Below are 72,089 nucleotides of genomic sequence, written 5' to 3' on the forward strand. Positions count from 1 at the left end.
GGTATCCTCGAGAGATTCAAAGCGTGGGAAGAAAATGGAAACGCCGTCGTCACCGGTGAGGAAAGCTATTCAAAGCTTGCATCACCAAGTTGACGGGTGGGCAAGAATTCTTCTTATTACGGTATCTTCTGCCACTATGGCGACAAGAAAGAACGGAAGAAAACCCACTTTCTACAGCATCTTACCGCATCTTAAATGTGGTACGGGGAGCCCACAGAGGATATGGATTCTCCATTTTAGAACTTGGTGGGCCATAGAAAAATTTACAATAATTTTTGGATAAAACTTGCATATATTTAATTTTTCAACCCGTGATTTACATTCGGTAAGACGGGTTTAACTGGATGATTATTACGAAATACATATATATTTAGACTGGAAAATCTTATCTGAGATAATGTTTACAATATCAGTATCTCGGCACCTTATCCCAACTGTCACACGGTCAAATCTCAAGCTAGGACTCTTTGCTCGGAATTGACGTGTCCCGGCCTCAATGCTCGGGCAGAACACTGAGCAGCCTTGATCTCTCGCAGCGGAAGCTCTTAGTATTGCTTAAGATCGCATAGAAGGGGTTAGAGGAGTGGTTGGTGCTAGGCATCGTGAGTGAATGGGGTCATTGCATTGATATCATCAAGAATACATTGTAGATTACATGGGGGAAGACGAGGGGTGTTACGAGGAACGAGACGAGGCGCCTTGCGCCGAGGTAATGTCGCCACACCGCCTCAAGACCGCCGCTCCGTGCGCGCACGCCCGCTCTACCGCTACACAAGTGCGCCGGGCCGGGCGCCGTGCGCCCGTGGGCCTTGCGATCACACACGCCACCCTTGCCTTGACGATCATACACGCCGCCAGCACCCATGTCAACGCTCTAGCGCGCAGTATGCGCAGCGCCACCGCATTCGACGCCCCTGAGCCGGGCGCTGTGCGCCCAGCATTACCTGCAGAAGCGCCACGCGCCCCTTGTACCGTCTCGGCGCTCTCTGTGCGCCACATGTCTTAGTCTATTGGCGGGGATGTCCCCCAGCCGCGCGCCCCGCACACGCAATGCACGCGCCGCCTGCGGGGCCGCTGCGCGGTATCCGCGCAACTCCGCACGCTGCACCTGCGGCATGCAGCCCGGCCTGCGCGTCCCGCACCCCGCGCAGCATTTCCCACTCCCGCGCGCAGCGCTCGGCGCTGGCAGGTAGCGTTGGCGCCTGTGCGTGGCGCTTGGCGTTGGCGCGCGGCGCTTACGCGCGCGCGCCCATGCCGTTCAGCCCACACGCCCACACGCCCAGCACGCGCGGGTCGTACCCGATCCGTCCCGCCTTGGGCATGGACGGGCACGTGCACAGTCTACCGTGAATCACCACCGGCAGTGGCAATGGCCTAATAGCTCAGGTATTTGGATATCGCTATCCATAATGACTCAGTCCTTAGAAATGTCGTGAGCCAATTACACGGACAAACCTTCCCAATAAGCACGCAGGCCTCTGGGCAAGGAATGCCGCCTAGTTAGGGGCCTAACACCAACTCACAAGCAAAGTTTTGGAGCAAGTTTTTGGAGGGTTATGGGTGGCCATATTTGAAGGATTCCCCTTGTAATCCATTGTGTACAGCTCTGCCTTTGTGCTCACTTGGCAAGATGTAAGCTTGATCCTGCAGAGCATGTGATAATTCTTAGCAGAGGAGAACGGGGGAACCAAAACCCAATTGGTGGAAGTGAAAATATTATTAAATAGAAACAAAATTTCACACAAGGAAAGCCTAGAGAGGATATACAAAAAAGTCTGACGTGACAGCTAGAACAACAAGATTAAAAAAAGAGCTTGGGAAATCAATGAAGGTAGATACCAACAACGGAAAAAGAGCAGGATAGGGAGATGTCCATAAATATGAAGGTCAATGCCCATTTGGTCATGCAGCAGTCAGCTTGAAAGTAAAAGGCAGCCTCCAAGAACATATTCAGATCTTCTTTTGAGAAAGGTGGATGCTAACTCTCTAAACAATATAGTGAAAGGAAACATACTTTGGAGGATATAAGAGTACAATAAGTGTGGTTAATTAACACAAGGATGGTGTCTCATATAAGTTGTAGAAAATATTTTCTCTATTATGTGATCATTAAGGATTCCTCAAAATTTCCTCTCATAATCCTTGTGTATCATTCCTCACGGGGAAGGCAAGGGTCTCAGAACTAGATACTGTGATAACAAATGTCGTCCTTATTTTCCTACTATTGTCTTCCCTTATTAACCTATCTTAAAAACATCAATACCCCTAACTCTACCACCTTTATCGTGATTTTATCTCCTAATGATAATTATGTATCCCTTGATAGAAATATATGACCAGAAAGCAAATCACACATTATATATTTTTTTCCATGTTCATTATAGTGCATGTTTGATGCTTATAATGAAGTCTATGACCATGAAAAACATAGTGAATTATGGTGAGATCATAATATGAAGATCACTGGTCTTTAACCATGTGTTCTATATATTCCTATTCAAAGGATACTCGTGAAGGATGTTAAAGTATCCATATAGAAAAGCGCTATCTAGTCTTACTCCTATCATGAGTATGGTTGGTCATATAGCCATTGTTTGGAAATGCCAAGCATATAAAGTAGGGGTTCTTTCACAGAAAGAGTTTACTCAACTTATCTATGTGAATCCCTTAATGATACTATACCATGTTAGGTTTGAATCCTTTATTTAGTGATTGGAAAAATATTTTCCATGTAGAAAAAGATGAAAACAATTAAAAAATGATCTCTAAAACTTTGAAACACATAGTAACTTGTGGGGAACTTGTTCCACCATTGACTTGTGGAGTATGGCTGGTCATACAGCCATTTTTTGGAAACGCCAAGGATATATAGTGGGGAGCTCTTTCACGGAAAAATTTCACTCAACTTTATGCGAATCCCTGAATGACACTATACCATGTTGGGTTTTAAGCCTTTATTTAGTGATTGGAAAAACATGTTCCATGCAGCAAAAAATGAAAACAATTCATAAATGATCTCTAAAACTTTGAAACATAAAGTACCTTGTGGGGAACTTGATCTTTGGGAGAGTGCTTTCAAGCAGTTTAGACGCCTGATATCTAGATATATGCATGAAATCAAGGGTGTGTTGGATCTCTTCTCCTCCAACTCTTCTTGAAGTTTTGGTTGGCCTTCTCACCATAAAAAGCTAGTGAAGTGTGGTAGGGGGAAGAAATGGGAAAGGCAATGAATCCAAGATGAGGGATGAAATAATTTCATTGATATTCTCTTCATTTTGATATGAAATACCATTTAATGCATTAATTGGGTCATTTGATTTAAAAATAACTTTTTATTATGTTGTTTAAATGTATTTATAGGCCCATCACATCTTATTTAAAATATTTTTTGACATTACTATTTTTAATGAGTTTTATATCTATCTGCAGTAGGTTATTATACATTCTTGAGGGATGAATTGAAAAGTTAAATAAATACTTTTAGACACCACCAGCGGATGAGCCATGTGCAGCAACGGTTAAGCCAGCCATAGGCCGACAACTGCACAATTTTCAATGGTACGGGACTACTTCGGACATACATTGAGAAGAGGAAGATACAGAAAAGAGACATCATCCCTAGCTCCTTAGGCCACATGTGAAGAGATAGTTGAGTGACGATCCACCTATAAATAAAAGGGGACACCAAAGCAGAAGTTGGAGAGCCTTTTCTTATAGCTGAAGTTAGAAATTGGACTGTTTGTCAAGAGAGCTTGTCACCACCAAATATGGACAATGCTGATCTCACTTGTCCTAGTTACTACCTACATTTCCTTCTCTCTCCCTGCTGATCTCTTCCCATACAACACTTATATTGTGACATCTCTCCCAAGGGAATAGTATCACTCAACCATGCCTACACCTAGTGTGTGCAAGTGCGCAAACAACACTGCACAACAACAGCACTCAAGGACTACAAAGAGGTCACGAAGGCCCACATACTTAGGCAAAGCATCAAAGGCTGTAAGGGCCACACACACAGGGAAATATTTAATTCAATAGGGATATATGCGCGACACTAATATAGCTATACATGAATTTGATCTTCTCCATATGGGATCAGCATTTTATCTGTCTTTCAAACCTCAGGCAGACCAGGCAAAAAAGATAATAGAAGAGTCACCCAACTGGCCATCATCTTTAAAAATTATACAGAGAAAATATGACCAGGCCTTTAGTGACATGGTCCATAACCCTCGTCATATCAATCGATGTTTTACTAAACATATCTTTAATTTCTCCCCTTTCTAGGGTTTTGATTTGTCGGTGGCCATAGACGAGGACACTGGGATTCTTAATGAACAAACTAGAGGGTCAGCTGCTGATGAGGCAATTGATAGCGAGGCTAACACTGCAAATGAGAGGCACACCATAACAAATGGGTCCATGGCTGCGACTTAATCACAATCTTTGGACCATTCTTGTGAAGATGAAACAACTGGGGAGAAAACTAGGTTGTTGTTTCTGTCTTTCAATTGGTGGATGTCTGTGATGGAGGCCATAAACTGATCTAATAGCCCTTGGAGAGCTGTTGGATAAGGGACCACTGGATGAAGGATAGAGAGAGTGTTTGTCTCAAACCTTAAAATTTTTTGAACCCAATTTCCTTGTTTTCATTCTAGGAAAGAGGGGACGTTGAGGGCTCTATGAGAGGGTTGGGCAACTGGAAGAGGGGCCATGGCATTTCTCTAGCAGAATGATGGGATTCAGGAAGACCAAGGAGGGTTCATATCACGTTAGAATTGCACCAACACATAGGAGAAGAACATGGAAGAGACACTGACCTTAGGGGGCAGCGATGGGTCCCCCATTCTTACTCTTGAAATCAGGGCTTTGCAAAGTTCATCACCGCTCACAATTGTCCCCCAAATAGGTTTATCATATTTACTTGGATCATCATAGGTTGTAGTAGAAATTGAGTTTTATACTAATTTCACAGTTTGATCTCTTTGAGGCATTATGTCGAACATATGCCAAGAAACAATGTATTTTCTCCGTTTGTCCTATTTTTGCCTCAATTGTAGCATATAAAAGAGTAAAAGTTTCTTATTAAGGAAACTAAAATTTTATCATCATCTTAGTTTACTTACCCCAAATCAATAATTAGAACTAAATTTAAAGGCAAGTACTATAGCGATGGACTCACACCCATTATATATAATTGAGTGAGTTTCTATAAAAATGGTATTTGATTTAGTCGAATCAACCGACTTTATCGAGAAAGATTATGCTTTTCATGCGTATTTTTGATGAACCAGCGTTTATATATAGATGTAGGAGGATTTTTTTGGGAAGTAATAAGCCCCTTTGACATCTCTACATCTGCAAAGAATTTTTGAAATAGAGAAATCTCGACTGGCGCAGGTGCTATTAGAGAACAATTAGCCGATTTGGATTTATGCATTATTACAGATAATTCATTGATAGAATGGAAAGAAATTGTCAACTAACAAGTGGGGGCATTATGGCGTCACCATTCATGGTGTCATTATTGCACCTTTTTGAAATGATTGGCAAAAACTATCATAATCGGAGTTTTTGATTGGTCACCATTTGATCAAATTAAATGGGAACACAAAGCATTGTGAAATTTTAATGTGAAATGATATTAATAAATCATTATAAAATGAGTACTAAGTCATAAAAATATAATATATATATTTAGAAAATTAATATCTCCTTGAATATGAAGTCAAAGAATTCAGAGATAAAATATTTCAAATCAGAAAATTAATTTAATTAAGAGTATGATGTCAGAAAGATTCTTATAAATACCGTTAAATCCAAAAAAATCAGAATATCACTCTAAAATGGATTAAATCATTTTAAGTTTGACAATACAATTTTATAATTATTTTAATCCATAAAATATGTGAATTATAAAAAAATAACATAATTCTTTATGTGTTATTAATACCTCCATTTTGGTGTAATTATGAGAAATTTCCCTTTAGATAAAGTTAAAGTTAATAATCTCTCTCTTCCTCATATTTCAGGAATCCTAAAATGACCTACTCATAATCAGACACTCATTTTGTGTGATCAAAATTGCTCTTCAAGATTACTAGCAACATGAAGAAAAAATTATAGCTGATTAAATTTGGGGATTTGAAAGTTATCTGAAATCTCTATATGCATTCGATCTTACAAAATCAGTGTCATTTAAAATCAATCTGATTCATAATCAGACACTCATTTTGTGTGATCAAAATTGCTCTTCAAGATTACTAGCAACATGAAGAAAAAATTATAGCTGATTAAATTTGGGGATTTGAAAGTTATCTGAAATCTCTATATGCATTCGATCATACAAAATCAGTGTCATTTAAAATCAATCTTAATCTTCATTTTACATTTGTTTATATTAAAAACGTCTCATAAAATTTCTTCTTATTTCTCATACATAAAAACATTTAAGAATGTGAAAAAACTTTTGCGTTGTTAATTTTTAAAATTCTATGGAAACCTCATGAAAACACTTAATCAAAAGCTTTGCTTTAAACTTAGAATGATCTCATGGCCACTTTATATTAAAATTTTGCCAGTGAATATGTCCTTTAGGTTTCTTAAAATATAATTTTTTGAATAGTATATTAGTAAATTTATACGGACAAACTATTTTAGTGTATTGTCTTGTGAAACTCTCAATAAGTTGTACCTCTTTTCCTTCACAAAATAAATATATATTTTTTAAATATATTCTCTTACTATTTTCAATTTCCTATATAATTAATTCATTCTGGTTTATGTTTCAAAGTTTAACTGAATTTATAATGTAGGACCCTCACATGAAGAGGTGTCATAAAAGCTTTTTCCGAACAACGTTTTAATTACCAAAAATGATTTTAATAATGTCATTTTAACTATCCATATTTTATCAATTTTTCATAAGAAAAATGGCATTGAAATTAAGTTTAATTTTTTGTTTTATTAATCTGGTATGTAATCTTTCTTCATGAATTGTTTTCAAGGCATTAAGTTCACTATAAGACTTTGAAAGTGAAATGGTGAATTTAAAATAAATACATGAATATCAGATCCTTAGATTGCCAAAAGTTATAATGTTTATTTGAATCAGAAGTATCACTCATAGTTACATAAATTCTGAATTAATTTTTTGATATGTAAATGAATTATCTTTATACACAAATTAGTAATTATTGTAATTCATTTGACTCAAAAATAGAAAATTCATTTATATAATTTACAAATTTATTGATGCGATATTATGATGAATCTTGTTCACATTTATTTTGAGTTGAATTTTTTTTTGTACTTTATTAACGATAGGTTTAGATTGAAAGCATCAGGATCAGATACTGGAGAGCATTCATTTAAGCAATAAAATAATTTATAACCCAGTTGATTTATTCAAATTCATTTTATTCATGTAACTAGAATATATAATTTTATATTTTTTGGAGAAAAAATTAAAAATGTTCAGATTATTAATATAAATTTATTGGTTAGTTAAATTAAAATGACCCATTTTTAATGAAGAGTAAATTAAACTCAGTGTTTTGATTCATTCCTAAAATTTAGATATCGTGACTAATTGAGATATCTGTGTCTTGGTTATTGAGGTTATTCCCTTACATTGAATTTGATTTTTTGAGAGTAATTATCATATGTTTCTTATTACAGTAAAATATACTTGATTTGTATTATTTTAAGGAAATTGGGATTGAATGAAACTTTATAACCTCAAAGGAGTTTGGCCATAGACCATCATATAAAAGGAGATTATGTGAATCATAATGAAATATCAATTGAGATGTATTAAGGTTTTAGGATTATGTAAATTCTAGTGTGTTAACTTATTTATTATTTGAGTTGGAATAGCCTTTGGTTGACTCAAAAGGAGCCATGTATTTGATAGATGTAGAGATGGGAAGTGACTTTGGAGGAATCAAGGATTTTCTTGTGAAGGTCATATGTATTAGACTTTATTTGGTTTTCAGGGAAGGGCATGCCAAGGCCAAGAAGGTATACTTTAGGAGGTATGGTGACTATTGAATCACAACCTCGTATACATCCATGCCACGACTCACCTCATTGTATGTATACAACCTTTTTTCACTATGCTGCACCATCCTAGGCACATCATGCATTACACACTATGCACCCCAGCCACATCGCATAGTTCACACCACATTTTCAGACAACCGTCTGAACCGTGTTGTCCTCTTGTGTCATCACAACACCCTATGACATGATATTCCTCTAGATATCGTTGATCACTCACATTATCACACTGGCACATGTTATCGTCACCCCAGATTTTACTGCATGATTCCTCGTGTTTTGTCATGGTCTCATGTCTAGCCACCACCCACACCACAGACCAGCATATCCTGTGTCATTATCATGTGCCATCCTTCACATCAGCATCCTGACAACCTTTTCCATTTCTCTAATGACAAATTTTGGCGGCAATTGTTCTTGCAAAGGTAGAAATTATGGTGATGGTGTGTCGGTGGAGGACATAGTTGGGTGGTTGGGTCTGGTGAACGAAAGTGTGGTTGATGGCCATGGAAATTGTCTTGTAGGCTATAAATTAAATTCAATGAGCCAGCGATCAAACTTCTTCCTAGGGCTGAATTCTGTTTTTCTTCATGAATATTGATCAAACTTGAAGTCTTTCCCACACTCCTATAGACAAACCATGGATCACATAAATATGATACACCATATCACCAAAAACCTATTGAAGTAGAAATTCAAGATAAGATAAAGATATAGGAATAAAAATTAAATGAAAGTACCCTGCCCCTTAGAGCCCTTGTATTTAACTCATATGGCTGCGAGAACCTCATGCAACTCGATATCCAGGCTTGATCCAAGCCCCTTATTTCCAAGACATATAAATAAAAATTTCAAATTGGAATTGTGTGCTATTTTTAAAATTATTTCCCTAATTTGCCCACGCTCTTGAAAGTCTTAAATGATCTCAAATATGATATTGTTGTGCATTGTGCCTCTTTTTTCTGGTCTAGGTTGCCAATTAGGTTTTCTACTCTGGTCCAGGTCATGGCATGGGCTTCTATTTTTCTCCTATTTTGATATATAAATCCCCATTTATTCTATTTCAGTTAAATCTCAAAGCGGAGGTGAAAAAAACAACATATATCTAGTCCACTTGACTTTAAAGAGTCATCGCGGCTAGTCTAAGAAACAAATAACATTGAGAAAAATAATTCATAAGATATTAGTTCATTTTTTGTTACCTTTTAATGCTGAATGCCAATAAACCTAGAACAAGTGTAAAAAATAAGTATCAAACACATTTTAATAAAAATAATTCTATTTTATCTGTTTATATTTTTTTTTTTTGCAATCCATTTGTTAGACTAATAAAATTAATTAAATGTATTAATTTTCTGATGATAGAGGCCAATTTATAGTGTAGATCAACGCATCAGGGACATCACCTTGAGGCTATAGAAGGTATTGCCATGAATCATGAAGTCCAATACCTGCTAAATTGATGTTTTATTTATCTGTTGATTTTAAAATTATAGTAATATTTATAAAATACTATGTGATTTTATGTTTTAAAATATGTGACCTACAAGGATGACTTTTCACGATGGCTTCTCATGGCACTGGTAAGCGAGATAGAAATACCAAAATTGGTATTTTGATCACGGAGATAAATAAGTATCTAAAAAGAAAGAGAGTGAGAGAAAAGGGTATTTTGGACATGACAAAACGACACATGAAAGTGATAAAGTTTATACTAAGGACATATTTTTAACATTTAATTAGAAAAAGTGAGTCCAATAGTGAGGGAAATAGTTTTCTTAATAAATTTGGTTATCCTTTTGGATCCCAAATTTTGGTCAGGAATAAAGGTTCAAATATGAACTAGTGCGCAATTTTGGTCTTTCTAGTATAATTATTTAACTATATATTATTTCCTATTCTCATAAGTTCAATTTAACAATGTCAAAATATGACAGTATCTTAAAAGTATCTTTTATACTACGTTTCTAGAATAAGTTTCATATCAACATGCTAAATAAACTTTAAATACAAAATTTAAAGTATTATATGATTTTATGAATCGTTCATACTATTACTAATAAACCTTTTATGATATATTTCTCCCTCCTAAACATTTTAAATCATGAACAAAAATTCATTGATCGCAAAAAATTATCATCAAATTCCTGTACCCATTTTCTAGGAGATACATGAAGCTACTATTCTCATTACAATTTTCAAATGTTATATTGAATTTTTTTGATCCTAGAAATTCTGATTTTTTAATAATGATGGGACAAATGATGAGACAGGTAAAAAAAATACTACAAGTAAAAGAGTTCCAGAAAGATAATGAAGTATTTTATCATCAAATTATTTTGTTATGTGTTATATTCAACCTGAAACGATTTCATCCTCACTCCTTTAGTAAGGAAATTAATTATTTTTGCTTATAAGCCCCGTTGATAAGATAAAATTTATTAATTAATTGAAAATTATTAACATATGAATAATTTTGATTTATAATTTAGTTCATAAAATTCATTAAGGGTTTAGAAAAAAAATATAATTTCGCCACCAAGAAGTCAATCATTCAATAAATTTTAAAATAAAATAATTTATAAATAAAACATTAAAAACATATACTGTTTATTTGAACCTAAAATATCATTAAGATAAGATGTTAAGTTAAAAAAGCAATCAAGAATATTAATATGAATAAAACTATTTTAAAAATCTCAATTTATAAAACTCACCTTGTTTGCATTATTAAATCTCACACATAATAATCATTATTCCAAATAGTTCAATAAGAAAATTAAAATATAAAATATATATTAACACATGATTATGAATAAAATTTAATTCATAAATCAAAATGTAACAAGTCTTTTCTGCTATAATTGATTGCCTGTTTTATTTTTTTTATCCTTCACATAAATATCTTTATTTCTTCATATGAGGTATCAAGTCCAAAATAAATCCATATATAATTTTACTAAAATATAATGATGAAAAGGAAGGCATCTTGATTATTGTAATTTTTAATATTGTTGATTCTCACATGTGCTATAAATTTAAATTTAAATTATATTCTATATGAATCCACTTTTATCTATTTTTTATAAATACATGAATAAAAAAATCATTCATTTTGACCTTCAAACTTTACAAGAATAAAATTGATACGAAAATGATGCCGGACATCGCCGCTGACATAGTCCGACGGATAATTCACTAGGAGATGTAAGTACGTGATGACTTGAATCCTACGTGGATGTATGTGCAGGCCCCAACTCGTGGGAAATTTGCAGAGCTCCAACGTCCGAGTGGACGGCTGATGATGGTGACGGTGACCTTCTGACCCTCGTCAGAGTGGCTACGACGACTACAACGTCGAAAGGAAGATTTTCTGTTAGCGCTTTCACATAAAGGACAGGCTCGGCCCGTACCAAAGAATTCACTCAATTCATAGTTTTCTCGATAAATTTTCTCACCAATCTCTAACCCAAGCATGGTAGAGTGCAGCCTAGTATATACAGAAAGACGTAATATAACTAACGAGCGAAGGGAACGACGTACCTCGTTGGTGGTGGCGTTTGTCGTCGATGTCTTCGTTGGTGTACGGCCGGTGGGCAGATTGGCGGAGGCGTGCCAGGGACGGGTACGATAGACTGGCGCTGGAGATGCGATGCAGGAGCATGATGCAAAGAGCGAGAGTGAGGAGGAGAGAGAGCGACTGGAGGCGGTTTGAGTGGTAGCTGTGGCTGGAAAACACACCCTTAAGGACCAGATCAGCACTGGAAGAACACGACAGAGAGCGACGTGTGGACAAAGAGAGCGAAGATGTGTGCAACACGGGGCACAAATGACACGTAGGGCACAACACGACGGTGCGGGCTAAGGGCCAGGCACCGTGGCGGTGGGAGGTGCACAGGCGTGGCAGCAGCAATGTCGTCCCGTGGGCACGAGGTGTCTTAAAATCCTCGTGGCTAACAGAACTTTGCAGGGCACATGCTGGAGTTACGCGCGCCAAACGGTGAGAGTTGGTTGACGAATCACGCTCGCCCAATGCATGCGTTGCACTGTGCAAGGTGGGTTAGCTGCACGAGAGCACCCACTCTAGTGGCCGAATAACGATTCAACCATCACGAGCACGCGTCGTGAAAATGCAGCCGAACGATGGGTCGACCACCGAGAAGACACAACCGAATGGCAGATTGATCGCCGCGAAGATGCAGCGTCGCAAAGAACCACCGCACGCGCGTGGTTTGACCAGCAGATTGTCAGCAGGGAATCACGTCCGAATGTGCATGCTGCCGGTAGGAATGTCGTCCATCGCGTGATAGAAGTAATCCAGTGCAACTGCTGATAGCGCGGTGGTTTGGCCGGCGAATCATCGTTCGAGGGTGCGGATCCGGAGGGCTCCAGGCGGCGTTGCAGTCAATCACCGCGGTGAGTCCGTTGACCAACGCTTGGAGACATCCACCGATGGGAATCCTGGTGTTGTCATGTCTCACACTAGGTTCCGCGGTCGAGGACGGATGTGCGGGACGGATCGTCCTCTCAACACTCGTGAGCGACAATCCAGACGGGAAGGAATCGTTCTAGAGGTGCCTCCCAACTTTGGTCGTTCTCTCCTTCTCCACTTCCTCTCCTTCCCTTCTCTCTGGGGTGAGATCTGAAGATATGATGATGTGTAACTGACAACACTGAAACTCCAGATCTGACTTAACTAGTGCCCATCATGGCCTTATATAGGGCCATGATGTGCCCTTATAAGAGGGTCCAATGGCCCATTAAGAAGGGTCCAACTTGGAGGGTCTTTTAACACAAGGACCCTCCTTAGAACGACATTAAAAAAAAGAATGATTCAAACCACAAATAGACGGTGATGACGAAGATGAAAAATGACGAAGGTGTTGACGGAGAAAAAATGATAAGATGATGACAAAGATGAAAACTCCGAAAGAAAGATGAAATCAAAACACGGGAAAGATATGGACGTGCTTTTCACCGGGGTGCTTGAACCCGGGTGCCTTCGTTTGCGCCTTGGCATGCTGGTCGGGCGGGATGCAAGCTGGCTGGAGTCGACGAAGACGATGACAATGGCTTCAAAGACGCGGCAGAGATCTCGGGCAGGTGCTCTCCATAAAAAATGTATGGTTAACATATTCCTTTAGATTAATCTTATAAACGTAATAATTTAGCTTAGATGAATCTTCTATATATCATCAAATCTGTAATTTCGTCTATGAGTGCATGATGTTTCAATATTGGATGATTTATAAATTTATGCAAGACTCCAAATTTTAGCCTACTATTTAATTACTAACTAATATGTAAGAGGGAACCAATTGGTTATTAGTGATTCTAAAAAAATGCTTAAATGTCTTTATTATGTAGCTACAGTACGTATTTCTAATTTGAAGATAGTAGAATATTAAGCGAGAAATATGTTTTTATTTTTTCGTCATTTTCTCATCTTGTCCTGGCTACACTCTGTTCTCTTGAGTCTCACTCACCTTTACCTTAATGATAGCCTAGGATACAAAGCCCTTCATCTAATGAGATATTAAATAATATAAGCCACCAAAAATACAAATTTCATAGTCTTAAATATAAGGATATTCGCCTGCTATGCTCCACCTCATCAATAAAATTTGTAAAAAGAAAGGATTTCCCTAGATGCTCCTATAACATGGTATTATTTAATTTTATCTTCCGTTAATATTTTCATAAAGCATTAATTTCATGTCAATTATGTTGATGAATTACTCTAATAAAACTAATTTTAATTACAGATGACAATTACTTTTCAAGGTAAATATACTTAAGATAAAAGATTATAATTATTTGTTTACTTATCGAACCCAACATCCGTTTACTCTAAAAAATATAATTTTCTACTTCCCTACATCATTGATCTTAACTTCGAGTAAAAATAATTTTATACATTAATTAAGTTAAATCCATAATGAACCATAATCCTACTCATTTTAATATATAATTTAATATCTAATATATATATATATAACTTATGTGGAATTAATTGAGAAATGAAAAAATAAAACTGTCCTTGAATATGTCTCCTTATTTTGCTTCAGCATTTATACTTTTGAAAATTCTTTTTTAAATAAAATCGTCACTCTTTATTGAAAATATAAATATAGTTCATTTGACTACATCTTGAAGTAAATATATAAAGTCTGAATCTCATGTGATTCTGAAAAGAAAAATGAAGTTAATGCATTGAGATTCCTATTTCTTGAGTTGTGACACTTTATCCTTTTTAATTTTTATTTAGTCATTTCATTTTTCTATTATACCCGTAAGGTGTCATTAATAATCTTGGATACCAGAAACTCAATATAATGATAATGTTTAGTAGTTAAATTACATGAACGTACTTCTACTCTGCGCTTGACCTTAGAGAGTTAAACTTCATTGTTTCATACTTGAATAAATATTCCTCTGATTGAATAGCTCACAAGGTCTGTATGTATTTAAAAATGAGTATATAGGGTATAAAGTTAATGAAACATAATTTTATATGTAATCCAATAAAAACTAGGTCATCTATTAGCCCTTTATGGGTTTTTCGATAGGTCTCTAATTCAAGAGACATAGGTCTGCAATGGATTGGTCTAAAAACATGGTCGTGCAATCGCTTGTAACCAACACCATGTTCTGGGAAATAAAATTCATAATATATTCATGTATATTTATATAATATTGAAACAGAAGCATTGTGGACTCTAATTTCAGATTATGTTAATTTCATACTTATAAATGTATTCAAAATTAGACTTTAAAATGAGGATTGATTCATAAGCCAAAATTAGTATCTTCAAAATTTGACCGTTAGATGCTAAAAATCTTTATAAGCTACAAAACACTTGAGATTTTCAAAATCTTCAGAATATTCACACTATGATATGGTAATATTTGACTAAGAATAAGAATATTGTTTTTGCACTGTCTTAGAATGAACTACACAATATGTATCACATAAGATAAATTGTTATCCATAATTAATTTAGCAATTAAATATTATAATTTACCAGCTATTAAATTTTGAAAATGAATGTTTTCAGGTATTTATAGGAAACTTGTGTTAGAATATTTCACAATAAACTGAAATGGATTTTTTTTCAAATTTAAGTTCAGGCAATGGATGAAATTTTATTATTAAGATCTGAGATGCTGTGAAACTAAAATGCCTTTCAGAAGTTATATGAAAATCTTATGTATTAACGTATAACTCATGATTTTGAAACATGTAATGGAAAAGTCAACATAAGTAAAGTTTAAGTGAAGAAAATAATATCCATGAAGATAAGAAAGAAAATTTGATGAAAAATTATCAACACGAGGATAGATGAGGACAAGATTCAAAGATATGAGCTAGTGATATAGATTAAAAATACACAAGTTATATGTTAATTTAACTTAAAGAAAAGAGTAAGTGAATCGCATAGACAAGATGATGATGATGATGATAGAGATTGGATGTGGAGTGGTACGATGGAGAGGATAGAGAGACGATATAAGAGATTAAAATGTGAGTGAAGATAGGATGATAAACCCTAATTACGTAAACTATGGTGTCGGGAAAGAGACAACATAAGACGAAGACAATTACCTTAGATCCTTACGTTTTGCCAGGATCACGGTGATTTACGAGTGCCGGTAAGCTCCCCCTCTTCTCCAATGCTTCTCCGCACACACCCAGGACACCAAGAACACACTTGATAGATCTCAAAACTCACTATCTTTCAATCAGACTACACAAGTAGGAAGCAAATTGAAGATCAATTTTATAATGGTCCACAACTCTATTTATAGATCAGAGGGTATGGATGGAAAGAGGAGGGGAAGAAAAAGTAGTGCTGAAAATTTCATCTCAATAAGAGTTGTAGATCAAAAGTTATGGCCGTTTGAAGTTGAAGAAATCCAAGCCCTAGAAATTTTCTCTCTCCTCATCATCGTCATCTATTTCTTGCCCGTTGAGAAGTCAAACTGCTCTGCATCCGGTGCTTTTTGTGTTCTGTGTGGCGCCTTTCATATTCCTTCCATGTGCATTAAATCCTAGGAGAAAGAAAAAGGACAAAATAAAAAACAAAGAAAAAGAAAAAGGAAAGCATTAAATCCATGTTTTCCCGAGGCTGACGTGGCGGCGTGTGAGCATACGCACGTCACCCTTTTCCCTCTCTATTTTTTTGTCTTTTTTTTTCTATTTAAAAATCTTGGATGAGATTGTGCTATGTCACCCTGTGCCCAAAAGTAAAGAACATGTGTTAGTTATTACAGCAATCATTGCTTCACGAATTGCGAAGCGATGATTGCATCGTCAATGATTGGCTGACACCACCATTAATTCAACTAATGATTGGCTGGCATCAATCATCATAGAATGATCTGATTCATCACTGTTTGACGAATTGAACGACGACACGTGGTGGCGCAAAAAAAAACTAAAAATACTTTAAAAATTCATATTAAATAAAATGAAAGCCCAAAAAATACATATAAATATATATTTCCACTTAGAAAAATCATTTCTTTCCAAATTTAATGTCTAAAAATTTCAAAAATCATTGTAAAAAAAATTCAAAAATCATTGTAATTTTTTTTCAAAAAAGCCCAAGTTATAGTCTTTCAGAATATATTGTAAAAAAAATCCAAAAAAATACAAAGAAAATTTAGAAAATTCAAGAATTCATTTTAAAAATAGATTTAATTGTTTTAAGCTTGATAACATGCGAATATGAGAAATTTAATGCAATGCAGATAAACAAGCAAATAAGATCATATAAGGTACTAAGAATGCATGTTGTCATATACTTTGAGTAAATACAATTTTAAAAACTTAATTCACCCCCATCATAGGTCATAATATCTCAGGTCATAACTAATAAAAATTGCAATGAATGTACTCAATAGGCCAGCACACACCTATACAAATGGAATTAGTATACATGTTGAAAGCAAAAACAGGTAATGTGGAACTGAAATTTATAGTGTCATGTTATTGGTATTAAATATTCAAGATTTCTAACTTTATGTTTTTCATTTTTTGCATCTTATAACTGGATCTTGTAAGAAATAAAAATATAGTAAGAGCTGGCTTCCCTTAGGTGGATTAGCAGTATGGTTAAATACTCAAAATAGCTCTAACTTCTAGACAAAATTTGAATGAATTTTGTACTGAAATTTGAAGGGAATTTCGTCATTATGTCTGCAAAGCATAGGATGTACAAAAGAAAGTGGCAAACCCTTGAATGACTTACCCTAAAAGTTTTCTGAGAATTTTTGTCAAGGTGAAAGAGGTGTTTTCAAGATCCATCAAACATTCTTTCTGTTCCATCATTAATTAAATGATGAAGTTAAAATAGAGATGGGAGTGTCACGAGGTGCAAATTTTTACACAATGCGTGTGGAAATTTCGCTGCATCAAATCCCTTGTGCGAGGTGCGGTGAGAATTTGTGCCAAACTTCACATTGCACATAATCAAAATCACACAATGAAGTGAAAATTTTCTCATTAAACTTATTTTTATTACTATTTTAATGTAAAGTTATACACCATTGTTTAAAGGAAGTTATTAAAAAATATTGTGCAATCATCAGATATCATATGGACTTTATTTTTTTGGTAAGTTATTTATATAATTCAGTTTACTTTTACTATTATTGACATTGATATCTATGTAGATAATTATTAATATTTTATAAAAACTAAAAATTGATTTTTGAATATTTTTATAACCATAAGACATTACACAGGAGTAACCTATTTTTGAATAGCTTTCTAAATGGGTGTTAAATTTATAATTACTGGCATCCAACATTATGTGCAAAATAATGAAATATTTATACATACGCAAAAGAATGTAGTACAAAAAATTATACCCGTAAACAAGAAAGAAAACAAAAAATACTATAGCGGGAGACAAATTTAGGTATCAAATAAGAAGAAAAATGCGAGAGAAGAAGAGCTGAAGAAGAAAGGAGACAAGTGAGAGAATAGGCCTGGAAAGGAGGGATACAATAAAAATAGAGATATCCACTTTTTGATCAAAATTATGAGAAACGGGGAAAATAGATGAAGGATGAAAAAAAAAAGCCACAGTTGCAAATGAGTTGAGAAAAAGAATAGAAAGAAAAGAGAGAAAGAAGAAGAATCAACGATTAAAAGAGAAGAGACGAGGGATCCATTAAAAATGAAGATATTTTGATTTGGTAAAATTCAAGAAAATAAGGAAAATATATGAACAAGGAAGAGAAAAAAATAGAGATAGAGAATAGGAGGATAGAGAACAGATGAAATAAAAATAGATATATTTGCATTTGATGACATTAAATAAAAGAAACAAAAATATAAAAAGGAAGATACAAAAAATGCTACAGTTGCGGAAGAATTTAGTAAGAGAACAAGAAAAAAAGTGTGAGAACAAGGGTAGAATAAGAAAAGAGAAGAAGGAAAGAATAAGAAAAGAGAAGAAGGAAAGAATAAGAGAAGAGATGAGGGATTAAATATAAATAAAAGTATTTGTATTTGATAAAATTAAGAAAATAAAGGGAAAATATTTCAAAAAGTAAAAAGGAAAATAAACGCAGTTGTGGACGAATTAAGTGACAGAACTAGAAGAAAAACTGGGAAAAGAACAGTAGAAGAGGAAGAGGAGTGATGGAATGAAATTAAGGATATGTGAATTTTGATGAAATTAAGAAAAAAAGGAAAAGAGATGAAGAAGGAAGAAATGATAAAACACATTATCCCACATATTTAGGAAGAGAATAACAAGAAAAAAGTGAAAGAAGAAGAGTGGAGAGGAAAAAGGGAGGGATAGAAGATCAAGAAGAACAGAATAAATAATAAATAAAGAAGAAAAATGAATGAAAACAAGATACTTGATCTGCATTCCCAATCATCATACACATTACCTATCTATCATTTACACATATCAAAGATGAAAAAATGATCCACAAATAATCATCCATTTTTTGCTTTAAACAGAACGAGTGATGAATCTCCGCCCATCTGCGGCAGTAATTGTAGTGGAATCTCTGTCCTTCATTTAGTTTAGGCTTACATCAACCCTCACAGAACTGAACATTCACACCATTTGGGCCTTTGTGCACTGTGCACTGTGGTTTCACCGAGGGGTGTGAGATGTGTGGTTACAAATTTGAAGTGGACCACACACTAGACTCTATTTGGACAGATTGCACTAATGCGCTAATATAGTTTTAAAAATGCAGATGAATTTATCTTGAAGAAGTAAATCACCTAATCATGTTCGCAGATAAGGATCCAAGGTGAGTTCTTTGCATATGCATTGTCATCACCTTCTAAAGACCCTTTCAGTTATATTATCTCATTCTCCACATCCAAAACACTCCTATCATTCATCCACTCATCCATTCTACCATTCCACCATTTCGCTAGTCATCATTGTAACATGCCCTAAGCCATAAAGAAAATGTATGTACACCCACATTTGTACATCTATTTTTATCCCCCTTCTCATTCTTCATGATTCTTACATCCTTATATATCCATTTCTTACTGTACCAATATGTGTTCACATCTCTCTGTTTTTTCTCCCTTCTCCCTATATTCTATATACTTGTTGATTATCACATAAGCGATACCAGTTTTAGATTCTCACGAGGAATGAATTTATAGATCTGAAGTTCACAATTTAGATCCCATTTTATTTCTTTCCTCGTTATAGAGTCGTTTAATTTTCTTGGAATCTCCTTCCAGCGACCATGAATTGACAAGTCGAATGACATTGATTAAGGGCTGACTATACAGTTTAATGCTTGATACATTTTTAAAATCTATTTAACTTCCCACTTAAGCATTCTCAACCAAAAGTGCATTGAACTTCAACCTTCACTTATTCCATTTTGTTAATTCAATTACCTGAAACCCAATGTAAAAAAATATACAATAAACTATTTTTAAGCCCCCCAACTCATACCTTAAGCTCCAAATAATAGAATATACCTATCAAATAGCTATCACAAAAGATCTTTCACATGTAATGAAGTAAATTGCCCAAAAAGTTTACCGAGAGTCATAAAAAATGAACGTTAAATCTATATATTCTTTAGGTATTATTAGCATTATCCTAAACTGGAAAGAGATACTCTTCTATGATTTTATATTTCACACTTGAGATGACAACTGGATGCTGCATCAATACCTTTAATAAACGCAAAGTGGGCCTGTACACAGAGAAAGCATCTCTTCCTGTCCCATGCCTCTGTCCTCTCTCTCTAGATTCATTTTTCAAAAGAAGTTTCATGACCATCACCCATTTAATTGGGGCCACCAACTGCTTACTATGGTTTGGATGACCTACGCCATTCCTTGGATTCTTCTACTGTTCATTGTGAGAAGAGGAAGGACCTGCACCAGTCGTCTTCCCAACGCTAAAAATAAGAAGAAACGGGGTCCACACTAGTGTCCAAAAACAGTCCTTTGTGGGGCTTATTTGCATTGCAAGAAGCGTGTGATAGTCTCAAGTCTGTTGTCTTGATTCTTGATTGATTTATGAAAGATAGATCCGTCGCCAACGTGAAGCCGTGGGGCGGTGCCGGCGGCTACTTGTTTTTTTTACTGGACCATGCAAGCCTTCGCCGCCGTCCACAACCCTTGTTTTTTTTTTTTGGTACTTGTTTTTTTATGTACTTGCAGACAAACGGCGTCGCCAAAATTGTGACATGCCGCACTGAGTCGCCTACACCTGCCTCTTCCGTCTTCATTCCTGGGACTTGCTTGCTCTCCTGTGCACTCTCTCTCTCTCTCTCTCTCTCTTTATCCTTTTTCTCTCTCTTCTATCAGTCTCTCTCTCCTTCCCTCTTTCTGTCTCTCTCTCCATCTATCTCCCTCTTTCTCACTCTCATTCTTTTTGTCTCTCTCTCTCTCTCTCTATCTTTCCTCCATCTCTCTCTCCCTCTTTCTCTTTCTCCTCCATCTGTATCTATCTCTCTCTCTCTCCTCAACTTGCCTATATCTAGCTCTTCCTCTCTCTCGCTCATTATTTCTTTCTCTCTCTCCTTCTTGTTTCTCTCTCTCTCTTCTTCTCTTTCCTTCATTTCTCCACCCTTCTATCTATCTGTTTATTTATCTATCTCTTACTATCTAAGTAATATTATCTCTCTTGTTTTCTGTCAGCTGCAAATTACCCTACCTTCCCATCTCTGACAACGGGCAGATCTCCAATTCTTTTTTCATCTCTATTTGAATTGTTTTGCTATAAATTACCGGTATGAGAGCTTACAAAGTTACGCATACCAATTAAAAAAGATTCGAATTACTCTACCTTCCCATCTCTGACAACGGGCAGATCTCCAATTCGTTTTCATCTCTATTTGAATTATTTTGCTATAAATTACCGGTATGAGAGCTTACAAAGTTACGCATACGAATTAAAAATGATTCGAATCAGAGAGCGTGACAGAAGGAGAGAGAGAGAGGAGGAAGAGCGAGAGAAGAAGAGAGCGGAGAGAAGGGCAGGAGGGAGAGCGAGAGAAAGCGATAGAGGGAGAAAGAGAAAGAAATGAGAGAGAGGGGAGGAGGGAGAGCGAGAAAAGGAGATAGAGAGAGAAAGACAAAGAGAGAGAGAGAGAGAAAGAGATGGAGAGAGAGGGGAGGAGGGAGAGCGAGAAAAGGAGATAGAGAGAGAGAGAGAGAGAGAGAGAGAAAAAAGAAGGAGAGAGAGAGAGAAAAAGAAGGAGAGAGAGAGAGAAAGAGAAGGAGAGAGAGGGGAGGAGGGAGAGCGAGAAAAGGAGATAGAGAGAGAAAAAGAAGGAGAGAGAGAGAGAAAGAGAAGGAGAGAGAGGGGAGGATGGAGAGCGAGAAAAGGAGACAGAGAGAGAATGAGAGGGAGAGAGAGAAGGAGAAGGAGCGAGAGGAGAGGAGGGAGAGTGAGAAAAGGAGATAGAGAGAGAGAGAGAAAGAGAAGGAGAGAGAGGAGAGGAGGGAGAGCGACTGAGCGAGAAAAGGAGATAGAGCGAGAGAAAGAGGAGGGAGAGAGAGAAAGAGGAGAGAAGGAGAGAGACGGAAAGAGAGGAGAGAAGGAGAGAGAAGAGAGAAGGAGAGAAGGAGAGAGAGAATTCATTAAGGCGGCTGGGTACCGCAGTATGGGTGGGAGCATTGAGTTATTGGTTGCTCTTCCAGATTCCGCTTGAGCCAGAGAGCTCTGCGGAAAGGACCACGCTGCAGTGGTCACCACTCACCAATCACCCTTCACCTAATGCTCAAACGCCCTCCTATGAATACTTTCTATCCCTACCAATCTATCTCCTTCCCCCTCACGAGATTTAATGACAGAACGATAGTTGAGGCCGAGAAGAAGCCGCTCCACTGTCAATCAATTCCTTGACGTGAACAGATGACAAAAGAAACGGAACGGAACCCACCGATCCACCTCATTATTGTATTTTACAGTCATCCATCCAACCGTTCAAACTCAGGACGGTCTGTTCTCTGTCCATGTAAATAATCTTACTCTTTGGTAGGGTCCGTCATCCGTCCAGAACCCCACTTTTAGAGTAAGGAAGAGGAGGCAAACGTTTCAGAAGCTCCAAACATCAGCCAGCCGGCTCCACAACCTACCTGAAGACGCCCTCCTTAGAATTCTCTTCGCATCTCCCATCTCCATCTCTGCAAGCTTCTCAAGCCGTTGGATCTGCCCAGACTGTGCAATTCTCTTCCTCCCAACGCTACTCCATGAAACAGCAAGAAGCGCGGCCAGAACAGCCTTCTTCACTGCACTCTTCTCGTCCGGCCCGAGAAGAGAGAATAGCTCCCCCACCCCGTCTTCTTCCTCCTCTAAAAACCGTCTCTGGTTCCTCTTCAAACCCATAATTCTCGCTAGGGCCGCAGCCGCCAGCGCACGGCCTTCTACGGACTTACTCCGGAGAAGTCTCATCAACTCACTCATGAAACCTGTTCGTCCCATCTCGCGGCTGGCCTCCTCGGAAATCGCAGCCAAGCGAGCCGTGGCGGCCACGGCGGGTTCCAAAACAAGCATCTCGCTTTGTCTAAGCAAGAGGAGAAGACTGTGAAGAAAACCGGCCCTCAGAAGACTCCCCGGAGAGAGGCAGAGAGCCTCAATTGTTCCAAGTGCCGCTGAAACTGACTTTGTGGACGTTGATCCAAGTAACTGAACTAGAAACTCTACCACGCCATGTTCCTCCGCAATCTTCTTCCTCGCGGCTAAGTCCTGAGAGGCCATCGCTTGAAGCAGCTCCAAGCCGAGAACCAGAGTTGGCTCTTCTTCTGATCTCGCTAGCTTGAGGAAGATGCCGACAGCTCCTTGCTCGACCATGAACCTTCGAATTTCCTTCACGGGGAGAAGATTTTTCAGAACGCCGCCGGCCGCGGCAGTCGTTAAAATCTCGCCGCCGGAGTCTTCTTCAGCGCAGATTCTGAGAACCGCGGTAACGCCGCCGTGGGCAGAGAACGCCCACGCGTTATCAGAATTCTCCGTTAACTTCTTCAGGCCAGTACAAGCCGGCCGCTTACCCAACAAGCTGCCTCTCTCTAGAACGTTGATAAGAGCGTTTACAGCGCCGGATAGAACGAGGAGAGGCCGGTAGACGGGGTGGCTCGCCACCAAAGAGACCGCTTCTGCGGCTAAGTGTTGGACCTCCTCCTCCTCCGAAGAGAGCAGTAGAATTAGTGTTCCGGCGACCTCCGGCAAATCAACGGCGGCGATTCTCGCGTACTTGTCGTCCTCGGCGAGTACTTCGTTGAGAGAGGAGAGCGCCCGAGTGGCCAGCTCTTGGTCAGATAGCTTCATTCTCTGGTGGAGGTCTTTCACGTAGAGAGCCATGTCGTCTTTCTTCGCTCCCGAGGGAGGCTTGGAGAGGACGATGGCGCTGTGGGCGTTCGCCTCGCGGCCGAGAAGCTCGGTTAGGGTTTTTCTTTGCAGGTCGAATTTGGAGAGGAGGAGGTCGAGGTTGCTCTTCATGAGGAGTTTGCCGCCGTCGAAGGCTTCGCAGGCGTTGGCTAGGGTTTCGGCCTCGTCAACTGAAATAGTCATCGAAGATAGAAGCTCGCGGAAGGCCGGATTATCTAGAGAGAGAGATGAAGTGGAGAAGTCGGCGACGAGATCGGTGAGAAGAGTTCTGATGGACTGCCATTTGCCGGCGAAGGGCTTGATGGAGGAGGAGAGAGAGATGAGGGAGTCGAGGCGGTAAACGAGTTGGCTGATTTCTTCTCCGCCTATCATCCCCGTCGCCGAGGAGGGACTGAAACTCAGCCAGTGGGTGAATTTATGGGCATCTAATTGTCTCTCCCTGCGTCCCCACATCTCATGGTACGTATCTCTCTCTCTTGATTGGGTCTATCTCTCTCTCTAGATTCGATGATGTGGCAATGGATGGAATTCTTGGAAGCTAGGAGGGAAGGTAGTTATTGAAGGGGCGGATTTGAAGGTCTGTGAGGACAGAGAACTGGAGACGGAGAGAGAAAGATACCGAATGATCTGTATATCGTCTAAACTTTTAGAGAGAGAGAGAGAGATGCGAAGAGAGAAAGAGAGACCAAGCAAGGATGGCGTCCTCGTTTGCTCTCTCTGTTTCTCTCTGTTCCTGCCTCGCTTCAGGCCAGGTGATTTTCGCACCAACAGCATATTGTTATGTGACTGGTAGATGCGTTGCGATCTCTCCTGTCCACACGAGGAAGAAGAGAGCATGGGACGAAGACAGGGAGAGGTAGATAGATAAATATATATATATATATAAGGAGAGAGAGAGAGGGAGAGATAGAGAGAGAGAGAGAGAGAACGAGAGGGAAAGATAGAGAGAAAGAGAGACAAAGAGAGAGCGAGACAGAGAGAGAAAGAGAGAGAGAGAGCGGAAGAGAGAGAGAGAACGAGAGGTCAAGATAGAGAGAAAGAGAGACTAAGAGAGAGCGGGAGAGAGAGAGAACGAGAGGGCAAGATAGAGAGAAAGAGAGACTAAGAGAGAGCGAGACAGAGAGAGAAAGAGAGAGAGAGAGCGAGCGAGAGAGAGAAAGACAGTGAAAGTAAGACGGGAGAGAGAGAGCGATAGCGAGAGAGAGAGAGAGAGAGAGAGAGAGAAAGAGAGAGAGAGAGTGAGTGAGTGAGAGCAAGAGAGACTGAGAGAGAGAGAGAGAGAGAGAGAGAGAGAGTGAGTGAGAGCAAGAGAGACTGAGAGAGAGAGAGAGAGAGAAAGAGAGAGAGAGAGTGAGTGAGAGCAAGAGAGACTGAGAGAGAGAGAGAGAGAACGAGAAAGAGAGAGAGAGAGAGTGCTACAGAGCGAGAAAGAGAGAAAGAGATAGAGAGCGAGAGAGAGAGAGAGATAGAGGCCAGGAGACACTAAGAGAGGCGCTAAGGTGACGTCGAAGGGATGAACTCCGAAGATTGGGAGAAGTCCTCGCCATCGTAGCCGTCATCTTCTGAGCGAGGCTCGGTGGAACTAACGGATCTTTGTCTCTCTGAAATTATTTTCCAACAAGGGTCGCGCTCGAAAAACAGAATCGAGTGAAAGGTGGAGTCATCACTGGCCGTTCGTCAAATCCTAAGGACGATACGAAAATGACCGGCGAACTACATAGATGGTAATCACATCTCTAGGGCATAAACCAGCTTCGCAGGATGATATATCTCTCTCCTTCTCTGTATATATGTATTTACATATGTAACATGCATCTATATTTATATATATGTATCAATTTGTATTCATATTTATATGCATAAAAATTATGCATCTATATTTCTGATATATTTCTCTATCTAGATATATTAATTTATATGTATATTTATATTCAAATAAATTATATGCATCTGATCTCGCTCTGTCTCTGTATAGCAAACTCTGTCCTCTTGAATAAAAATTATTGATTTTTATAGAAAGGGAAATTAGCCAGTTCTACCACAAAGGGTAATGATTGTGATTCGAAGGGCCATTCAATGTTTCAAGACCTAGAAAAGGAGAATCAATCAATGCTAAAAGAGAATGATGACTTCAGTAATCAAGGGCAGGATGTTGGGGATTCTCACCAGAAAACAATGATTAGAACAAAGAATTGAGGGAGAATAATGGAAAGTAAGTAGAAAGACTGAAACTATTATGATGACTGGATACTATAAATCACCCTTTAGTGGGAAGGTATACCATTAGCTGAAGAAAAAAAGGAGAATCAATCAATACGAAAAATGAGATAAATACTTTAAAATTGAAGAGATCGACTGATAGCAAACCATTATCTTCAATATCAATTTAATGGAGAGAAGAAACACGCGTGCGAAAGAAACATGTGGTTGAACCACAAAAGTAGGCATTTTCACATTATAATGGGTAAGTATTAGGATTATCCCATCGAGATGCCAGTATCAGATGCCGATATTAGTGCAGATACTTAACCAGGTATCAAAAGGGGGAACCTGATATTGGCCTTTACTGATATGTGGATATTGGGCTACAACATTGATATCTATCCTGATATTGGCATTTACCTTTGTTGTAGGCGTTGGATGTTTATATTGAATTTCAGACACAAATATCAATTTATTTGAAACAGTTCTCTTTACGAGTAGAAATGATAGTTTAAATACACTAAAGTATAGGAAATGATAAAATTGGGAAATGACATAAAAATGAACAGTATAATCATATAAATATCATGAACATAATAATATTTTATTTACAAATAATATGTTGATTTAATGAGTGTTGTTATGATTAGTATAATGGGACATGATAATTGCATAAATTACGGTAATTAACTACAATACCATTCTGTATATGTATAAAATAAATAATTATTACGCTAGTTAATTAAGACAGAATAATGTTGAATAGTTATCTAATTAGGTCATTCAACCAGCTAAATCTATCACAGTGACAACAATCGTGTGACAGTACAAATTGTAATTTTTTATTATTATAATGTTTTTTATGCTTAATGTCTGGAAAATGCAAAATAGCCCCTTGAAAAAGGCGAGAATTCCCATGGTCAGAATCAATAGCTGAATATAAAGCATGACCCATACACAATCGTCTATATGACTAGTTTTCAGAGTTCACATTGCGATAGAGACACAACTTTTATTACAATACTGATGTCACACAGAAGATATGTGCAACATCTTTAAACTTTTTCCATAAAGGAAAAACCTCATTTAAGAAAGAACACTATGATATCAGGACATCAAAAACTTATATTCAGATACCAATATGAGAGATTGATATATCTGATATTGATAATATTGGATGGATACTTGAGGCTAATTTTGAACTATCTGCATAGAATATCAATACATGATCTTACTTACACAATAAGTATTGCTGATCTGTGGTAATAAGGGTTGAGGACATGCAATGGGTGTGATTTGAAGAAAGAGCACACTAATTAATAACTATGGGTCCCTTAATGGTAGTATAACTAAACATCAATCAAAATGATTCATGTCATGAGACACCAAGGACATCTTGTGGATGGATGGCTATTTTTTACAAAGACATAGGAGTCTCTAATCATATGATCCAAATATGTCTTAGCTCGTTAATCGCAAGAAGTACACGAAGGTAATAGAATTATCAAGGAGGGACATTCTACCCTTAATGTAAGAGGATATTGAATTGATGAAGAAGATTCATTAATTTCCCAGCCGGTATAGTGAGGATATTGGATAAGGTGTTCTCCAATAGGGAACGCCACGTAGGGGACGTGACGCCCCGGACGTGACAGGACGGATGACAATCCAAGACGAATGGTGACGTGATGAAAGTTTCGTCACGTCACCCTCCCGTCACACGTCCTAGGATTTCAGAAAATTCATCATGTTCGCGTCACCGTCATGGTTTGCGGCATCCTCATCACGTCCCTGTCACCAAACGGCGTCACCATCATGTGTGACGAAAAAAACAACCATGCGGAGGAGATAGAATTGGAGGGGCATATTTCCAATTATCTTTGGACGGCATCCTTTTGCGCGTGTGAATTAATGCAGGGGCTTTTCTACAAAATGCCAAGAAATTGGGTTAGCAACACCACGTGGAGAAATCTAGGCCATCGAAAAGCTTAAATTTAACGATTTTAAAGATTTTTTGGTTATTTTTAAAAAATCATCACGGCCGTCATCAGTGACGCCCATCCCGTCACGTCACTCTTCTGAGGCCCTCTGTCACCGTCACGTCACTATCACGCCTAGTTTGTCATCTGTCACCATCACCGTCACAGGCCCCTAATTTCGTCACTATCACATCATCCATCACATTGCCGTCACCGTGACGTGTGATGTGACAGAGGACGGCTGTCGTTCCCTATTCTCCAATGATCCCCATTACACTTGAATACTAACTAAATGACAAGGTTCAGTTTTAACAAAGAACCATACCCTAGCTTATTTGTGATTCTTGTGTGGATGAAGGATAATATATGTGGTAATATATGACGAAAATGTTTCAGTGGGAGAGTCAAATTACTACTTTGTATCTGATAACACCCTAAATTCAATATTTATTTCAAGAAATCAGCACAGTTTTATGCATTTAAAGAGTCTAAAATACGGTTTCTATCATATTTTACATGTTAATTAATTTTTCCTAGTGAATTCTGCTTTTTCCCTATTTTATGTAATTATTTTATGAATTTTATGGAATTTATTTAAGCATAGAATACTTTTATTTTACCAAAAATGGCAGGTTTAAAAATTAATTTTAATGTTAATTAATGGCAAAATGAATTACTGATTTTTATAGAATTTTCTAGTATTTTATTGGAATTTTTGGGAATTTATTAGAGGAAGAAATGAATTTTTAAATGAAAAGTATATTTATAAGGAAATTATCAGTTTTAATGTAATATTTAAACTTGGAGGGGTTTTCTTAATTTTTTGCTGCAATTTTACCCTTAATAACAGCTCTCGGTTGTGTGTGCAGGTGTAAAGATACAATTAAATTAGTTTCAGGGTTTTATTGCAATTAATCAGGATTTTTAATGGTCTTCAGGATAAATGGAGGAGAGAGAAAGCAAAAAGGACATATACATAAATATTTTTGACCGGCATCGATTTGCGCTTGCGTATTTAATTAGGGACCTTTTTGCAAAATTCTAGGACAGTCTCTCTACGGGAGGTAGGTTCAGCTCCCATGCTATGCATACAAAGCGCACGCATGGGAGGTGATGTGGCACTCTATGATTGGCCATAACTTATAAGGTGCACAGGGACTACGTGGCACTACGAGAATGAACCCGATTTATAAAGTTCAAATGCGTATGCCAATCAGGGGACGACGCAACATTGAGTGTAGAAAATTAATCAAATTAAATAAATGAAAATTGATCCAATAGTTTAGATTGGTCGATTTTCATTTATTAATAAACTTTTGATCCTGAAGTCCGATTAAGATGATTTTTTTATGTATTTGCTCGTCTTGACCTTTTCTTTCCATCTTTTGATTATTCAGATAAAGCCTACATTGATGGATAAAATTAATTACTGACTATGGGTAAAATGGTGATTTTTACCATTTAACCAAAGTATGAGAGCGTAATTTTGAGAGGAGGGAGTCATTCTGGAGGTGGCTCTATCACAGTTGCAAGATAGAGAGTAGCTTCATCATAGATAAATTTTCTATTTATTTAATTTAATTAATTTTCTATACTCAATGTCGCGTCGTCCCCTGATTGGCAGACGCATTTGAACTTTATAAATCGGGTTCATTCTCGTAGTGCCACGTAGTCCCTGTGCACCTTATAAGTTATGGCCAATCATAGAGTGCCACATCACCTCCCGTGCGTGTGCTTTGTATGCATAGCATGGGAGCTGAACCTACCTCCTGCAGAGAGACTCTATTAGGTGCTAATAGAGTTGACTCTATTAGGTGCTTTCTATTTCATTATATTTGATTTTTAGCGTGATTTGGATTATGTGTTAGTAAATTTTGTGATTGTTCTTGATCTTGGTCTGCATTTCTAAATCGCTTGGCTTGAGCGGAATGTACATGCCCATACTAGGATTGATAGGATAAATTGTGAAATTGATCTTGCTATTCCATTTGAACACTAGGAAAAAAATTATAAAAAAGATTAATTTCTAGGAGATATTAGATTTCCTTTATGATCTAATAGTTAGTACATTTTGAATTGCAAAATCCCCAAAACCAACTAAAACCAAATCAAATTTCCTTCTTAATCCCTCAATTTGACTCCTTTGATCCTTTTAATTTGATCAAAGAATTCAATTTAGAGCTCCCTATTTCATCTATTGTTCTCATCTCTTCTACCCTCCTTTCTAAATTCTTCATCTAATTAGGGTGATTTGATCTTCATTGAAGATAAAATTAACTCTAATTAGGGTCCAATTATTCAAGCAGATAACTAATTGAATTCCTTACTAGCTTCCCTTGGATGATACCTCTACTTATCATTATACATCTTAAGTTAAGGTTTTATAAATTTTATTGTATAAGCTAAAATTAACAACGACAACGGATTATAAAATTGCATAATTTACCCCTATTTTTGGCTTATCAGTATCATCTAGAGCACAAGGTGTAGCTTCACACCCCACGTGCTAGAAACTTAACCTATCGATTGTGTTAAATAGATTGTTGATTAATTAATCTATATGTTGATATATTTAATTTGTAAGGTTAGTAAATAAATTTTATTGGGCCATAAAATTTATTAAATGGAATGATACATGGGATTAGAGGGCCACATACATGACACTAATGGACATTTCTTGATATACGATAAGTTTTACTGGCTTTTATGGAAAGTGCCTTAAGTAAAAATAAGGGGCACCCATTTTAGTTTCCCATTACAGCAAGAGTTGAGTGCCCCCCTTTCTTCTCTCTCTTCTATTCTACTCACTGTAGTAGCGTGAGTTGATGGATAAGAGATCAACAAGATATTCAAGAACAGTAGGGATAGTAGAATAGGAGATCCAACAACACATTGATTCCATGAATAAATCCAAAGGCTGGGCACGCGAATGTCTTGAAGGGATTCTCCCACGAAGCAAGTGAAGGGGGGAACAAGTTCCAACCAAGTTAATTTGATTGTCCATTGATTTTATAGATCAATCTTGAATTTATTTCCATCTTTTGTTGCATGAAAATAATTTTCACGTATAGAACTAAAGCCTAAAACACAATACTTTTGACAAATGGACATTAGTTGATTTTCCCACTCGCCATCATCCACACCCCTTTGGATACTTCTTGATATCTGATATTGGCAAAATCATCGATATGTGTTTAATATATCATAGAGTTATGTTACAGTGTCTTCATTTTGGAGATTTTGGATATAAAATTGTCAGATAGTGGATATTGGTATGGGTACTGAAAGATGAATTCTAATTACCACACATGAAACCAAACTATCCCTGACCAATGTAGAAATGTAAGATTAGTGAGAAAGGAGGGAGGTTATTTGATTGGGATATTGGCATGATATAGAGCTGTATATGTGTGCTGACACTAGGATATTAAACTAGACATTTTGCTATGGTTTATAAAACTTGCTATTTTTTATGAAGAACTAGAATTTCTGTATTCATGAAGCCCCAAATACTCTAGATGAGTAGATTGGGTGACTACGTTAAAATAACTTATTTTAAAGATCACGTTTGAGAAAGATTGAAATAGTAATATAATAATAAATTTTCAAGGTAAACAATTACAAATGGTGTGTCCAACTAACTAGAGAAATTCACAAATAGGAGAGGGTCCACTTTGGTGTCATTAAACAAGTCAACCAAGCACAGGCTGACCCGTGTGGGTTAGTTATATGGATGAACACCTAAAAATATGGATAGAAAATAAAGGATTGTCCCAGTCATTTCAACATGAATGGGAATATAGTTTCTGTTTATTCATCAGTTTTTAAATTACTGTGGTGTATTTTTTAAAAACAGGAACATGAGTGCTAACAAGTGGAACATACATTCTAGTATAAGGTTTAAGGATGAATCAGACAAAAAACAAAGAAGAAAAGATAATGACAGAAACAAAGTCTAAAAAATAAGTATAATATGAATTAGAGAATCCAGGTGAAAATATATTGATCTACCATATGGCTTTTCAATCAAAGATAAAAAAAATGTTGACTCTATGATGTCTCAATTATTTATGTTAAAATTTCTGAATTTGTGTTGTACAATGAATTATTTCTAACATTAAAATACTGATTTGGGAGCGATAAAATCAGTTCAAATTCTTGAAAATTTGACTTGTCCTACTTTACACAATCAGAATTTCATTCAGTGCTCCTTGTAATATCAATATAAAAATAAAGGTGTTTATACATTTGCATTAAAAGTTAATTATTTCAATTGTGGCATAAATATAATAGAAACCATTTCTTGTTCTATTTTATTCCTATCAAAAGAGACATAATTAAATAAGTTTTGGGTGAGTCAAAAATTCGATATAGAGAATCACTTCATCCCTTGATATCTTATATACTACCTAAATAATTATATGAAAAACTTGAATGATATGTGAATTTCAATATTTAAGGTAAGAAAATTAACAACAATATATTACATAAATATATGCTAGATTTTGAGAACATATTTTACCTTTTCAGTTTTTTGGATGTCGTCTACGAGATTTACCAATGTGTTACCCACTGTCTCTTGGCATGGCAACCAGACATTCATCAAAGTTCTAGGCATTCAAGATACTCCACTGATCATTGATCCAATGGAGATTTATCTCTAACAGATGGTTTTGTTTCCCAGTTATCAAATCATCAACCATAAGTGATATTCGGTGAAATTTGATTTTAAATACTGTGTTCCATATCTTATTTTTACAAGGAAGCTCTCATGTTTTGGGGCAAGTATGTCACTATTTGTTTTCAATGCTCATTCGGTTGCAATATTGAATGCTCAGGCTCTCCGATGACGAAGAAATTCTATATTTCATGATACAGCCATCAATTTAAAGCTCTAGTAACTTTCATAGTTTAAGATATTTCTGTGATGGAATAAATAAGAATGTCTGAAATTTTATTATGCACCAATGAATAACATTTTTAGATGTCTCCATGAATTTGACGGACACTGCTATTTCTTCTATGATAATACGACTTATCTCAAGCATTTGCTGATGTGAAAACCTCACACATAAAAGGTCTCCTATTTAAGTGAAAAATTAAGCCATTTTTGTTTCTCTGCCACCATTATTAGGAATCTTATTTGGTGGTGTCCGCTACACCTCATTATCATCAACTACCTTATTTCAACCATTGACCCTAATCAAATGAAGAGGCAAACACTTCAACTGACCTCCATAAACATGGGGTTAATATCCGAGGTTAATGAATAAACATAACGTAAGATAAAGAATACAAAAAATAAGTTAAAAATAATAATCATATTATGGGACATTATTGTGAACTAATGATTTAGGATGGAAAGAAAAATGACTCATAGAAAAATACATGAAAAAAATTTAAACTATGTTTTTGTTCCACATTTTATGTCAATATTAAATTAAATTTAGATAAATTATGGAGCATCTCATTAGGCAAAAAATAAATCACATAAAATAAAATGAGGAATGAAGAACATATATGAAAAATTAAGATTTTAATTCATGAACATTTACACATGATACTCAGAAAACATAGAAATATTGAAACATATAACACATTAATGAAAATTATAATATAAATAAATAAACATCTATGTAGGCTATTAACTGAACATATAAATAAAATGAGGAATATAAAAATATCAGAAAATTAAATTTTAAATGATGGAACAGATCCACATGATATTAACATAAAAGTGGAATAGAAAACATAAATCAAACGCCAGAGTAAATATAGTAACATATATATAAACTTTTAACTAAAAAATAAATAAGTGAAAAAATAAAACAAAATATAAAAATAAAAGCCAAATTATTACACTGATATACAAGCAAAAGAGTAAACTCACAATGAGACGACCAGTAGAAAACACAAGCTGAATTAAAAATTAAATTAATAATCAGGTTGACAACACAAATAGAATGGGGAATCACAAATCAGAATGAAAAGTAAGATTGAACAATGTATCAGCTCTTTTGACTAATTACTAAACAGATAAATGAAATGAGAACTTGGAAAAAATAAATGAAAAGTAAGAGGTATATTAAATAAAATATCCACACACCCATAAATAAATGCATAAATTAAATCAGGAATATAAAACCTGAAAGATTGTAAGTGAGATCTAACATCACTTATTTGGAATCTATGTAAAACTAAGGAACATATCCACAAGCTATTAAGCAAAGCCAGAATTAAAATGAAGAATATAAGCATACATTAAATAAATAATTAAATTATGAGACTGATGGTTGGGTTGGAGGAATGTAACCCACAAGTAAAAACTAAGAAGTGAACTAATGAACATATCCATGACCTATAAAATAAGGATAATAAAACCTACTATGAAAATTCATAGTTAAATTAAGGAAAATACCCGCATGTAAACTTGTAAACATAGAAATTAAATAATGAAATACTGATCAAAATAAATCAAATCTTTAGGGTATATGTAACGAAATAATAAAATATAACATTTTGAATAAAAAACTGAGCATAATTAAAACTGAATTAAAAATAAAATTTGACACCCATAGGACTACCTTTCACAAAAAAATTAAATGAATTTAGCTAAATAAATGAAAGAACATAGATGCAGAATGAAAAAGTGTAAAAATGAATAGTTTAATTTTTTATAGATGTGGTATGGAGAGAGTTGTGAGATTGGACAGATATTGCATAGAGAGGGGGGGCACTAGAAAGTGGATGCATGATGCGACAAAAAGAAATGTTATGTGAGAGAAACATGATGGCAGAAGGATGAAGAGGGAAAGAAATAGAACAACAAGGGAGAATGGCAAAGATTTAATTGATCTCAGACCCATGGGTGCAGATCAACTGCGAAGATTTTCAGAGTCAACGCCAAAACTATTTACATGAATGGATGTACTTGACCTCAGACTCATGGGGGCAGTTGAGATTGAAAAACTGCGATATGGTGAAACGACCACTAAGAAACATATATAGTGATATGGTACGATAGCAAGCATGTGTGAGAAATCGAGTACTTAGAACAGGAATTTAGCTGCCTTGACTATAATTTAGGTAGTTGGTGAGAGATGATATGGGTCCAAAGGTATGTAGGAAAGACATACAATAGGAGCTTCCTTAACCTAGATAAACACATAAGCCACATTACTTTCCTGTACCTCCTTCCCTAGTAAGAAAAATATAGGTTCTATTAACTAAAAATTAACATAATTGGATAAACATTTATACTACTTAATTTAACCATGCTTCTTAATTAATCACAAGCAGGGTTAGTAAAATAGAGTATAATTCCAGTGACTTGATAATAGTATAGACTTAGGATGAAATTGATTACACATGCAAGAATAACCATTAAATATCATTAAATAGATAATAAATCCATAATTTGATGCACAAATGAAGTACATGAGCTATCAGTTTGATAGGCCATCGGCTTTCATCTATAAATATGCTGGATTAACTCAACGCATACTAAATAAATTGACATTCTATGAAAGACTTAGACAACTTGACTCAACATGGAATAAGTCAACCTAGGTTCCTATAAGTACTGAGTTCAATCAAATCACCTTAAATTAAATGAATCCCGATTCTAAGAAATATTTGCCAACTTGACACAACTAGGACTGACTCAACCAATTCTAAGATCAAGGGGCTACATAGTGTCGGGTTCTACAGGCCTTGATCTGGATGAAGACAAGGATTCATGTGCATGGATCGGCTTCATTAAAATCATTAAAATGAGGAACTTGTGCATGGATTGCATCCGTGATTTCTTAGATCCTAGAGCAAGACGAGTCGAGCTGCTCACGTGTGCAATCGCTAGATGTATTCATGTGATCCTTGGCACGTCGAATCTCATCCTTCTCATTGATGAGCCCCGTTCAATCTGTGTCGTCATCTTTCCATCGTCCTGATCACATAGGGAATGGAAGAGTCATGGAGAGAAGAGAGAAGAAGGTAAAGGCCTCCGAACAATTCTTGCATGGATGAATTTCGTGAATGTATAGTCCCTCATCCTAAGAATAATCCCTCATCCCTCAAACCTGTTCATCATCAGTTACTGTGTACGTATAGTCCCTCATCCTAAGAATATGCTCCTAGGATGTCTTAGGGTATGAGAAACTATCAAAGCCTAATCGATCATCAGAGTTAGTACTGATGCGTTCAGAAATAAGACTATTTCACAACCTTCTCCTGATATTTCACTACCTTGGCCAAGGACTTCATTGCATTGTCTTCCTTGGCCACTCAATCATCTTTGCAAACTTCATATGCACCCTACCTAAGACTATTTAGAATCCCATGATTAAAGATACGCCGGTCATAATCAAATGACAACTGTCCGTTCACAAGACATCTTTGGTGTCTTAGGTCTAAGGACCACTTACATGACCATGAAGTGAATCAACCTGATTAACAGTTCCATATAATACCATTCAAGGATTTGTACGGATCAATTAATGAAGAACTCTTTCCACCCACTATCTATCCTTAGTGTCTCCACACTAATGGCTACGGGAACGACCATACTTATCATATGAGTGAGGCTAGATAGTGTTATTCTATCCGGATACTTCAATGTTCTTCTGGCGTATCGTTTTAATAGGAATATTTAGACCACATGTTTAAAGACTAGTGATCTCCGTGTTACGATCCATCATAATTCACTAAGTCCAATCATGTATTCATGGACTTCATTATAAGCATTACACGTGCATTATAATGAATATGTACTATTAATGAAGATGGAATGAGATATGGAATGTGTGATTGGCCTGCCGGCCACATATATTTCCATCACATAGCCAATAATTATCAGCCCAGATTGTGCTTAGATGCTAAAAATATGTCAATATGTGCTTCATGTATATGGTAAGCCTTCATACTTTAACTCTAAATAATTCAGACTTAAGGAAAACTACATGTCCTCCCATAGAATATTATTGTTGTAGTTATAAAGCTGATACATAGAAAATGTAGGTGAATGCAAGGTTACACAAAATGAAAAAAAAATTCATCACATTTACTTCTGGAACTATGGATCTTGGAAATCCTAGAGAATCATATAACTTCTCAATTCTGGAATAGTTTGGCATCTTCTTGAGAGAAACAAACTAAGCCAGTGATTAATCATTTAATAAACATAAATCTGGAACCGAGATTTGAGTAAAAAAACATTATTTTAGATGTTTGATTTCCAAATTTCTGATTTGGTTGTTTTTCCATTCATTGCTATCCGGCATCCGAATAACATTTAAATCCTTTTTTATGTTTTTTTGCTCCATTATCTCCCCCAATCATTTGGAAACTCTACACATAGTAAATTGCATTGAAAAACAATATCAATTTAGAGAAAGAGGTGGACGTGAGGTTGCATAAGCATGCAGGCAAATATGTATTCACAGATGACAAGATATTGCATTATATATTATATGCCCAATCCTACTTTATTTCTTCCTTTTGGACTTCATAAAATTTTAATGTTTGTGATATTTGATCTCTTCTTAGTATTTCCTCAAAAAGATGTTGTATGTCTATAGGTTATCTTACTCAAAAATATTCCTCTTATAATTTTAATTCTAATGATTTTTTGCATGATATTTGATTTGTGGTTGAGTGAAATATTTTACACTTAATTTGTTTGCCAAATTTCCCCTGATCCTTCTCATATCTATTCATCTATTAAGTCACTAATAAAAATGTTCTTCCCTACAACGTGTAGGATGCAACACAAAAGAAGTGGGTGGCTAAAGTTGTTTGGTCTTCAGGGAGAAGACCCCAGCCTGATCCGTTTAATTAACTTCTCCCATCAGGTCAGTCCTAGGTTTCTTCATTTCTGCGGCATGATTTACTTCTGAAACCTAATAAAAAAACTGGTATTTACTTTTCTTCCGTTACTGGCTTTTACCCCATGTTTATTCTCTCCCTCATACAATTTATTCTTTTATTTTAAATCATACCACTACCTTAATAAATAATATATGGCGATTTGTCCATCTCATTGAGTTGGCACTGCCTTAAAATCATTGTAACATGACTGAAAAAATATTTAATGAATAGTTTTTGTCGTGATACATATTGAGTTTAGTTAAAACATTTTGCTTCCATAATTATATTTTGATATTTGGCCTTACCTATTTCTCTACATATTCATCTCATGAGAGGTCACCTTTTGGATTTATGATGCATGATGTTTTCCCTAGAAAGTGCTCAAATATAGTTGGGTGAAATCAAAAAATTTTCAATGGATACTACATCAACAAATAAATTAAATCCTCATGGATTTATTATAATCCTCAAAGTAACTTTCCATATGATTTTACAACTATAAAGCATAAATATCTTTTCTTCAATAGTTTTCTTCCTGTCAGTTTAGACGTAATCTAGACATTTTAGGTCAAAAAATCTATGAGGCTCTTTCACTGTTTGAGGTCAAATAGGGAGAAGATATTTTAGTGAAATTGAAATCAACTCTAATCATATTTAACATGATAAATAAATAGGAAATTACATAATTTTTTTATGAACATTAAATGCATAAATAAATAGGGTAAAGGAGTCACAACATACTAGTCCAGATAAAATTCCTAGTTCATTTCCAATAAAACATAGATTTATCAAAAAACTTATCTTATAAAATTTATCGATTGTTTTGAAGAAATGGACATCAAATTTTTTAAAAAGGAAGTAAAAGCTTGACCACTACTGCTTAATCAAGAGTCAGAGTATTCAAAATTTACGATATCAGACAAAAGAGATTCACATTTCCAATAAAATCAAGAATCTATTTTTTGAAACCCTTGCTAATATGTGGAACCCTTTTAACTTCAAAAACTAACCTACATAATGTCCCCCTTGGTGGATTGAGACTTCGGTCACTTTCATCCTTCAAATATGTTTCCTATGAAAGTTCAAATGCAGAACAGACAAGGCTTTCCAGTGCTTCGCATTGGCTTATATCCAACACATGCCTTATGCCACCTCTCCAGAGTCGGTTAGTTCTATGGGGAGTGATCTTCCATTTTCTCCAGAGTGGAATGTGACAGAGGCAATAGTCATCCCAGAAACATAGTACCGATCACTATGAATAATGAACTGATATGAATGTACTTAGGTAAATGTATCTCATTGGTATTTAAATCATTGATTTGAAGCCAGAAGAATATTTGTAGTGAGCCATGTGAAAAATATTTAACATGGTGGAGCATTCACTTTCCAATTTTAGCCCAAAATCATGGGTTAATCAATCATTTGGACAACATATGTTTATTTATCATAATTTCTGCTATTGCCTTTGGTTCCCCCCCCCCCTCACTTTTGTATGAAGTCCAATAATAATTAAAATAAATGAATGTAAATGAATAACTCAAGGACCTATTAAAAATTAAATACAAGAGGACAAATAAAAACATGTAAGTGTTACGATACTGAAACCAGTGAATATCATTCATAAAAGAAGGTATTTTTGGTTTACTGTTACTTTTTTACTAAACTCCTGTTAAAAAATGCTACCATTAAATGGTATCAAAAGAACATCATAATCATCAAAATGTATCTCATTTTCCACACTAAGTACAAAGGATGTTGTAACAAGTTGATTATAAAATATTAATGCATAGTTGTAGTATGGAGAATCTTATGAAATTAGAGTTTCTTACTTAAGTGATCACCATTTTCACGCGACAAAATGTATGTTTTATGATATATGCTTTTTGTGTGACCTATGAGAATAGCTTCAATGAGGAAAGTGGTGTTTCGTTCTACACTCATTTAAACAGTATACCTGAAGGTTAGTGAAGATTCTCCCATGGCATTACTCCCATTCATCAAGAGCCATTTAAAAATGAAAAACTGCATATATTGTTTATGTTTAAATTTCCAAATTATAGTTCGATTGCAAGCCTAGCAATACATGACACATTACTATTCAATGATAGAAATTCTATTGAAACAGATTCATCTGTAACCCAGCTTAAAGACGGTTAGGAGAGGATCTTTGCAATTTAGAAGTTGTTAGTTGCTCCTCTAATGTAGATGGTGGCTTGAGTGTCTCACGTTCTGCCTAATCTAGGGACCATAGCCTCCATATACAGGTCCCATATGGGGAATGCCATATTACAAAACTACCCATAAAGGTTTTTGTAACTAACCCAATTTCTAAAATATTTTCTACACCATTTTAGTATTATGTATTATGTCTTAATCCCAATACGTATAAAATCACATTTAATGTAACATTTAAGCTTTTCAATAACCATGGATGTAAGATGACATGTGTTAGCCCGCATATAAGATATTATTATGTGCTAGCTAGGAAAAACAATATGATTATCTCCACAACCGTACATCACAACCTGGTGAACTCAAAATTAGATGTTATTATAGCATAATATATTTTCCACAATCACATCCATTATCAATTGAACACATGATCATATCAGCTTTCATTAAAATTTTATCCAGATAAGCCAAAAAAACCACATATCTTCCTTTGACGAAGGACATAGATCAGGCATGGATGTGAATACAATCAATCATTTCCGTATAACTATTTACATGAATACGGTCAAAAGCACAAAATGAAAACTCCCACTATGATTCATAGTTCTTCATAAGGAAGAACACTCAGATGACCAGAATATTGTAAAAACACTTCGCGCTTTGTCAACATCTTCCCACTTTGAATTTTCTCCTTGATTACTAGTTACTTGATATCTTTATGCTTAGACATGGTCGTAATATATTGGAGAATGACACAGCTGACTTATTGTCACAATATTTACTGACGGGGTTTTCAATCCCACTCAGAATCTGAAGTCCAGGAATAAACTTCTTAAGCCACAATGCTTGATTGGATGCCGCATACATTCTTATGAAATCTGCTTCCATGTGGAAGTTACTATGCATGACTATTTTGAATTCCTCATCCTCCACCAAGCAAAAAAGTATAGCATGAGGTGGATCTCCTTGTATCTTGGTATTCAGAAAATTCATAATCAGAATACTCAATGATCTGGAAATTATCTGACATCTTGCACATGAGCATGTAGTCCTTTATTCATTGTAAATATTTCATGGTTCTTTATGTTGCTATGTAGTGATCCATTCACGAATTTCTCAACTATGCATGTATTATCTGGATGTGTGCAATTGTGCATACATCATCTATACTACTATAATAGGAATACATGTGTGCTTCTGGCCTCTGATTGGCTGAGAGAGAACAGTGAGAGTGAGAGAGAGGAGAGAGAGAGATATTGAGAAACGGTTGAGAACATTTTCATCTTCGACAGTTTTTTCCTGTGGAGAACGTTTGGGGGAGTTGAGATGGTGCCCGCGTCCGAGCTCAAGGGAAAGGCGGAGGAGTCGCAACCCGGCGTTCTCCACAGGAGCTATTTGGAGACTGCAAGGTGGGCTTTTTCCTCTCCTCTCAGCGCGATTGCCGGAGACCTGTCGTGGAGTAGAGGCACTACCACTCGGGCCCGATCGGAGCCTTATGGCGAAAACTGGGTCTCGCCGCCACCGGGGAGAGAAGGTTTCTGGCCAAGCCGATGGCGACGTGGGCCATCTCCCGCGGTCCGATATGGGGATGCACGTGCGCCGAAGAGCCCCAGGGAAGACGGAACAAGCAGTCGGCCTGCTCCACCGACGGCCCGGCGTGCGAGGAAGCCGCAGTCGCCGCAGCGCGGGTGCTGCTCGGTGGAGGCGACCTTCTCTTCGATGTGTAGGTCTATAATCCTTCATTTAACTATCGTTGGCTGTTGTTTACGAGGATTTCTCTGCGATTTTTGTAATCGGCGCAGTTTAGTTGCTCTGCTGCTCTTAGGGTTCTTTCTCTTTTAACGGGTAGTGCTTATTTTCTCAATTTGGCTGGGGTTTCTGCTTGCTTCTTCCACATTTTGGGTTATATTTTATGAGTGTGCATTTTTTGCCTGCTTTTTTGAGATGAACTGCCTCCTAATCGAGAATCTATGTCTGGTCATGATTATGATTTTGTCTCTCTTGGCAGGTGGAATTGATGTGTTGCGAGTGGTGATCTTCTGAGTTCACAAATAGACTCTACGATTTGCATTATCTGAATCTATTTATACGGTGAGCAGTTTGGAATTTTCAAAAGTCATTTTTGATTAGATCAGTCGAAGACTGACACCAGTGGATATCAATCAACTGTTGAACTTTTTCTTCATTCTGATAGTTTAACTGCGTAAAGTGTGTTAATTTCGTGGGTTATTGAATCCCTAACTGTCAAGTTGTTATTCTGATATCTTTTACACAGTTGATGCAGCTTTTGGTCGATATGAGAAAAAGAGAGTGGGGGTGGGAAGGCTTGGTGACTGCTTCGATCGTCCTCCATCGATATGAGATAAAGCGTAGCCGATTTTCCTCTAGCGATTGCTTCGAGCAAAAGGTAATTTCTTCTAATCTCAATCTGAGATCCCAAATTTCGATTGAGAAGCCCTAAATTTTGATCGAGAAGCCCTTTAAGTTTCTTCTGAATTTTGCTCTAAAATTTAGATCTCAGTGATAAAGAAAGATGAAGACATCGAGAAAATTTCTGATCGATGGACATCAGAGTTCTCCATCAATCAGAATCTTTTCATCAAACTCAAAATCTTTTCATCGATCAGAAGTTATTTGCTCTAAAAATTAGATCTCAGTCTCTCGATCGAGAGCCAATCATTTCGGTCTAGAAATTCGTATTCTGGGGGGGAGTCAAAATTTTCATATTCGATCGAAAGCTCTAATTTTTAGTTATTTTATTTGTTTCATACTCCAATTTTTAGTTGTTTTATTTGTTTCATAAACTGAAATGTTTGGCTCATAAACCAAAATTCAAATGTTTGGCTCATAAACCAAAATTCAAATGTTTGGCTCATAAACCAAAATGGTTAGAAATTCGTATTCTGCGGGGAGTCGAAAATTTCATATTCGATCGAGAGTTCTAATTTTTTATCTAGAAATGACCGAGAGTAGTAAATTTTGATCGAAATGATTCTGATTGATGGAGAACTTTGATCGAGAAAATTTCAATTTTTCTGGAAATCCCTAAATTGTGAATGAAAAGTTCATATCCATACATTTTGACTGCGAAGTTCAAGTTCAATCTGATAGACAGCCCCAAATTCTGATTGAAGAGTCCACATCCGATCGAGATCCCAACATTTTGACAGAAAATTAACTTTTTTATCGTAAAGTTCAGATTTTGATTGTGGGGTCCTAATTTTTTTCCTTCTCTATTGCCCTAATTTCTTCCAAGCGAAACCACCATATCTGAATTAAATCAAGTATGTATCCTCAGATCTGCAGATGATACTGAGAAGAAGTGGAAGAAGAAGAAAGCGTGAAGAGGGGGGCTATTTCCCCCTTTTCAGCGTCACCCTTGCTTACCATCAGGCGGTCTTGCTCTCAATATATCAGTAAGTTCTTCCCTTGGATCAAATGAATGACACAATCGGTATTTTCAGCATCATCAATTGTGGTTATTTGACAGGTTTGAGTTTGATTTCATCTCTGTTCATCTTTTTTTTATGATGTAAGGTGGCAGCTGGCAGAAAAGACAACATCGCAAAGTAAAACTGAGGTGAAAGGGTTCTACAGGGATAGCATATGGCTACACGAGTCAAGAAGTGATGACATTTTTCACCAACGAGTTATTCAAATTGTATTTTATGCAATGATTTAATACTGGTTTATCCTTTTTGTTTATTTTTGAAGTTTTCAAAATCTGGCGATGATTTATTGTTAACATTTATGATTTAAAGAATTCTTTAAATCATCGCCAGATTTACTGTTAACATTTATGATTAAAAGAATTCGAGATACTGATTTCCTTCTCTCCCAGGATGAGGACGGCCCTGCTTCCTCTCTCTTCTCTCTCTACCCAAGCGACCATTGCCAGCGGGCTACACTAATACTTTCAATGCACAATGCATAAGGAATGTTCTGCATTTATTTACGTCATTGACTGCGACGAAACTTGTCTCCATTAGCACCAGGGTTATTTCCTGTTTTGTAATTTGCATGCCAAATCTTTTGAGAATTTTCTCTACATATGCCTTTTGTGACAGCTAAAGGACAGTAAGATCATGGTGCATCCGTATGCCTAGAACAAAGGAAGCTTCACTGAGATCCTTCATCCAACAAATAAAACTTAATAAATTGTGAAATGTACATTTGCTACTGAATGGCTAAGACAAGCATGCCATCAACTACCTATGAGAGTATGCACTTCAAAGCCGTCAAGATAAATGTACGGAAGATTTTTGAGGTGGAATAGAATGAGCTCTGAAACTGTTTTTATATTCCATGAAGAGGTATCAACGGTGAGTACACTCAGGGATATCAACACGCGAGGGACTCGTTCATGAACAAAGAAACGCATACATATTGACGAAGAAGTAAAGTTGCAAAAGTGCAGACGGTAAAAACTAAATAGAGTCAGCGCCTGGACTTCAGCGTCTTCACCCAACCGTCTTTTTTTGCTCCATTTTAATGGAGTCTGACATGCATGTAGAGGGGAAGCAGAGACTGAAGCAGAAACCCTTTAGAGCACAAAGCCTGGCTTTTTGGGTTCTGGCAGGGGGAATGTTTCACAGGACAGCATAGTAGCAACGGTTGCCATTGAGGGTCTGTCCTTTGCTTCTTCTTGCACGCACAGAAGTGAAACTTGTATGCACCGAAGAACTTCATCAATTGGACAAACTCTAGTTAGATTGCCATAGATCAAATCAGCATGATGGCCATTCTTCCAAAGCCTCCAAGCCTGGAAAAGTGCATGAATTTACTTTAGCTAGAAAATAATCAAGAAATATTCCAAGAGAGAGTTTTTTAACGCAAGTGGGAAAAAGGAAAAATAGGAAGGAAGGCGGCTGGGAAGATTAAACCTGAAAAATTGGCAAATTACTAAAACCATAAAAAGCAAAAAACGCCAACATAAATTTTAAATAAACATGTGTACTTACCTTTGACAGAAGGCTTTCCTCCGACTCCATTTCAAACACTACTCGGCTTCGATTTCCAGTGATTATCTCCAAAGTAACCACTCCAAAGCTGAAAACGTCGGACTTTGTGGAAATCACCCCATCGATTGCATATTCAGGCGACATGTATCCGCTATTCAGTGAAATCCCCCCCAAAAAACAGAAAAGATTGTCAGATTTTCAATTTTTTTGGTAAGGGAAGAGAAGAAACTTACTGGGTACCAATGACTTCGTGGGTCTGATGCAGAGCTTGATCTGCGGCGAAAACCCTAGCTGTTCCAAAGTCAGCAATCTTGGGAACCATCCCATCATCAAGAAGAATATTCCACGGCTTAAGATCTCCATGTATTATAATTGTTCCAACATCATGGTGAAGGTACGTTAGTCCTCTCGCTATTCCTTGAACGATGTCAAGACGTGCTCTCCATCCAAGGGCGGGGCGCTTGCTTTCATCTGGGAAATTAATCAAGACTTTCTTCAATATAAATTCAGTCAGTTTTGAAGAGAAGGGAGATAAACTACCAAATATGAAGTTATCTAAGCTCTTGTTTCTCATTAACTCATAGACGGCCATCTTCTCTCCTCCTGCAACGCACCAGCCCAGGAGAGGGACGAGGTTTCTGTGCCGGAGCTTTGCCATGGCCTTTATCTCATTCTCGAATTCTGCTGCCTGTGCGAATTTCTTCACAGCAATCTCCCTCCCATTGCACAGGACTCCCTGTCGAATATATTTTCTTTCTTGGTCAGCCCCTCGCACCGATGGAAAGTATTAGTTCTACTCAGAAAACCTCTCTCTTCTCTCTTCTCTCTTCTCTCTCTCTCTCTCTCTCTCTCTCTCTCTCTCTCTCTCTCTCTCTCTGCGTCTCTGACTCTCACTCTGTCTTTGTCTCCGTCTCTCTCCCTGCGCAGCTAACTCTCTCTCTGTCTTTGTCTACGTTTCTCTCTCTGCGTCTCTGACTCTCTCTCTGTCTTTGTCTCCGTCTCTCTCTCTACGCCTCTGACTCTGCCTCCGTTTATCTCTAGATCTATCTATCTATCTAACTATCTATCTATCTATCTGACTGTCTGGATATCTATTTATCTGTCTGCCTATCTATCTATCTCCCTCTCGAGATAAAAACACGAGGAGAAGGCCCGTAAAGCCTTCATAATGTCGTCAGAAATGAATACCTTATAGACTTTGCAGTGTCCACCTTCCCCAATCTTATTGTCGGGATGAAAGTTTGATGTAGCCGCCACAAGGGTTTGGAAATCAAATGTCAACTTAACTCCACAATCTAGGAAAATCTGTGCGTGAGTGGCTAATTTCCCTGTGAACCATAGCCAAGAAAGTCTTCAGTTTACTCTACATAAACGTCTTGTCAAAATTTAGCGTTAAAAACCTTCTAGATCGGCGTCGTCTCCCGTTCTTCGTCTTTGCGTGACTAGAGAGTATAGGCAGAGTAATACGATAATCGCCCCAGAAGCTGCTAATCCCGCGATGACCGAGGAATCCTCCAGGTGCTTCCTTGTTTGCTTGTTCTTATTATTCTCTGAAACACCCAACAAGCAATTTGACAAAGCCAAGCTGAGTCTTAATTTTAAAAAAAAAAAAAAACTTGTCTTTATTGTCAGAATCAAATAAATTATTGATTCAGAAAAGCAAGCGAAACGTTTGCAATTGATCTGATAACAACTGATTACAATGATCAAACATTTCCAAATAAAAACATTTAACGATTTTTTTTCCTGAGATGGAAGAAAAATCAGGAAACAGCTTCTTTGATGGGCATTCAAGTTGTTTGGATGATTTGGCAATGATTAAGATGAAAAGTTAACACCCTCTATAAGCCAAGCTTTTAGCTCTAACTCGAATCAGGACAGCAAGAACAAGAGGAAGAAAATGAAGCGGTCAAGCTAAGACATACCGAGATACGACTTTGGCACCCTAACATAAAGATCGTGCACCTCAGCTTCAAGAACCCTAATATCCAGCATCTCCCCTTTCCAAATAATACACCCGCCTCTCTTGTCCGTGACGTTGGCACTTGCATAGGCAGCACAAGAGCAGTCCCTAGCACACTTCTTCTCGCACTCCGTCAAAGTCATGTCCATAACCACCTCAGAATCCACCAAGTGCGGTAGCTTCACGTCCTTCATAAGAAGAAACCCATCTCCCCCATTGGAATCAGGCAACGTCCTTCTAACGCATCCCCCAGAAAACTTCTGCCGATTCCACTCTTCAAGACTCTTCGGCTGATACCCATCAAGGCATCCACAAACAGGAAAATTACTCATGTTGCACACGCTGAAAGGACCACAAGCGGCAAATAAATCGCACTCGTCTGCAGGCATGAAGGTGAAAGTCTTCCGCGTGCCGCTAACCAAGTCGATGATCACTCTCTGAGCCAACCCATCATGGCCCACGGTCAAAAACGATAATGTCGAGTTATCGTTCATCTCTACGCTGTAATCCGCCTCGTCTTCTCTAATCTCCATCAAGAACTTTAGAATAGGGTTGGGCTGAATGTAAGGAATACCCACGAAGCGCATGCCGTTGAAGTGCCCAGAGCTGATCTTGATTCGCTCTCCGTCCAAGCCGAGGACGCGAGGCAGAACGGCGAAGTCCATCTTCATGATGTGGGTGCCAGGAGAGGGGTCGTCGGCGCTCTTCCACCCCGCTATAAGGCGGCTCTGATTGGTCCTTCTGTTAGCGCTGAGCTTCGTTCCAGGAAGCAGAACGTGGGTGGGCTCGTCTATACTCTGCCATATTATCTCCCCGTCATGTCCCCTCACGGCTAAGTTGCCTGTCTCGTGAAGCTTGGCGATGGGGAGAAGGCCTGGGTTTGAAGAGCCGGGAGAGGACCAGACGACGCGGCCGCCTGGCCTGTCGATGAGAATTAGGCGGCCAAAGTCGTCCAGGTGGAGAACGCCGGCTTTGCCTTCTATTGGGGTGTATTTGTTGGCGACCCAGACGACCATCTCTGGAGATGGGTCCTTCAGCCAGATGCCCAAGTACCTCTTCTTTGAACTCCCCGGGCTGAAGAAGCCCATCTCGAATCTCTTTTCTGCTGAGAGCAGAGTCTCCCCGTCTCGGATCCATTGCCCTTGCCGTAGTACTTCCTCTTGATGAGAAGATCCGCAGGACAAGAGGAAGAAGAAGAACAGTAGGGATGAGCGACAACGGAGACCCATCGCTCTGAATTGAGCAAGAACTCCGGGAAAAAAGAACCAAGTTCGAGAGAGAGAGGGGGAGAGAGGGACCAAAAGAGAGAGCGAAAGAGAATGAGAAATTTATAAATAGACTGACAGACAGATAGATAGAAAGATGGACAGAGAGATAGATAGATAGAGAACAAGAGAGAGAATGAAAAATATATAAATAGACAGATGGACAGATGGATAGAGAGATAGACAGACAGACAGATAGACAGATAGATAGATATACAGACAGATAGATAGAGAGATATACAGACAGATAGAGAGAGATATAGACAGACAGACAGATAGATAGATAGACAGATAGATTGATAGATAGATATACAGACAGATAGATAGAGAGCGAGAGAGAGATAAATTGGTGGGGAGAGAGAGATGTATTGACGGCTCTAGAATCGAAATCTTGGAGATATTAACAGGACGGCTTTGTATTCAGTGTGAAGGCATGTGAGGGGGGCCAGTGGCCCTCGCTTGATCACCACAGAGTGGCGTTGACATTTTAGCGTCGACGAGACGCAATCTTCTACCTCTCACTGCTCACTTGCCCATTACGGTGGGCAACTTGGAACCGACAAGGCAGCATTTATCATTGTTTTCGTTGACTTTTCCTTGTTGTTCATTGGATGGTTGCCCAGCTGCCAACTCTGGTGAAAGAGTATCACATATAGCTCAATAATATGCGTCTCTTTGGTGATGACTAAGCGCATCGACCAATGCTACCCCAACTCTTTCCCCAGTTATGTCACACGTGGGGGCTTATCAATTCCCTTCTACGAATTAAAATTTATCTTTTGCTGATCTATGGTCTATAAAATAATTTATCTATCATCTTGCCACCACCCAATGATTGGAGTGCTTATTGAATGATAACAGATATGTAACTTAAAATAAATGAAGCGGCCCCTATCCTCCAGCTTCATTTAAATATTGGACACCATCTGGTTCGTAAATTTATATGTCATGCCATCTGTACATATAATTAAGGTTTATCATTGGTCTCAAATGTAACTCCTAGAGTTAAAAAGATACATATGCAGTAATACCGAGGAGACCAAACAAGAAGTGGTAAAGAATCAACCATAAGTAAGACAATATCTTGAATTTATAGAAGATCGGCGCGAGAGAATACTTCTTTCCTGTAGACAATATCTTGAATTAATAATACAAGTTATTGTGCTTATCAATTATTCACATTTATTTATATTTTCCAAAGCATCATCCTTGTCTTCCTATTATCCATTACTTGTAGCTCAAGACATGGAAATGAGCTGTGAAATCTCTCTAGCTCTTTAAAGTATGGGGTAAAATGATGAATAATCATTCTAGGAAGATATATTTGAAATTGAATAGCATTTAACAAATGCATATCATTATTTATAATTCATAAAAGACATAATTTCATCCATGAAGAACTCTAGTTTTCCCATGAGTTTTTTAGGTCTACTACTATTTTTTATTTTAAAAAGGAATCCAGGTACATATGTTTCGTGGCTTTTAAATCTCTTATACTTGGACCTAAAAAATTTTAATATTATATATTTATGAAAATCCATGATAAGATAAAATTATAATAAAATCATAATTCCAAACGTGATGTCTATGCCTGAAACTTCTATTTTCATCTAGGGATGTATAGCATATTCCTAAGAGGGTATAAAAGTAGTGTTGAAATTAACAGAGAAAACGGTCCTAAATAATTTATTAAATATTTAATTTAACTGCATACCCAGTTTTTCAAGTAACTTCTTGAACACTTCAGTCAGGTTTACATTCAACATTACAATCATTTAATCCCGAGTATGTATTTCATTAATTTTTCTTTTTATCCAACCCATTAATTTCCTGCAGAATCATGCCAATCATCAAATACTACATAGTCCCAAACTATCTAAAATGATTTTATAATAATTTAATATAAGGATATGATAATTACTAATATTTCAAAAAAATAAAAGACACAGAATGGGAAAATAGCTTACTCTTTGGACAAATAAAAACTAAGCTTATCATTATGCCTTTCTAAAATATTTGCAAAAACTACTTAAAAGTTATGTATAACTATGATTATATATAAAGAAGAAAATTCATAACATAAAATAAGTCAACCCATTCCCAACATCGCTTCTAAAATTTATATATTAAGAAAAACGTTTTGGCAAATATTAATTTAAGGTTTATATAACCTGAGTCTTTAATGTTACTAGTATTATATCTCGTTTTAATCCATTGATATCATTCTTTTCTTCAAAAATACTGAAAATAATAATCTTAACACAAGATATGGGAAATTTTTGTTGTGAAATTCATTATTTTCTCACGATTATGGTCATCATGTATAAATTGTATGAACAAAATGTACTAAAATTTTATTTATATTCAAAGGTAACATCAGATGATGTTTGCATATAAATATAAATTTGGGGATTAAATTTATCGTGACTTGACTTGAAGTTTTAAACATAACTCAAATGACCATAAATTTATATGAACATTTTGGTTTCGAACTTTCAGGAGTCTAACTTTGAGTAAAATTGAAATTCCAATATTTAAAATCTAAAAATTTGTAGAAAATTACGAGAGTGTGTTTATAAGTATCAGAACCATTTCTTGATGATGCAGGGTAAAGTAATGAACGATGAGAAAGTGAATGGACATTATGTACATATAATATCAACCCCTAATTCCTACAAAAATCACATAAGTGCATGTATGCAAAAACCCAGTTCTCCCCTCATGGTTTATTGTTAGATTAAAGTTTAACTATTGGAGAAAGGAATTAGTTTTTACCTACATATTTTTACCTTCAAATTATTTTCAAATTTCATCATCTAGTATTCATCTTTTATTTCGTAGTGTATATTTTCTTAAAACCTCCAAATGATAGATGAATCGTAAAATATATGCATGCCAAATTTCGTGTCTACATCTTCAACATTGATTTCATCAATGAAATGTTTCATATATTGTTCATGATGGGAAAAAGAGTTTACATTTGGAAAATAAATTATTGTCTCTAGTTTCCAATATTTATTTAATGATAACAATAGCTTTTATAAACACATTTACAAATAACTCAGTAATTTTTGTGCAACATAGGTCATAAAAATTTAATTCTGACATTAAAATAATTTCATTTTTATTACAGAAGTAAAATAAAATTGAAAAACCTATGAAGAAGAATAATCACCTCATTTGTTTATGTGACCACTAGCCATTTGTTTCAAAATGGGTACCTTATTCCTGATGTAGGACGGCGTTGGTGACGTCGTCCAGACGGCTATGGAGATGATGCTCTGATACCACTTTGATGTTGGACATCGTCAAGGACGTCATCCGACAGGTACCAAGTTGATACTCAATTACCTAAACAGTGGTGTCGGGCGTTTTCAATGATGTCGTCCGACGGATAAACCCTAACGGGTATGTAACTACGATGAGATGATGCATCCTACGCGATCGTACTTGCAGGCCTCAACTCGATCAAGTGTGCCGAGCTCCGAGCTCCAAAGGGGTCACCGGGTGATGGCGACGGTGGCCTATCGAACCTCGTCAAAGGGACAACAGAGTCTATTGCACCGAACAAAATCAATCAGTAGGGGCTCGCACGCAACGGACGGGCTCGACCCCTACATGCAAGATGCCCAAGTATCGTAGTTTTCTCTCTCTTCCTCTCTCACCTATCTAGCCAGAGTGTGGTGGAGACAATCGAACATATACTTGCAAGAGGTAGTATAACGAGTGAGCGGAAGGATGGTGTACCTACATGGAGGTCAACTCATGGCGTAGAATCTTCCTCAAGTGCAACGGTCGGGGTGGGTGACGGTGGAGAGGAGTCGGAGAGAGTCGGCATGGCTCGATTGGCGATAGGGTGCAGGAGCAGTTGGTAGTGGAAGGAAGTGAGGATGAGCGGTAGCAAGGGGCTGAAGTAAGAACGGTTTTAGGATAAGAGCCCGATAGATGCAAGGGGCTAGTGACACGAGAAGCAATGCATGATCAATTGGTGGCTGGCAAGGTATTGGGGCATTTGTCAAACAGTTGTCGAGCACCAATACGGATGCAGCAGGCCTAAACAAAGGGGTCAATAGCATGCCGTGGGAGCATCATTGAGTGAAAGGGTTGGCATCAGAGAGGAGAAGCCAGGTGATTGTGGTGAATTGCTACTGTTGGCAGCGCTCGTCGGGGCGCTAAATCAACTAAGTGCAACTCCCCCACTGAGAACGGTCCTTGCCCCTTGGGAGCGAGAAACAGTGCCTAGAATTCCAGCAGACGGACAACTTTTTAAGCACAGATGGTACCAAAGGCCTCCTGCATGACATCACCATTACGGGTCATCGAGATAGCCGAGCATGTCCGTTGTGGAGGTAGACAACACGCGACGAGTAATATTCTGTTTGCAGGCATTGTCGAAGGGTCACGTGTGGTCACCAGGGAGTGCTTTGACCGGTGTAAGCTCCCTCGTTCATGTGCACGACGTGGGATCTTCACGACCTCGCTCGCGGGAAGGCGGTCAACAGGGCATGGAATCTCCACGGCAATACAAACCGTTGATGGAAGAAGGGATAGGACAACGATTCCTCTCCAATCTTCAGGCGACTCCCTCTCCCTATATTTCACCCTCGCCCTCCCTAACTTCCCCTCTTTCTTGCTCTCAAGGTGAGACCAAGAAGAAGCAACAAAATCACTCGATAAACTTCCTGGTCTGCGTTCTTAGGGGGCCATCCCTTCCTTTAAATATGGAAATTGAGATGGGCCTAAAGGAGGACTATACATGGTTGTTCTGTTCTGTTCATTTTAAATAAACAAAAAATTCGCAAGAAAGAACTTCACATGGCCTTGTTCTTTGTTCTGTTCTTTAAAAAAAAAAAAGAACAAAATTCACAAATTCACATAAATTCGCACATTCACACAAAACTAGAACAAATTCGCACAAACCGAACAAAAGAACCACAGACGAATCAGTGCGATGTTCTGTTCAGAAAACTAAATAGAATGAACAATTCGCACAAATTCGCACAAAAAGAACAGAATGACCATGTCTAAGGAGGACCATAAGGGGGGAATAGCCCATTAAGTGGGCCCTTATATAATGGGGCCCCATTACAGCAAAATAAAACCAAATAAAAACATAAAAGGGGTAGGATTAGAAACACACACATAAACAACGAACAAAACAGCGGACACAACACGACGATGGCGACTAGACAAGACAGAAAACAGAAATGTGACTAAATGAAGAGGCAAGAGAAACCAAAACGTGATAAAAGATACGAGCGTAGTGGTGCCTTAACGTGTCGGTCGGAGGGAACGCTAATTGGCGGGCCGTCGATGACGAGGATGATGGTGCTGGAGACGTCTCCGAGGGAACAGGCTGGCATGCTCCATCAACTATTTTGTCTCATTATAATATTTATCAATAGACTTGTTGAGAATATAAAAATAATATGGAAATGTAGATTTAATAAAATTCTAATCATCTATGCTTCTTCTAAATATTCCATGCTCCATGCTTTGTTAGTTGGACTGATACTCCATGCTTCTAAATGGTAACTAATTTATATAAACTAAATCATCTATTATTATAATAATTATATTAATATTACTTTTTAATTTTACCTGTATGTCTAAAAAATGGAAAATAACAACTGTGATCTCATAAAGAAAACAAAAGATAAAACTGCCCATCCGCATAGTATCCAATATCTCTGTTTTATGAATTCTCAATGTTTAGAAAAAAATAAATATTGGTATTTTTATAATCCTGAATTAAATGGTGAAAAATCAAAACACATTTTGCATCCAAACATCATTGCCTACTTTGTTATTCAAATACTTTGTCAGTTGGAGAGACAAAACATTAAAACTTTTAACTGTAAACTTACTTACTATGGGAGATTTGGAAAGGGCAAAATTCTTCTTATTTTGTTGGGATCCCCATGCGAGCACTGGATATTATGCAACAAGTCCACCATCTCATACTGCCCCTCGCCCACAGATCACCCCTCACATGCGATCTCCTTTGCACTTGGGGCATATTGGTGACACTCGCCCCCATCACCCTTCTGCTGCAGCTTGTCCATTGGTGCCCACTGCGAATTGGCATCCTCAAGATGAATGTGGATGGTGTGGCCAAGTGGAATCCGGGACCAGCTGAAGGGGGTGGTATCCCTAGCGATCACATAGGCAGTATTCTCTTTGCCTTTTCGTCTTTTTTATGGTATCCAAACTAACACAATAATATAGGATATCACGATTTGTGATGGTTTGCTCCTCTGCAAGGCGTGAAACCTCCACAATGTAGTCGTAGAATCAGACTCATAGGTGTTAATAAAAATGCTCCGTGCAGGTACCTACTCCTAGCGGCGTCTGAAGCAAGTATGTCAGGAGATCATACGATGGCGCCCCTACCTGATCAGCATCCATCACCAGTTGCAAGAGGGCAACCAGACAGCGTATGCCCTTGCCAACCTTGCGGTATGCACTCGTACCACTTCTACTCTTTACTCCTGGCAGGAACTCCCTCGGGAAGCGCGTGGTTGCCATCGCGTTGAGCGCCTTGGCTTGCCAGCTCTTTGCATGCATTGCAATCTGTCGAAGGATGGCCTACGCAAATGGCATATTGCAAGGAGCACTAGATGCGAGAGCGCTCGCCCTCCTGCGTGACCGATATACCCGCCACACACCTCAACGATGACACCTATTGAAGGCGGGCCACTCCATGCACCATCATTATTATAGGGGACCATGCGCAACTCCGGCATGAGCGATCTTTTCCAAGCACCTCCTAAGCACACTCATATATTTTTTTCTTTCCTGCATACATGGGCATGGGTGAGTAGGATCCGAGTGTAATTGGGATATTTATGCTAACTTCACGCCTATAAATGCAGATAAATAATCCACTTCATATATAAAATCCCTATGGGTCGCGTCCAAGGCAAGATGGATCTGTCTACAGGCACAACCACATGGTTGGACGTACCTGACACCATGTATTTTGCCAATAAAATAATAAAAAATTGTTAACTTTATGGTGCTTATATTTCCTCTAATATGAAAATTAAATATATGTGAAATGTCTTTCCCATATTAGTGATAAATTTTAAATATAAGTACAGAAAAATATTTTAGACAATTTTCATAATTTTTCAATATTAAAGATTATACATCAAAATTTTCTTAGAGAAAACAATATGATTAAATTAAAATGAATCAAGGGTTTTGTGATTTTTCATGGACTTACATAAAGTGAAAAATTATAGGTGAAATGGAAAAAACTTAAATGTGACAATTTTCATTAGAATCTTAAAGGAACCTTTTGGTATTAAGGAGAAAAAACAAATTTAATAAAAAGACGGAAAACATTAAAATATTGTTGCCTAAGATCAGTCTTTGGGCAGTTTTGATGAAAATAGATTGATGACTATTTGACTTCATTGACCTGACTGAATAATTTATGTTTAATTGATGGTAAAACATCATAGGAATGCAAATAAAGTTCATTAATATCTTCGGTCCTTGTCTGTTTTTTCACTTTTTCGCCTAACATCAGGCCTCCAATTTTGTTAACGATTCTTAGTAGTTACATATTATTGTTTCTTTTTAGTTACACAAAAAAAATTAAAAATACAATTAAAATTTCTTTTTAGTTACATATAAAATAATTAAAATTGGGTCTTGTATAATATTTTGTTACCAAAAAATATTTTTATAACATTGAGAAAAACATGAACCATTTGAGCCCATAATCTTCCACTTATTTGCGAAAGTACGAGCAGTAGTCTCCTTTTCAATGGTCCCTCATTACATGAGGCGTGTTGTTTTAAGTGGCTACTGATAATTTCAATTTTAGGGTTAAAATTTTTCATTGGTGATTGAGATTATTCAATAAAAATATATTTAACCGTACTTAAAAATACTTAGTTAGTGATGAGTACGAATCGTCTCCACAGGGAATGATGATTAAGGATTTACTTTCTTATACTAGTGATGATGGACGGGAGGATCGACGAAAGCAAGATTTGAGGACGTGAGCTAGTGATATAGATAAAAGATACGTAATTATAAGCTAATTTAACTTAAAGAAAAGAGTAAGTGATTGTGATGGATATGATGATGAACGATGGTATGAACGAGGATAGTGGTTTGATATGGAGTGGTACGATGGCAAGGATGGAGAGATGAGAGAATGGGGACGTAAGTCAAGTTATAATGAAACGTTGATGAAAACCTATGACTATGATAACGATGATGTTGGGAGAGAAACAATGTAAGGCGAAGACACTTACCTTAGATCCTTACGTTCCGCCAGGATCACGGCGATTTGCGAGTGCCGGTAAGCTCCCCCTCTTCTCTTTTGTCTCTTCCCACACACCCAAGACACCGAGAACACTTTTGATGGATCTCAAAACTAACTCTCTTTCAATCAGATGGTTTTTACAATGATCCAGGCCTCTATTTATAGATTAGAGGGTATGGATAGAAAGAGGAGGGGAAGATGAAAAGTTATGGCCGTTGGAAGTTGAAGCAATCCTAGCCTTTAATTTCTTCTCTCTCCTCATCAATGTCATCAGTTTGTGCCTGTTAAGAAGTCAAAGCACTTGGTATTCTGTGGCTTTTCGTATTCCGTCGCTTTTCATATTCCATGCCTTTTTGTATTCCATGGCTTTTCATATTCCATAGCTTTTCGTATTCCGCGACTTTTCATATTTCGTCCCACGTGTACATGTCAAAAGGACAAAAAACAAAGAAAAAATCTCTTTCTCAACACTGACGTGGCGGCGCATCCGCACGCCACGTCACACTATGCCATCAAAAAACCAATACTTAAAATTTCATATTAAATCAAATAAAAGCCCAAGAAATACGTATAAATATATTTTTTGAATCATAAAAATCATATCTTTCCAAATTTAATATCCAAAGATTCCAGAAAAATCATATTCTTTATCAAAAAATTATATTCTTTTAGAATATACTATTAGAAAAATCCTAAAAATACAGAAAATTCAGAAATTTGTTCTTAAAATGATTAATCATTTTAAGCTTGATAACATGCAAATATGAGTAATTTAATGCATAAAGACACATAAATATAATAATATAAGGCACTAAAGATGCATGTTATCAGCTACGGTGTGACCTAAGAGGTTTGGTGAGTTAGTTTCTTTTAATTTTAGTCACTATAATCTAGTTAAATATGTGAGATATAGTCTTCCTAACTAAAGAATTAGATAGAGGATAAAGAATTAGATAGTTAAATATGTGAAATATGGTTTTATTTTTTATGTAGTGTAGGATAGTCCTGAGGTTAGGATGAGCCCTAACAAAGTTTGTGTGACTGGTCCCCAAAAAAGTGGCAGGTTCTAGGTGGCCTTGATATCGATGAAGAAACCAAAATATTCCACAGCAGAGGACTTGAACAAAATTGAACGACATCATTAAAACCATGAAACAAAGTACCTTTGCATGGATCTCATCCATGGTTTTTAAGATCCCGAAGCGAGACAAGTTAAGCTGCTCAAGTGTGTAGCCTCTAGACATACCCACACGATCCTTGGCACATCAAATCTCCTCCTTGTTGACGAGCCCCGTTCTACCTCCAGCATCGTCGTTATGCCATTCGGATTGCACCGGACATGGAGAGGGGTGTTGGGAGAGGGAAAAAGAAGGGAAGACCCATGAACAACTCTGGCCTGGGTGAATTTTTTTCAGGGCCTTCCCCTATTTATACAAAGTATGTATTTTTCATAAAAACTTCTAAAACTTAAGAATATCTTCTGACGTCCAAAGGACCATTTGCGTATGACCCTCTAGGCCCATGTGTCAGTCTAGTTAATGACTCTAGTGGCCCGATAACCTTTATTTGACTTACAAATTAATCAGCTATATCATCATAAAGACCAATTAATATCAGTTCAATTTAACCTAATTGATAGGTCGAGTCTCCAACACGTGGAGTGTCAAACTACACCGCGTGTTGTAGAAGATGCAAAGGAGTGTGTACCGATTCACTCATGGAACATGTTCATCATCGATTACTATGTACGTATAATCCGTCATCCATTTGATGTTCCTTGGACGACTAAGGGTATGGTCAACTGTCAAACCCTACTCTGTCATCCGAGTTAATACTGATGCATTTAGAAATCATCAGAGAATACTTCTTTGATATCTCACTGCCTTGGCCAAGGACTTTATGCATCATCTTCCTTGAGATGTCACCTCTTATATCGAGGGTGGGCGATCCCATCTTGACCACTCAATCGTCTTCGCGAACGTCTTGATGTACCCAAACTAAGACCATTTAGAATCCCATGATTAGAGACTCATTAGCCATAGTCAAATTACAACCGTACGTCCATAAGACATTTTTGGTGTCTCCAACCTAACGACCACTTACACAACCATGACATGAATACACTTGATTAAAATTTCAGTGTAATACCATTCAGGGATTTGTACGGATTAATTTAGTGAACTCTTTCCACTAAACAACACCCACTATCTATCCTTAGTGTCCCCACACTAATGACTACAGGAATGGCTATACGCATCATATGAGTGAAGCTAGATGGTGTTATTCTATCTAAATACTTTGATGTCCTTCTCACGTATGCTTCAAATAAGAATGTTTAGAACACATGTTTAAAGACTAGTGATATATGTGTTACGATCTCATCATAATTCACTAAGACCAATCATGTATTCATGGACTTCATTATAAGCATTACACGTGCATTATAATGAATATGGTGTATTAATGAATGGTGTCGGACATTGTCAATGGCATCGTCCAACGGGTAATTCACTAAGTGAATGTAACTACGTGATGCGAATGACTTAGGTGGAGTGTACGTGCATGGCCGACAAGTGCGGATTCGCCGAGTTCTGAGTTCCAGAATGGGCGACCAATGACGATGAGGGTGACCTTCTGACCCTCGTCGGTGCGACGTCGGTGACTACAGCGCCGAATGAAATATTTCTGGAGGGGCTCGCACGTAACGGGCGGGCTCTGCCAGTACCTTGGAAGACGCTCAAATTGTAGTTTTCTAGATAATTTTCTCTCGCCTAATTTAACCCCAGCGCGGTGGAGTGCAGCCAAAAAATATACTGGACGGCATAATTAAACGGATGAGCAGGGAAACGATGTACCTCGTTGGTAGTGGTGTTCGTCGTCAATGTCTTCGTCGGTGCACGGGCCGATGCGGGCAGGTAGGCGGAGGCGTGCAGTTGACGGGCACGGCTGGGCTAGACCAGCGGTGCTGTCGCGACAAGGGAGTGTGATACTGAGGGTTGGAGACGAGGATAAGGAGGACGCGTGCATAGCGGACGACTTGGACAGTCGATTGAGTCCAGCCGGTGGAACCAAGGCAACAACAAACAATGAGGTTGTGCGTGTCGATGCCTAATCATAGGCAGCGTGTTGTGGCGCGGGCACGATCACAAGAAGCGATTGCAACTACTAGATCAGCAGCTAGGGTGGTTGCGGTTGATGTTGAACGCAGTGCGGCGCGCTCACCAGCATCAACAGTAGCACTGGTGTTGTCGTTCTGGATTGTGGGATGACCAATGGCAATCTGGACACGGGGAACGACACAGGGCGGCATTTGTTTTATGGTGCCGGTACAACGATCGTCGTGGCAGAGTAGACAGTGCTTGGTGTGGGCAAAGTGGCACTGTTCCAGGCTGTAGAACATCCTCTGTGAGACATCACGTTTGGAGTAGGGTGGAACGTGTCAGGGGTCACGATGCCCGAGTTACAGCTGCCACAAATTTGCTCAGTGGTGTAGTCGAGTAGGTCAGGGACAACCAGATTTCGTTGGCGGTAACGCTACTACGTAATGGATCGACCCAGTGTGGCAGCCGCACATGCACAAGAACGGTCAGCACAACGTCAAGAACGAACAATGCACAGTCACACGCGCATGTTGATCAGCAACCACAGAGCGCCTTCGACTTGCCGCGGATCACGTTAGTAGTGCCAGTGGCCAATTCTCGTTGTTGTAGGTCGTTGTGGAAGCTCCAACGTGCACGAGATTTAGTTGAGGAAGGGGAAGCTCAGTTCTGAATCTGTGCACGCAGTCCAATAGGGCAAATCCCATTGACCAAACATGGAGGTGACGCAGGTCCCACTGCACGTTACACTAGGGGCTCACGCGGTGTTGCCCATACGTAGTCTTGGAGATGCGAAGGGCACGACGCCGGTGATCAAGACTCATCACTTGGCGCTTGCGATGAGGGCTAGGTTGGCCATGAACCGCACGAGGACGGGATGGTGATGCACAAAAACTATAAAGGCCAAGCTCATTTTCCCCCCTCCAGCCTTCTTCTTCCTCGTCCCCTCCTTCTCTCAAGGTGAGACCTGGACGAGTGGTAACTGCCAACAATACAATCCAGATCTAAATTCTGAACGTGGTCCCATCATGCTTATATAGGGCCATGATGGGCCTCTTACAAGAAGTCCAACAAGGGGGAGTCCAATAAGAGAACCCCCCCCCCCATTTACAACATAAAGAAAGATATTATGAAATCAAAAGACGTGAAAATAAAATGATACAGATGGATATGAAAATGCGATGAAATGGATGTGTCATGGTGAGTAGGGTGCACTCATCACGACGAATTCAACACAGAATGTAAAACGGCTGAAAACAGATAATTAAAATATGAGCATGTGCGCGGATGTGCTCTACCTGGAGTATTTAAAGCCGAGCATCTTCACGGGTGCTTTCGCGTGCCGGTCGGGTTGGACATGGACCGGCGATAATGCTGATGACGGTGAAGACCACTCCAATGATGATTCCTCAATGTCGTTTGGGCGCGCTCCATCAATCCTCTCGGTATCAAAATAACTCGGCTCTGGCAAGTTGGTGGTGGCAAACGGCAATGGCAACGCCTGAACGGCGATGACGAGTTGGTGGTGGCAGGTGTTGTAGGTCGTCCTCCGTGATCCAAGAGTCATATGCACTTTCTCGTCCCTGCCAATGCACCAAAAACCTCTGCAAGACCTCGTCCACTACATAGTTAATTACCTCCTACAGTATACAATTGACTGACTCGTGCCAATCGGGTGAAATGATCGGGGGAGTGGTCGCAGTAAACTCACTCACACAGAGAGGGCCTAGAAAGGCTGGGTTAGAGGGGGAATAAGGGGCTCAGTACGGAGCCAGGTCCGACACGTCGCGAAAAATTATCAAGTCCCACGTCGTAAGGTGCTCACCTACTAAGGACCAAAGTAGGTTACCTAATCTCCAATTGACTACCTCCGTCTGACCATCGGTCTGAGGGTGGTAAGCCATCGAGAACTTAAGTTTCACTTTGAGGAGGCTCCACAAGGTCTTCTAGAAGTAACCGATGAAGCGGATGTCTCGATCGGAGATGATCAAAGTGGGCAAGCCGTGTAGACATACAATTTCTCGGAAGAATAACTGTGCGACCTGAGTTGCGTCGGATGTCTTCGTGCAAGGCACAACGTGTGCTATCTTTGAGAACCTATCAATGACGACCATGATAGAGTCGTATCGTCTTGCGGCCCAGGAAACCCTAGGACGAAGTCCATATTGACATCATCCCATGGTCGCTTGGGCACCGGTAGTGGGGTGTATAACCTAGAGCTCGTCTTGACTTGTTTGGCCAAGGCACATACGCAGCATTGGGCGACGATATTGCCAGTATCGTGCTTCACGTTGGGCCAGCAGAATTGATATTCTATGGCGGCTATGGTTTTGTTGCAGCCAAAGTAGCCACTAAGACCTCCCGAGTGACTTTCCTGAGTTAGAAAGTCACAAAGTGACGTGCGTGGCATGCACAACCTGTTTTGGAAGAACATGTAACCATCAATGGTAACGTAGTCCTTGAACTCGCGAGACAGTCCTCGCTGGATCTCCGTGACGATAGGCCCGAAGTTAGGGCAGCTAGTGTACCCCTCTCGAATCTGCTCGAATCCTAGAATATTTATCTTCATGATGTGAAGCACGTGCGCTCTTCGATTGAGCGCATAAGTGACGACGTTATCATTTAACTTCTTGTGATTAATGGCGAAGGTAAAATCCTATAAGTACTCGATCCATCACGTGTGGCGGTCACTCAACTTCTGATGGGAATGAAGGTACTTAAGTGCCTCGTGATCCGAGAAAAGAAAAAAACTCCTTCAATACTAAAAAAGTCTCAGAATTTTTTTCAATGAAAAATCTTTGTAATATGAAATCAAATATAACACCGCTGTTAAATATATCTTGTTTTTATATATTTGCTAACTATTTTATTTTCTTGTTATTTATTTTACATCTCCTCTTGTATATATCTCTTCTTTTATATATTCTTTTATAATAAAATATAATATATCTTCTTTTATATATCTCCTCTTGTATGTTTATGTAGGTTTAATCTTTCTTAGGAAAAAATTCACCATCACTCGAAGATGTGTGGAAATCAAGATGTATACTTTACAGGTAACTATTGTAGTATTGTTGGAGTGTTTCTAAGATGTTTCCTCCTCTTTCCTTAAAATTTAAAACTACTTTACAGATAACTATGAATATTATATTAAAAAATCAGTATGAGTTAGAGACTAAGCAGGAGTTGATTTTATCACGATTCTTTGAGTGAATCTCCCATAAATGTATCGCAAGGTGGCTATTATCTTTACTTGTAATTTTTTAATACTCCAATTTGTTTCCCTGGAACTTATTTGAATCTACACTGAATGTCATGATTTTAGATGACATCAACTTTTATGAATGTTATTCATAAATATTCTTTTCAATAAAACTAAAAACAATATTAACACACATCTACCGATGATGCTCTTGGGACCAAGGTCTCTGATGATATATATCTTGGTTGATGATGATGCCCTAGTAATTTATCTACACCTTCATCACATGGTATGATTCTAGAGCCTATGGATTTCTATGAATGATAGAAATAACATGTATGTTAAATAAAAATTTTAAACTGATTTTTAAATATCTTGAAATGATGATGTCGAGGCCACGTTTGTTGAGAGTACATGTAACTTAAAAGTAAGGGTAGATCTGTCTCTATGGGCTTCGAACATCAGAAGGGACAAGTACGTAACTTTGAAAAACCCAAAACTCACATCTATTTAGTATAAGACGGAAAATAATGCACAATAACTGCTTCAATTGTGAATTGGCATAATTAAAACTTCCAAATTCATTTCATTACCATAAAAAATAAAACCAATAGTTGCATTTTCTTCATTGGATATAACATCAAAAAACTCCAAAAAAAAAATTTCACATACCTGAAATATTTTATTCAAAATATTATAAAATTTAATTTTATTCAGCTCTTATAAAATAATCCATTACTCAGAAAACCCTACAAAGTAAAATATATCCGCCAATGCCCTTATGACCTTGTCGTGTGACCCTCTAGGCCCATGTATTGGTCTACTTAATAAATTTAATGGTCTCATAACATTTTTTAACCAATCTTATTAATTAATTATATCAACATATAGATTAATTAAATAAGGATCGATTTAACCCAATTGATAGGTTAAGTTTCCAGCCCGTGGGGTGCCAAGCTACACCTCGTGCTCTAGAAGATACCAAGTAGTCTCAAACTCTCTCATGGAACCTTTACCGTCATCGGTTACCGCATATGTATAATCCATCATCCGCGCAAGACTCTCGAATGACTTAGGGTATGGTTTATCATCAAACCCTAATCCGTCTTTCAGTTAGTACTGATGAGTAACCAGGATCATTGGAGAACGCCTTCTCCAATATCCTCATTGCCCTGGCCAGGGATTTTTCTACATCGTCTTCCTCGAGTGAATCTCCTCTTATACTGAGGTTCGATGATCCCATCTTGACCGCTCAATCATTTCCGTAAGCTTCTTACTATATCCGATCTATAACTTATTTGAATCCCATGATTAGAGGCTCGTAAGTCATACTCAAAACGTAGTCGTTCACTCAAGAGATGCCCTTGGTGTCTCAGGTCAGTGGATCACTTACACAATGGTGACTTGAATCAACCTGATTGACGTTTAGGTATAATACCATTCAGTGATTTTTACGAATCAATTCAGTGAAATCTTCCTCCAAAAGCACCCACTATTTGTCCTTAGAGTCACCACACTAATAGCCACAGGATCAGCTATACTTATCGTATAAGCAAGATCAGCTAGTGATATTCTATCAGGATAATTTGATGTCCGTCTTGGCTATCATCGAATAGGAATATTTAGAATATATGTTTAAAGACTAGAGATCATTGTATTATGATCTCAGCATAATTCACTAAGGCATTGCATGTATTCATGGACTTCATTATAAACATCACACATAATAATAATGAACGCAAATATTTTATTTAATGAACTTAAATAAACATAGTAGTGTGATTGGCTAGATGGCCACATAATATCCATCACACACTAGTACATTTCTTCCCATTAGGGGAAAGATAAAAGGAAAATCAAATAACTAAAAGAATTAAAATAATTATCAAAGCTAATTAGAATTAAAAGAATAAATTATATATATTTATGATTTGTTTTACTAATTATCAATTTCATGTTTTTTTATTCTCTCAATAATTCCTTTAACTCACTTAACTGGCCTAATTATTTGCCAAAATGCATTTAACCCATTTTTCTACAGAACTCTTTATTCTGCCATAAAATAATGAATATGTGCAATAAAATATCCAATTCTAACATTATAAACCCCTAAATATGATGAAAATGAGTATTTCAAATTATCATTCTCACATTATATCATGTCCCATTGATTATATGGTCAAACACCATATGTCTTTATGTGAATCAAGGTAATTATCCAGTGCATGTGTGGGTTGTTTGGTTTGAACCATATTAATTCTCTTATCTTCATATATGTAATTCATGATGTCACTAAAATATCTGAATATTCTATACCTACTTTCTAAGGATTGAACTAGCCTAATCCACTTTGAGCATTCATCAAAAATCCACTTTAGCATTTTATTAAAATGCACTAAGACTCAATAATTAATCTCTCATTTTTTAAAGAATAGTAAAATCTGAATGAAGCATGAATTTATCCCCCCTCTTTTTTATCATAAAAAAATATGAAGATGGCTGCCCCTAATTGCCAGGTCCGGTACACAATAGCTCCACCTAAAGAATAGCTTCCCTTGAGGTGTGCATACTTTGTGCATAAGGGTAGCACTCATCAGAGAGAGTCAAAAAGGGGTAGATCTAATATGAAAGTACGAATGTTGAGACAGATATGTGGGAAAATCTACTAAAAACATTCAGAAAAACTATGATTAAGTGCTAGAGAAAGCAAGAGCGATGCAAATATGGTTGTAAAACAAAAAAGCATATATCTTCTCTCTATATGTCCTCATCAATCAGATAATGTGATACAAATCAGTCTAAAACCCAAATTTTGGGAGGAAGAAAATGGATCAGCTGTAAGTAGATTACATATGATTGACAATGTCTATTTTTTTAATTTAATACATGAAAGAAACAATTTTGAGAGAAATATTTTTTATTTGTGAATATACAAATCAAATGGCAACATGATGTGCGGCAGTAATGATATATTTGTGAACTTAATTTCACACAAATAATTAAACTTATATTCTGAATTATATTTCCTCCATAATATGACATTATAAAATCCTTTAGAAATTCCTAAACTCCTCAAATTCAAAACATCAACAGGGAAATTTTTTAATCATTTTAGGCTTGATAACACAATAATCTAATCGATTTAATGCAAATAAATATGAAATTATGGTTATAATAACTTAATAAGTATGTGTATTACCATTGACCAACATCAACTTGACTCTTAGGGTACCAATTCAAAGGCCAGTGTTTTTTTAAAGATATAACAGTTCACTAGTGTTTTCAGATGTTACTGCTTGGTCATGAGCACAAAGGCATGCTCGGTCCTAAGCACAGGGGCATACACTAATCAGTATATCTGATCTGCTTTCTGTCAATTATAAAAACGATCCAATGGTCTATACATAAGTTGGTCAATACTAGGTCTTTCAGTTTCACGCTCCTTAAGCGTGAAAGCTATTGAAGTAGGCATTCCTATGAGGGAACACTAGAAAACACTAGTTCTTTGCATCTTTTACTTAATAATTCCGATTTTAATAATTAAATTTTAAATATTCATTTTTTCAAAGTTCAGGATAATCTTAAATGTTACTAAACATATTTACATTTTCTATTAAAAATTACATAACCCCTTATGTTATTCTCATGAAGATATATATGCACATAATTACTTATAATGGATAAGGAAAGTTATTTCATGCATTAAAGTTAAAAAAAAATCTGCATGAATAAATAGAGAGATTCATCAAGTTTTCTTGGTTCCCATTGTTGGGCTATCATTCAACCATATCCATCCATCCAAATTATTCAACCATATCCATCTATCCAAATACATTGAGCCATGCCCATCCATCTCTCCACATCCCTCCATATCCCTCCATATCCCTCTAAACCCATTTATCCACATCCATCCATCTGTATCTCTCCATGGATATCGAATCGCCTTCAATCATCATCCACCATACCCCTTTATAAAAACATCCATATACAGTCATAATTACATATATCTCTCCCAACTTATCATCATTCTCGTATCACCATATTTATTATTTTATAAAATACCTCTTCCCCTCGGGCACCATCTAAAAACACATTAATTCCCTTACAATCATTCCTCCTAATCACAGATGACAAAAAAATACATATAACTATCACTACTTATCATCACTACCAAATGATTTTATTTTTTAAAAAATCATCGATTAAGTGAATAATCATCGATGTTTAGGCCAAGGTCTAACAACAGAAATTCTAGTTCGAATATTTTCATCCCTGTAACTTCTTGAAACTGGTATCAAAAAACAAAACTCTTGATCCTGTGGGTTATGGAAAAGTCATAAATTTCCATAATATCAAATGGTAAAATGCATCAAGTATGACATTTAAAGTGGGTTAGTAATACATTTATTTTTGGCTCCGTATTCTTGATTTTGTCTCACTCAAAACACCATAAAAGATGAGGTAATAATAATTGTAAGTCCAAGAATGCTGCTTCGAAAAGTTCTGGATAAATTATGGAATATTTCTGATATTATTTTATTCAACCCCAAATTAAATTACAACTCATTTATTATTCTTTATTTATGCTCCACAAAAACAAATAAAAATTTAGATATAAACATCCAATGTGGACACATGCTTATGTCAATCATTAGAGGATACTAAAACCCCTTCACTTCATGCACGCATTAAAGAAAGACAGATACAAGTGATTGGAAACACGATAGAAGCCTACAAAAATGTCCTCAATCAAAGATTGACACAAGACGCTCCGGTCACCTGAAACATCACCAATATTGACTCTGTTTTCTTCATGTTCTTATTTTTCTATTCCTCGCCTGAGAAAAAGAGGCAAGTACAAGTCATTTATATTCACATTGGGCTGCAAAATGTCCACCAAGATGTAGCAATTGGTATATACAGCATTGTCAGCTATTAATCTACATGATGTCCAACTTGCCAACATGTCACCAACACCCTTTAAAGTTTGAAGCGTTTATATAAATCAATACAAGAATTATTAGTACTGTATCTGCTCAAATGTGAAGTATCGCAAAAAAATTGCTCAAAATTATTACAATTAGTCTTCTGTGCCAATAGATATCACAAAAAATGGGTTTTTTAAGTTATATACTCCACATGGGTGCATATGCCAATTACTGCCAAAAGGGATATATCGCCAAAAAATTGCTCAGAATTATTTGAATTAGTCTACCGGGCTAATATATATCGTCATGAAAAATCAGGTTATTGAAAGTTATATACTATGCCGATTACTGCCAATAGTGAAATATTGCCAAAAAATTGCACATAATTATTAGAATTAGTCTACTGGGCCAACAGATATGGCCAAAGAAAAAACAGGGTTATTGATAGTTATTTACTCTACATGGGTGTGTATGCCAATTACTACCAAAAGTGAGATATCGCCAAAGAAACTACTCAGAATAGTAGTATTTCTCAGAATTTTCACCAAAAAAAACTAGGTTTGGAAAATTGTATACTCTACATGGGTGTTTATGACAGTACGGCCAATAGTGAAATATCACAAAAATTGCTCAGAATTGTTAAAATTAGACTCCCGGGCTAATAGATATCGCCAAATAAACTGGGTTTTGAAAGTTGTATTCTACATGAGTCAATATGACAATACTGCCAACAGAGAAATATCACCAAAAAAATTTGCTCAGAATTCTTAGAATTAGTCTACTGGAACAATATATACTGTATATAGGAGTAATATACTGTACATGGGAGTTTATGCTGACTACTGCCAATGACGATATATCGTCAAAAAACTATTGAGAATTATTAGAATTAGTCTCCTGGGCAGATAGATATGGCCAGAAAAAGAACTGGGTTATTGAAATTTTTACACTCTACATCGCCGTATATGCCGATCTCTGCCAAAGGTGATTGGCAGAGATAAACTCAGGATTATTGAAAAGTTATAAACTCAATCCCACAGATCAAGTCATCTTCGATCAATTATACACTTCTGATCTTGATCTTTCAGCTAAATAAATCTGGGTTATTCCAAGGATCAAGCCTGTATCAGGAAACAATAATTTATTTGATCCTGAGATAATCCAAAATCTAAACTTGCTCATTGCGAGAGACAAGAAGCAGAAGAAATACCCATCAGATCAAGTCTTCTTCGATCAATCATGCACTTCTTATCTTGACATTTCACCTTAATAAATCTGGCGTATTGCAAGGATCAATCCTGCAGCAGGAAATTAATAATTTATTGGATCTTGAGATAACCCAAAATCTAAACTTGCTCATTGCGAGAGACAAGAAGCAGAAGAAATACCCATCAGATCAAGTCATCTTCGATCAATTATACACTTTTGATCTTGATCTTTCCCCTAAATAAATTTGGGTTATTGCAAGGATCAACCCTGTATCAGGAAAAATAATAATTTATTGGATCTTGAGATAATCCAAAATCTAAACTTGCTCATTGCGAGAGACAAGAAGCAGAAGAAATACCCATCAGATCAAGTCATCTTCGATCAATTATACACTTTTGATCTTAATATTTCCCCTAAATAAATTTGGGTTATTGCAAGGATCAACCCTGTATCAGGAAAAATAATAATTTATTGGATCTTGAGATAATCCAAAATCTAAACTTGCCCTTGCGAGACAAGAAGCAGAAGAAATACCCATCAGATCAAGTCATCTTCGATCAATTATACACTTTTGATCTTAATATTTCCCCTAAATAAATTTGGGTTATTGCAAGGATCAACCCTGTATCAGGAAAAATAATAATTTACTGGATCTTGAGATAATCCAAAATCTAAACTTGCCCCTTGCGAGAGACAAGAAGCAGAAGAAATACCCATCAGATCAAGTCATCTTCGATCAATTATACACTTTTGATCTTAATATTTCCCCTAAATAAATTTGGGTTATTGCAAGGATCAACCCTGTATCAGGAAAAATAATAATTTATTGGATCTTGAGATAATCCAAAATCTAAACTTGCTCATTACGAGAGACAAGAAGCAGAAGAAATACCCATCAGATCAAGTCATCTTGATCAATTATACACTTTTGATCTTAATATTTCCCCTAAATAAATTTGGGTTATTGCAAGGATCAACCCTGTATCAGGAAAAATAATAATTTATTGGATCTTGAGATAATCCAAAATCTAAACTTGCTCATTGCGAGAGACAAGAAGCAGAAGAAATACCCATCAGATCAAGTCATCTTCGATCAATTATACACTTTTGATCTTAATATTTCCCCTAAATAAATTTGGGTTATTGCAAGGATCAACCTGTATCAGGAAAAATAATAATTTATTGGATCTTGAGATAATCCAAAATCTAAACTTGCTCATTGCGAGAGACAAGAAGCAGAAGAAATACCCATCAGATCAAGTCATCTTCGATCAATTATACACTTTTGATCTTAATATTTCCCCTAAATAAATTTGGGTTATTGCAAGGATCAACCCTGTATCAGGAAAAATAATAATTTATTGGATCTTGAGATAATCCAAAATCTAAACTTGCTCATTGCGAGAGACAAGAAGCAGAAGAAATACCCATCAGATCAAGTCATCTTGATCAATTATACACTTTTGATCTTAATATTTCCCCTAAATAAATTTGGGTTATTGCAAGGATCAACCCTGTATCAGGAAAAATAATAATTTATTGGATCTTGAGATAATCCAAAATCTAAACTTGCCCCTTGCGAGAGACAAGAAGCAGAAGAAATACCCATCAGATCAAGTCATCTTCGATCAATTATACACTTTTGATCTTAATATTTCCCCTAAATAAATTTGGGTTATTGCAAGGATCAACCCTGTATCAGGAAAAATAATAATTTATTGGATCTTGAGATAATCCAAAATCTAAACTTGCTCATTAAGAGACAAGAAGCAGAAGAAATACCCATCAGATCAAGTCATCTTCGATCAATTATACACTTTTGATCTTAATATTTCCCCTAAATAAATTTGGGTTATTGCAAGGATCAACCCTGTATCAGGAAAAATAATAATTTATTGGATCTTGAGATAATCCAAAATCTAAACTTGCTCATTGCGAGAGACAAGAAGCAGAAGAAATACCCATCAGATCAAGTCATCTTCGATCAATTATACACTTTTGATCTTAATATTTCCCCTAAATAAATTTGGGTTATTGCAAGGATCAACCCTGTATCAGGAAAAATAATAATTTATTGGATCTTGAGATAATCCAAAATCTAAACTTGCTCATTGCGAGAGACAAGAAGCAGAAGAAATACCCATCAGATCAAGTCATCTTGATCAATTATACACTTTTGATCTTAATATTTCCCTAAATAAATTTGGGTTATTGCAAGGATCAACCCTGTATCAGGAAAAATAATAATTTATTGGATCTTGAGATAATCCAAAATCTAAACTTGCTCATTGCGAGAGACAAGAAGCAGAAGAAATACCCATCAGATCAAGTCATCTTTGATCAATTATACACTTTTGATCTTAATATTTCCCCTAAATAAATTTGGGTTATTGCAAGGATCAACCCTGTATCAGGAAAAATAATAATTTACTGGATCTTGAGATAATCCAAAATCTAAACTTGCCCCTTGCGAGAGACAAGAAGCAGAAGAAATACCCATCAGATCAAGTCATCTTCGATCAATTATACACTTTTGATCTTAATATTTCCCCTAAATAAATTTTGGTTATTGCAAGGATCAACCCTGTATCAGGAAAAATAATAATTTATTGGATCTTGAGATAATCCAAAATCTAAACTTGCTCATTGCGAGAGACAAGAAGCAGAAGAAATACCCATCAGATCAAGTCATCTTCGATCAATTATACACTTTTGATCTTAATATTTCCCCTAAATAAATTTGGGTTATTGCAAGGATCAACCCTGTATCAGGAAAAATAATAATTTATTGGATCTTGAGATAATCCAAAATCTAAACTTGCCCCTTGCGAGAGACAAGAAGCAGAAGAAATACCCATCAGATCAAGTCATCTTCGATCAATTATACACTTTTGATCTTAATATTTCCCCTAAATAAATTTGGGTTATTGCAAGGATCAACCCTGTATCAGGAAAAATAATAATTTACTGGATCTTGAGATAATCCAAAATCTAAACTTGCCCCTTGCGAGAGACAAGAAGCAGAAGAAATACCCATCAGATCAAGTCAT

The 72,089-nt window shown here is 37.1% G+C and overlaps 3 protein-coding genes across 6 annotated transcripts; 1 reads left to right on the forward strand and 2 right to left on the reverse strand.

The window, feature by feature from the left end:
• Positions 1-22,390: 22,390 nt before the first annotated feature.
• Positions 22,391-24,541, reverse strand: LOC144707570 (ARM repeat superfamily protein). Its single transcript, XM_078580751.1, has one exon. The coding sequence runs from the start codon at positions 24,363-24,365 to the stop codon at positions 22,623-22,625; it is 1,743 nt and encodes a 580-aa protein (XP_078436877.1). The 5' UTR covers positions 24,366-24,541; the 3' UTR covers positions 22,391-22,622.
• A 16,856-nt stretch (positions 24,542-41,397) lies between these two features.
• On the forward strand, positions 41,398-44,195 carry LOC144707615 (uncharacterized). Of its 4 annotated transcripts, none has more exons than XM_078580822.1 (6): positions 41,399-41,852; positions 42,138-42,220; positions 42,405-42,536; positions 43,428-43,545; positions 43,667-43,790; positions 43,971-44,195. In XM_078580822.1, exons 1-2 carry the CDS (start codon positions 41,456-41,458, stop codon positions 42,170-42,172), a joined length of 432 nt encoding a protein of 143 aa, XP_078436948.1. In that variant the 5' UTR covers positions 41,399-41,455; the 3' UTR covers positions 42,173-42,220; positions 42,405-42,536; positions 43,428-43,545; positions 43,667-43,790; positions 43,971-44,195. The 4 variants fall into 4 exon arrangements, with proteins under 4 accessions (XP_078436950.1, XP_078436948.1, XP_078436949.1 ...); XM_078580823.1 differs by having other exon boundaries at positions 43,667-43,755; XM_078580824.1 differs by having other exon boundaries at positions 41,398-41,856; positions 43,667-44,195.
• A 212-nt stretch (positions 44,196-44,407) lies between these two features.
• LOC144707540 (receptor-like serine/threonine-protein kinase SD1-8) lies at positions 44,408-48,363 on the reverse strand. The gene is made up of 7 exons (XM_078580708.1): positions 47,016-48,363; positions 46,491-46,640; positions 46,279-46,418; positions 45,631-45,826; positions 45,324-45,561; positions 45,091-45,241; positions 44,408-44,891 (listed from the first exon to the last, which is right to left on the reverse strand). The coding sequence occupies exons 1-7, from the start codon at positions 48,280-48,282 to the stop codon at positions 44,673-44,675; spliced, it is 2,361 nt and encodes a 786-aa protein (XP_078436834.1). The 5' UTR covers positions 48,283-48,363; the 3' UTR covers positions 44,408-44,672.
• Between the last annotated feature and the right edge of the window lie 23,726 nt (positions 48,364-72,089).

Source organism: Wolffia australiana, chromosome 9 (assembly GCF_029677425.1).
Source record: "Wolffia australiana isolate 7733 chromosome 9, ASM2967742v1".
Lineage (NCBI taxonomy): Eukaryota > Viridiplantae > Streptophyta > Magnoliopsida > Alismatales > Araceae > Wolffia > Wolffia australiana.

Coding starts and splice junctions, on each gene's coding strand:
- LOC144707570 (XM_078580751.1), bottom strand. CDS start 24,365: ATGTGGGGACGCAGGGAGAGACAATTAGATGCCCATAAATTCACCCAC.
- LOC144707540 (XM_078580708.1), bottom strand. CDS start 48,282: ATGGGTCTCCGTTGTCGCTCATCCCTACTGTTCTTCTTCTTCCTCTTG. Junction 46,419..46,490: donor AGACGACGCCGATCTAGAAG/GTTTTTAACGCT, acceptor TATGGTTCACAG/GGAAATTAGCCACTCACGCA. Junction 44,892..45,090: donor AGGAAAGCCTTCTGTCAAAG/GTAAGTACACAT, acceptor GCACTTTTCCAG/GCTTGGAGGCTTTGGAAGAA.
- LOC144707615 (XM_078580821.1), top strand. CDS start 41,456: ATGGTGCCCGCGTCCGAGCTCAAGGGAAAGGCGGAGGAGTCGCAACCC. Junction 41,853..42,137: donor GGCGACCTTCTCTTCGATGT/GTAGGTCTATAA, acceptor CTCTCTTGGCAG/GTGGAATTGATGTGTTGCGA.